The following is a 71,116-nucleotide window of genomic DNA, read 5'->3' on the forward strand; positions in this document are numbered from 1 at the left end:
GGTGCAGAGCTGTGGAAGTGGCCATTCTTGGCCGCCTGGTGGTGTCCCACAGTGACCCAGTGTAACCACTCTGGACAGCACTTTTCAGCTCCATAGGTGCACCAGAAATTTTGAATTTTGTGTCCTGTTTGGCCACCGTGGTGAGCCGAGTGGGCAGCACACCTGACCATGAATGCCCAGGGTTGCAGACAAGCTCTGTGAGCTGCTATTTGCAGACACTGTCTCACACATGCTTTCCAAGCAGAAGCAAAATAGCAGACCCCAGTCTGTCCCATACACTGCCTGCCAGCAAGCTGAGTCAAGCTGCTGTCTTAAGATCTTTGTGCTACGCCTGCTGTATAGTGGCCTCTTATAACCCCAGCTTTGGCCTGTTGCGTAACACATCCCTACGGTGTTGGACAGAGGCTCATTAAATGAGATCATCTGCATCCTACAAGGTATCATCTCCACTGTCTGCCCTTCATTTTTTTTTTTCAAGCAGGCAGAATACTGAGTCTGTTGCCCACTCCTGCAGCTGTTTGGCTGGTGCAAAGCTGGAAGTAAAAACGTATGCAGGATATGTTCCTTGACCAATACAATCTGCCTACATGGACAAGATGCAATGAAATGCATGGTGGAGAGTGAGGCTGCAGGAGAAGAGGATGTAACATGAGGAGATCCCTGCTCTGCCGTCAGCACGGGCCTTCCCAATCAGAGCTCGCATGAGAAACGTATCTCCACCCTTTAAGTGGCTTTGGCAGATCATGAACGATAGCAAGGGCTAATTTAGCACAGTATTAAGACTCTTGCCTTCAGCCACACAGTGGTTCAGTTAACATCCTAGTTGTCTCCACTATCACAGAGGTGCACTAACCTGTCTAATAGACTCTCTATGTCATCCAAAGGCAGCATCAAATTCATCTTTACTTTGGGAGTAACAGTGAAAACTTTCCTGAAATGGAAAAAATGGCATGGCCCTCACACCTGGGCACTCCCACTTCAACTACAGATCAGCAGGACTCTTTCTCCACCCATCAGCATGCCTTTGGTACAGTTAATCCCCTACTGTCTGCTAATTTGAGCACTGGAGATAGAAGATGATAATGAGGTTACTCATACAGGTAGAGCAGTGACTGTTTGCATGTTATAGGTATTTACCCAGATCTGAGGTGCAGTAAGTGGCAGAACAATGGTAAATTCACAGCAGCCACAGATTCAGCTCCAAGTCCTTTGGAGCAATGGCTGAGGGACACCAAAGAAAGGTCCAGTGACACTACCACAGCAACTAGCCGTGGAGTTGGCTTCTTTAGGGCAGCTCCCCTCCCAGTCCCAGAACAGCTGGCCAACTTCCTTCAGGTATCTGAAAGGGCATCATAAGAAGGAGGGAGGAAACTTGTTCTTTTTGGCCTCTGAGGATAGAACAAGAGGCAATGGGCTTAAACTGCAGCAAGGGAGGTTTAGGGTGGACATTAGGAAAAAGTTCCTAACTGTCAGGGTGGTCAAACAGTGGAATAAATTGCCAAGGGAGGTTGTGGAATCTCCATTGCTGGAGATATTTCAGAACATGTTAGATAGATGTCTGTCAGGGATGGTCTAGACAGTACTTGGTCCTGCCATTGGGGCAGGGGGCTGGACTCAATGGCCTCTCGAGGTCCCTTCCAGTCCTAGTGTTCTATGATTCCTTGTCATTGACGTGTGTAAAAATGCATTGGTGGCACATTTATTTTCTCCACCCCATTTCACCGGGGGTGCGTCACGTTGGGTCTCTTGAGCATGACGTTATGTCCAGCTGGAGGAATGAAGTCATAGAATAACTGAGCAGAACGGAGCATTTCGACCTTTGATGTATTTCAAGCCATTACTGTGCCTGGAGGCTGGGGAGGTGGGTGAGGGGCTTCTGGGCAGAATCCAGGGTTAGGATCTCCAGAAGTCTACGATGGCGGCTGGAGACTGAGTGGTGAACAGGGCGGTGCAAATTCTGGGGGGTTTTATGTCAGTGTCTGAATGCAAGTTTCATATTCATCTGGTAGGGGATGGTTTGCAATGGGGCTTCTCTGAAGCTGCTGCTTGCTTCTGTAGCACCTCAGCTGGCATTGAAAACACAAGAGTTTGACCAAATTGACCCAAAAACTTTTGCCAGTAGAGCTGTGTGGCTCTGGGCAGGTGATTTCCTGTGACATGGCACTGCTGGCTACAGCCCTAGCCTGGGACACTTATGCCAGCTAGAAAAGCCTTTTCCCTTCTGTGATCTATGGGAGCCAGGAAAGCATTAAGCAGCTTTAACCAAGCAGAGGGGAGCAAGTTTGGGAGCCTCAAAGAGCCAATGGAATGCAGCTAAAGAGGTTCAAACCTGAAAATGCCACAGCTGGCAGGAGTCTGAGGGTTCTGTTCTGTGGGACAGGAATCCCCTGGGTAATGGTCCCCCAGGATCATCAAAACTGTCTGGGAGCAGTAGGAGAACAAACACAGCCTGGAAATAAGGCCCCTGTGAATCTGTGGTAGGAGGAGTGCCCAGCAGGTGGCATCAGTGGGATGCTGCGGACAAGTGGACTGCTAGTTCTGCCCTGGTGATGTATCTGTGAGCTCTAGGTTCAGGACTGCCCTGAGAGGTGCACCCTGAGCTGTGTGTGGGATAAAGGCCAAGAGCCCCGCAAGAGACTTGGTTCTATTGCATATGGGGATGGGATCTTGTTAAAGGGGTTTGTCTCTCCTTTGCTTAGATATACTGCATCTGTCACTGTGAACTGGGGGTAGGTTATGGTCATTAAATAAGCCATTTCTACCTCAGACTCTGTGCTTGCGAGGGTGGGGAGAACCTCCTTACAGGCACCCAGCAAGTGGGGTGAGATTTTCCCAGCCACTGGGTGGGGGCTCAAGCCGGTTGGTTGTATCCTTGACAGGAAACCCCCAGGAGCTGAACCCGGCCCTTCTGGCAGGCACCTGGCATTAATAGAAGGGTTACATAAGTATTTACTTTCCTGAGACTTATGCCTAAAGAATCTCCCAACGGGGACGAAGGGGGGCTGGGCTGCGATTCCTTGACCCAGCTTCTCTGGGGCAGGGGCCAGATAGTAGGAAAAAAAATCCTATTTTAGGTTATGTCTGTGCTACGATAAAGAATAATATTGTACCAGTTAAGCATGAAATGTACTGATGTGTTTCTGTGATTGTGTTTCCTACCCTGTTGTTCTGAACGAGAAATTGTTTGGTAAAGGAGGCATCAGGCAGGTAACTTCTCATGTTTTTCTAATGTCAAGACAAGATAGACCGGGGTCATCTGGTCCAATGGTGGCCTTCACTCTTGTCTGTTAGCACACGCACCTTCCTCAGCAACCAAAAGAGCACAAAGACCTACTTTTTTTCTCGTGGTAAAAAAAAAAAATATCAATAATTCAAGAACCGCAGTTTATGCAAATACAGGCCAGTCCTTAATAAATGACATCAAACTATACTTTTGGTAACCCTATTTTAAGACCAGTGCCCATGCATATCCCACAAGGCACTGCAGATATTAAAGGGGGAGTTATCCAGCTTTTCGAGATCACATCTCATTTGCTCTTTAGATGTGAGCTGCTCATTGTTTGGCTTGTAGACATTCACCAAAATATTGAAAATAATCAGGAGAGTTGAGTTTTTCTTTACTTCGCAGCTATAGTGTCAGGACCTTAAAGATCTGGGTGCAGCTCTGGAGCCGTTGCTTGCTAACCCCTGGGATAGACCCTTACGGTCACCATTCTGTTTTCCAGATAATTCTGCAATGAGAAATAAGAAAGTAATGGATGTTTCTCTTGAAATTGTCATGATGTTCTCATTGGACTGTGCAGTTGCTTTGCTACAACAGAGAAATCCACCCTGTTTGTGTGAATGAGGAAGGAACGTGTGCTAAGAGACAAGAGTGAAGGCCATCATTGGACCAGATGTTCTAGGGAGCAACCAGAGACAGCGGCGAAGGCACTGGCGATCGCAATGCAATGTAAGAAGTGGGCAGATCAATGACTCTGGGAGGAGGTAGGCCCCTATCAAAGGGACAAGATCTCTGTGGTCAAAACCTGAATGATGAAACACTAGATAAAGGAGGAGACGACAACTTAAGAACACAAGTACTTGTCCAATGGTGGTCGATTACAGCAGGACCAGGCAAAAGTCATGGATCCCAGTGCAGGAAAACGGCTACCAGAAGGGGCTGCTTTGCCACAGATTTTGGGTTCGTCTTGTCCCTGACTGGAGCCTCGATCCAGATCAACAGGCGTTTCTTCTCTTGTACTTAGCCTGATTGCCACTAAGCTAAAGCAAGCAACTGACTGTCCACTAAAAACCTCCCCTGGAAGGATATGTCTGTCTGTGTAAGCGTATGTTACCAGCTTTCCTACTGTACCCTCTTAATAAGCACAGCATGTTGTATTTCCCCCCAAAAAAGATCCCATGTGCTTCTTAAAAGGTTTCCAGCCCTGCCCCTCCCCCCCCACCAGCATCTTCTCCATGGGAGGGGTTGCTGGCCCTGGTTCTCAGTCACTCTGAGAGTAATTATTAATAGTTCTCAATCCTGCTGGACAGGTATAACAAGTGGGCTTCCTCCAGGGTCTGTTTTAGGACCAGTTCTGTTCAATACCTTTATCAACAATTTAGATATATTGGCATAGAAAGTACACTTATTAAGTTTGCAGATGATACCAAGCTGGGAGGGGTTGCAACTGCTTTGGAGGATAGGGTCAAAATTCAAAATTATCCAGGCAAATTGGAGAAATGGTCTGAGGTAAACTGGATGAAGTTTAATAAAGACAAATGCAAAGTGCTCCACTTAGGAAGGAACAATCAGTTTCACACATACAGAATGGGGAGAGACTGTCTAGGAACAACTGCAGCAGAAAGGGACCTAGAGGTTATAGTGGACCACAAGCTAAATATGAGTCAACAGTGTGACGCTGTTGCAGAAAAAGCAAACATGATTGTGGGATGCATTAACAGGTGTGTTGTGAACAAGACTCGAGAAGTCATTCTTCCGCTCTACTCTGCGCTAGTTAGACCTCAGTTGGAGTATTGTGTCCACTTCTGGGCACCACAGTTCAAGAAAGATGTGGAGAAATTGGAAAGGGTCCAGAAAAGAGCAACAAGAATGATCAAAAGTCTAGAGAACATGATTTATGAAGAAAGGCTGAAAGAACTGGGCTTGTTTAGTTTGGAAAAAAGAAGATTAAGGAGGGACATGGTAGCAGTTTTCAGGTATCTAAAAGGGGGTCATAAGGACGAGGGAGAAAACTTGTTCTTCTTGGCCTCTGAGGTTAGAACAAGGAGCAATGGGCTTAAACTGCAGCAAGGGGGGTTTAGTTTGGACATTAGGAAAAAGTTCCTAACTGTCAGGGTGGTCAACCACTGGAATAAATTGCCTGGAAAGGTTGTGGAATCTCTATCTCTGGAGATATTTAAGAACAGGTTAGATAAACGTCCATCAAGGATGGTCTAGACAGTACTTGGTCCTGCCATGAGGGCAGAGGGCTGGACTCGATGACCTCTCAAGGTCCCTTCCAGTCCTAGCAGTCTATGATTCTATGATTCATCTCCTTTCTGTTGCTTGCCAACAACACCACTGTGCAAGACTGTATCAAAGGCTTTGCTGCAGTCAAAGTCTATCATGGGCAATGTCTGGGTTTGAGGGTTCTTGCTAAGTCCAACAGGTTCCGAGTCTGTAACGCAGTGTCCAGGCGAGTGGAAGTGCTTCCCCGGCTGGTTTTGGAACATTAATTTTCTTGATGCCCATTTGTGCCCATTTATCCTTTGGTGGTTTGGCCAATGCACATGGCGGAGGGGGATTGCTGCCTCAGAGTGGCTTATAGCACATTGATAGATGTGCAAGTGAACAAGCTCCCCAGGGTGTGGCTGGCCATGTCCTGTGACGATAGCACTTGCATTCCGTGCAGGAAGTAGGTTCCCAGGTTGAGCTCTTCTCTGCCTCGGATTAACGTAGAATGTGACCTGTGCAGAGCAGTGCTTGTCCCAGCTTACGTCCCTAAAACCGGGAGCCAGTGTGTGGCTTACAAACCGAGCAGAATGGTTAAGATAAGAAAGGGCTGGTGATTAAAATAAAGGTTCAGCAGTGCGTAGACAAACCTGCAAAACCGGTCGGATAGAGCCTGGGAGTGGCTGGCTCTCTTCAAAAAGTAATCTTCCTCCTTTTGGTGTTCGCTCTATCTCATCAACAATCCACCCTGATTGTACTGATTTCATGGCCCTCGGCCTCCTGGTGGTAGCATAACATGCTCCTATTTCCTTGAGTACATAGCCCTACCATGCTCACCTTTCCACTTCATGCATCTAACACAATGAGTCCCAGCCCACTAAAGCACACGCCCAAATGAATTTAATGTGCCACAGGACTCCTCCTTGGCTTTGCTGACACCAGCTAATGCGGCTCACTGTCTGCAACCTGCAATCCCACTGCATGGGGTGGGGGTAGGGGAAATCCCACCCCTGCCCAGTCAGGGGACTCAGAAGAAATAAAGCCAAACCCTCTGCACCAAGTCTACATTTCAAAAAGAACGAACCAGGACCAGAGGAAGGGACAGCCATGGCGGAATGAGATTTCCACTCTACCTGGGGAACTTCACAGAATCACAGAATCACAGGGCTGGAAAGGACCTCAGGAGGTCATCTAGTCCAGCCCCCTGCTTCAAGCAGGATCAACCCCAACTAAGTCATTCCAGCCAGGACCTTGTCCAGCTGGCACTTAAAAACCTCAAGGGATGGAGAATCCACCACCTGTCTAGGCAACACATTCCAATGCTTCACCACCTGCCTGGGGAAGTAGTTTTTCCTAATATCTAACCTACACCTTTCCCTCTTCAACTTCTGACCATTACTCCTTGTTCTGCCATCTGACACCACTGAGAACAGTTTCTCACCCTCCCCTTCAGGAAGCTGAAGGCTGCTATTAAATCACCTCTAAGTCTTCTCTTCTGTAAACTAAACAAGCCCAAATCCCTCAGCCTATCCTCATAGGTCTTGTGCTCCAGACCCTTAATCATTTTTATTGCCCTTTGCTGAACCTGCTCCAGCAAATCCACATCCTTTTTATACTGGGGGGCCCAAAACTGGACACAATATTCCAGATGTGGCCTCACCAGTGCCGAATAAAGAGGAATAATTACTTCTCTAGGGCTGCGTCTACACGTGCACGCTACTTCGAAGTAGCGGCAGTAACTTCGAAATAGCGCCCGTCACGTCTACACGTGTTGGGCGCTATTTCGAAGTTGAAATCGACGTTAGGCGGCGAGACGTCGAAGTCGCTAACCCCATGAGCGGATGGGAATAGCGCCCTACTTCGACGTTCAACATCGAAGTAGGGACGTGTAGACGATCCGCGTCCCGCAACATCGAAATAGCGGGGTCCTCCATGGCGGCCATCAGCTGGGGGGTTGAGAGATACTCTCTCTCCAGCCCTTGCGGGGCTCTGTGGTCACCGTGGGCAGCAGCCCTTAGCCCAGGGCTTCTGGCTGCTGCTGCTGCAGCTGGGGGTCCGTGCTGCATATACAGGGTCTGCAACTAGTTGTTGGCTCTGTGTATCTTGCACTGTTTAATGAAAGTGTGTCTGGGAGGGGCCCTTTAAGGGAGCGACTTGCTGTTGAGTCCGCCCCGTGACCCTGTCTGCAGCTGTGCCTGGCTCCCTTATTTCGATGTGTGCTACTTTGGCGTGTAGACGTTCCCTCGCTGTGCCTATTTCGATGTTGGGCTGAGCAACGTCGAAGTTGAACATCGACGTTGCCAGCCCTGGAGGACGTGTAGACGTTATTCATCGAAATAGACTATTTCGATGTCGCAACATCGAAATAAGCTATTTCGAAGTTGGGTGCACGTGTAGACGTAGCCTAGATCTGCTTGAAATGCTCCTCCTAATGCACCCTTGTATGTCGTTAGCTTTCTTGGCTACAAGGGCACACTGTTTACTCATCTCCAGCCTTTCATCCACCATAACCCCTAGGACCCTTTCCATTGTGCTGCTGCTGAGCCAGTCGGTCCCCAGCCTGTAACAATGCTTGGGATTCTTCTGCCCCAGGTGCAGGACTCTACGCTTCTCCTTATTGAACCGCATCAGATTTCTTTTGGCCCAGTCCTCCAATTTATCCAGGTCCCTCTGGATTCTCTCTCTACCCTTCAATGTATCTACCTCTCCCCCTAGTTTTGTGTCATCCACAAACTTGCTGAGGGTGCAATCCAGTCCCTCATCCAGGTCATTCAGAAAGATGTTGAATAACACCAGCCCCAGAACCGAGCCTTGTGGCACTCCGCTTGAAACAGACTGCCATCCAGATATTGAGCCATTGACCACTACCCGTTGGGCCCGACCATCAAGCCAGCTTTCTATCCATCTTATAGTCCAAGGATCCAATCCATATTTCCTTAACTTATGGACAAGAATGTTGTGGGAGACTGTATCAAAAGCCTTGCTGAAGTCAAGGTATATCACATCCACTGACTTCCCCATGTCCACAGAGCTTGTTACCTCATCATAGAAGCTAATCAGATTAATCAGGCAGGACTTGCCCCTGGTGAATCCATGTTGGCTACTTTTGATCACTTTCCCCCCTTCCAAGTGCTTCAGAATGGATTCCTTGAGGATTACTTCCATTATTTTCCCAGGGATTGAGGAAAGGCTGATGGGTCTATAGTTCCCTGGATTGTCCTTCTTTCCTTTTTTAAAGATGGGCACTACGTTTGCCTTCTTCCAGTCATCCAGTGTCTCCCCCAATCTCCAAGAGTCTTCAAGGATAACGGCCAAAGGTTCAGCAATGACCTCTGCCAATTCCCTCAGTACCCTGGGGTGCATTAAATCCAGACCCATGGACTTGTACACATCTAGTTTTTCTAGATAGCTCAGAACTTGTTCCTTCCCCACAGATGGCTGCCCTACGCCTTCCCATAGGACCACATTGTCTAGGACCGTCATAGGGAAGTTGACTTTCTCTGTGAAGACTGAGGCAAAAAAAGCATTGAGTACTTCCGCTTTTTCTGCATCATCTGTCACTAGGTTACCTCCCTCATCCAGTAATGGCCCCACACCTTCTCTGATAGCCTGTTTATTGTTCACATGCCTGTAGAAACCCTTCTTGTTACTCTCCACATCCCTTGCCAGCTGCAGTTCCAATTGTGCTTTCGCTTTCCTGATTACTGCCCAGCATTCTCCAGCCGTACGTTTACACTCCTCCTTAGTCAACTGTCCACATTTCCATTTCTTGTATGCATCCTTTTTGAATTTAAGCTGACTAAGGATTTCCCTGTTAAGCCATGCTGGTTGCCTGCCCTGCTTGCATTTCTTACTACGCAGCAGGATTGTTTGTTCCTGTGCCTTCAGTAAGACTTCTTTAAAATACTGCCAGTTCTCTTCAGCTCTTTTCCTCTTCATCTTCATTTTCAAAGAGATCCTGCTCATCCGTTCTCTCAGGGAGTCAAAGTCTGCTCTTCTGAAATCAAGGGTCTGTATGTTACTGCTCACCTTTTTTACTTTTGGCCAGATCCTGAAATCTATGATCTCATGGTTGCTGCAGCCCAGGTCCCCTCCAACTTCTATTTCTTCTACTAGTTCTTCCCTGTTTGTGAGCAGCAGGTCAAGTTGTGCACGGCCCCTGGTCGGCGCCTTCAGCACTTGTACCAAGAAGTTATCCCCAACATTCTCCAAAAACTTCCTGGATTGTCTGTGTGCTGCTGTGTTGGTCTCCCAACAAATGTCCAGATGATTAAAGTCTCCCATGAGAACCAGGGCCTGTGATTTGGAAGCTTCACTTAGCTGCCTGAAGAAATCCTCATCTACCTCATCTCCCTGATCTGGGGGTCTATAGGAGACACCAACTACAACATCACCTCTGTTACTCCCACCTCTGAGCTTAACCCAAAGACACTCAACTGGATTTTCTCCTTCCTCATACTGGAGCTCTGAGCAATCACACTGCTCCCTCACACAGAGCGCAACTCCTCCTCCTTTTCTGCCCTGTCTGTCCTTCCTAAACAATTTATACCCTTCCATGACCGTGCTCCAGTTATGCGAATCGTCCCACCAAGTCTCCGTTATTCCAACCACCTCATACTTCTCTGACTGTGCCAGGGCCTCTAATTCTTCCTGTTTGTTCCCCAGGCTTCTGGCATTAGTGTACAAGCATATTAGAGAAGGGGCCGATTGGCCCCACTTTCTCCTCTTCACCCAGGAAACCCACTTGATTGTTCCCTCCTCCTTCCCCACTTACCTCTGGGCTTGTGTCACCTTCCCCCGACAAACCTCGTTTAAAGCCTCCTCACTAGGTTTGCAAGCCTGCCTGCAAAGATGCTCTTTCCTCTTTTAGTGAGGTGGATCCCATCTCTTCTCAGCAATCCCTGTTCACGAAACAGAATCCCATGGTCAAAGAAACCAAATCCTTCCCTGCTACACCACCTACGCAACCACTCATTTACCTCTGTTATTCAATGATCCCTCCGCGGACCCCTTCCTTCCACAGGGAACATAGATGAGAAGACCACCTGTGCTCCGTATTCCTTGATCTTTCTCCCGAGGGTTACGTAGTCTGCCGTGACCTCATCAAAGTTGTTCTTGGCTGTGTCATTGGTTCCTACATGAAGAAGTCGGAAGGGGTAACAGTCTACAGGTTTAAGGATATTTGGCAGTGACTCTGTATTATCCTGAATTCTAGCTCCAGGCAAGCAGCAAACTTGCCGGCATTCTTGGTCCGGGTGGCAGATGGATGACTCCGTCCCTCTTAGGAGGGAGTCCCCGACCACCACCACTCATCTTTTTCTCTTAGGGGTGGTGGTCATAGAACTCCCATCCCTAGGACTGCACATCCCCTGCCTTCTAAACCATGGGGACTCTTTCAGATACAATCCCTGGGAGGTATCAGCCCCAATTATCTCTGCCGTATCACCTGTGGAGAGAGGCTGAAAGCGGTTACTTAACTCCACTAGAATTGGAGAGACTTGAACTGGTTTTCTCCTCCTGGAGGTAACATGCTCCCAGTTCTCCTCCTTGTTTTGGGCAGCCTGCTGTTTCTGCAGTATTGTCTGGTGCCTTCTATCCAGAAAGTCTTCACCCTCTCTGATGGACCTGAGGGTTCATATTTGGGCCTCAAGTCCTTTAACCTTCTCTTCTAAAATGGCGACCAGCTTACACTTGGTACATAGAAAATCCTTTCTATTGTTCGGGAGGAAGACAAACATGGCACATGCCATGCAGGTCACAACAACAGACCTCTCACCAGCCATGTCACTGTCCATTTTTTCTCTTTTCAGAGATCCCTTATTTGTTTCTAGTGCCGCCTTGAAGGGCACAAGAGAAACACCGTATAAGGAAGGTGAAAACAGGTATGTGGCTCCTCCCAGAGGCCAACTCCCAGGCAAACTCCCTGTTTGCTGCTCACAGGGTTCGCTGGGGCTGCCTTCTTATAGAGCTGCTAGCTGGTTAGGCCCGGCTCAGAGCATTTGCCTCCAATCTAATCAGCCCTTGAAGGCCCACCTGGAAGGAAGCTCTCCCAATTCACACCTTGCAAACTTGCCAAACTGACAAACACGGTTTCCAACTGCCCCTCTCTGCAAAACAGATGGTCAGGCACACAGGCAGCTATGCAAACTGCTCCTCACTGCAAAATGAAAGAAATGCACAGACACCACAGACAGAAATTCAACCCACCAGCTTCTGGTGTCTCCATCACCGTAGTGTTTGAGTAGCTCCCATCACAGAGCTGGGCTGTAGGGGGCCCTAGGGTGCCCCCAGCTAAAGGCTAGACCATCAAAGGCATTTGGGCACCTAGTGGGATGTTCAGAAGCACCCAGAAGCTCTGTGCCTTGTAAAGCCCATGAGATGCCTCGCTGCATCTTTGGTGACTAAAAGTCTTGCCCCTAAGGTCCTGGCCTGAGGTTGGGGGGTAGTCCATGTGGGGAGTTGAACAGAGGGTTTTTAACCACTAGCTTCCTCTCCACTGCATCAGCCACTCTCCTGCATGCTGTAAGACAGAGATGTCTTGTGGCGGAGAGCAAAACAAGGCAGCCAGTGCCTTGAGGCTCTAGTAAACAATACCAGGCAATTGAGAGCTCAGTGGTTTGAGCATTAGCCTGCTAAACCCAGGGTTGTGAGTTCAATGCTTGTGTAACCAGTTTGGGGACTAGGGAAAATATGTTGGGGATGGTGCTTGGTCCTGCCAAGAGGGCAGAGGACTGGACTAGATGACCTCCCAAGGTCCTTTCCAGCTCTAGGGGATGTGTATGTCCAATTGGAAAGGATGCCAGGGTGTGTGGGGCTTCAGCTGAGTCCCCAGGCACTGCACCCTGTCTACAGGCAGGGGTGACTCTCACTGAGCAGGGGAATGGTAACAGAGAGGGAACTGTGCTAGTCTATATACTATCAAAACAAAAAGCAGTCAAGCAGCACTTTAAAGACTAGCAAAATAATTTATTAGGTGATGAGCTTTCATGGGACAGACCCACTTCTTCAGACCAGAACAGACTTGATATTTAAAGCACAGAGAACCAAAAACAGCAATCAAGGAGGATGTTTTAATGGAATGGGGCATTCTGTTAATGACTTAAGAGTATGTGTGTTACTGAAAAAAAAATTTTGCACCACTATTCAAAGAGAAGCAGCCAAGCTGGCTTTTATATTCAAATTCAACACATTAACACGTGGTTTGAACCAGGATGGGAACTTTCTGAGTGACTATAGCTGTGTCTACACGTGCACGCTACTTCGAAGTAGCGGCACTAACTTCGAAATAACGCCCATCAAGGCTACACGTGTTGGGCGTTATTTCGATGTTAACATCGACGTTAGGCGGTGAGACATCGGAGCCGCTAACCCCATGAGGGGATGGGAATAGCACCCTACTTCGACGTTCAACGTCGAAGTAGGGCACATGTAGCCGATCCGCGTCCCGCAACATCGAAATAGCGGGGTCCGCCATGGCAGCCATCAGCTGAGGGGTTGAGAGACGCTCCCTCTCCAGCCCCTGCAGGGCTCTATGGTCACCGTGTGCAGCAGCCCTTAGCCCAGGGCTTCCGGCTGCTGCTGCTGCTGCTGCAGCTGGGGATCCATGCTGCATGCACAGGGTCTGCAACCAGTTGTCGGCTCTGTGGATCTTGTGCTGTTTAGTGCAACTGTGTCTGGGAGGGGCCCTTTAAGGGAGCGGCTTGCTGTTGAGTCTGCCCTGTGACCCTGTCTGCAGCTGTGCCTAGCACCCTTATTTCGATGTGTGCTACTTTGGCGTGTAGACGTTCCCTCGCAGCGCCTATTTCGATGTGGTGCTGCGCAACGTTGATGTTGAACGTCGATGTTGCCAGCCCTGGTGGACATGTAGACGTTATTCATTGAAATAGACCATTTCGATGTCGCTACATCAAAATAAGCTACTTCGATGTAGCGTGCATGTGTAGACGTAGCTTATAGGGGCTTGTCGGCATACTTGGCTTAATCTAATTCTTGACCTTCCCCCCCAGCCACCCCTCCACTCTCTGATTTGCTCACCTTGATCATTTTGTTCTGATTTGTCTTCCTTGATTACTGTTTTTGGTTCTCTGTGTCTTAAATACTGAGTCTGTTCTGGTATGGCTATGGTCTGAAGAAGTGGGTCTGTCCCACGAAAGCTCATCACCTAATAAATTATTTTGCTAGTCTTTAAAGTGCTACTTGACTGCTTTTGTTTTGAGCAGGGGAACAGCGGGTTTATTAGCCAATGGAGCACAGCGTCATACAGAGGTATCAGTACAGCCGGCAGAGACAGCCAGTCCAATGCATTCTGGGGACAGGAGGACCTGAGGGGCCCCCCAAGCTAAGGTCTTGCCCCCTGCTTTGTCTCTCTCTGTCCCAGCCCAGACTCACTAATTTCCAACTCCCAGTCCCAATGCAAACGCCTCAGGCTCCACCTCCCCCTTTGTCTGCAGCCCAGAGGTGTCACCTGGTCACCTCGGTTACCCTCAGCAGGAGCCCCCCACCCTCTGTGAGACACACACATAGATACACATCCCCCACTGCATCACACAGGGCACAAGATCAGATCTGGGGGGGGGGCTGTGCATCCCACCATAGTGGGGGGCGGGAGGAGATATTGGCAGGGCAAATGAAGGAGGCCAAGTCCCATCCTTCTTGTGAGCTGAGTTTTGAATTGGTCTGGTGAAGAAGAGGAGAGAGGGCTAATAAGAACAGCAAGGGGTGCAGCTGTGCTGGGAGGTAGCCCTGCAGTGACAGCCAGAGACACACACAGCCCAAGGACACAGCTGTGCGGGGAGACAGATGTGCAGGGACGGAACCAGAGACACACACAGGCCAAGGAGCGCCAACCCTGTGCTAAGAAACAGACCTGCAGTGACCAGAGAGCCAAAGGGGTCAGAGAGGCAATGCAAGGAGCTGGAGGCTGGCAAAGCAACATAGTCTGCAGCTGAGTGTGGTGAGCAGCTGGGACCAGCAAAATGCGGGGAGAGGCTCTGGGCAGCGAGACACCGCAGCCAGGAGGCCTTGCAGCCAGACTTCGAGAGGGATGGTAACTCCAGCTCGGAGAAGGGCCCTGCTACCTGGAGCCTGAAGTCCTGCGGTCACTGCCTGAGCAAGCACGTTCCACCTGCAGCCCCACCCCTGGAGCACAGCCAGGGCCCGAGAGAGAGAGCCCTGGGACTTAAGAGGAACAGACTGAACTGTGCTTGCGCTCAGCAGCCTGCTGGCTGTGATGCCCCCGTGCCGCGGAGCGGGGCTCTGTGCTCTCTTGTAACCTCTTCTCCTTTCTTCTGATTCTTTTCCTTTCAATCAGCTGCTGTGTAATACATTGTATTTGCTTTGACCTCTCTGAGGGGATCAGTGGCTCAGGAAAGCAGGCAGTGTGAAGAAGCACCCTGCATTGGGGGCACCTGAGCCCCTGCCCTAAGTGACTATGAGGTTGGAGGTTCAGCCCCAGGAAACCTGGGCCCAGCCTCGCTGGGATTTCAAGGACTCTGCTACTCAGAGGAGTGGAAGGGAAGCCCTCGGGGTCAGGGAGGCTGTTGGGTAATGGGAGTGGGAGCGAGGACTCAGATCCTTTCGTTGGTCCATTTCACCAGGGTAGTATGGAAGCCAGGAAAGTTCCCCACGATAGCGGGACTGCTCCCCGCCTGCCCCGGCCCCGCTTACATCTGTCACCCCTGCAGGGTTCCGTCAATGCCTCCATAACACCCATCTTCACCTCCCTGGCTCTGCATGCCTGGGGTCTCCTCTTCTTACGGGGATGGGCCGCCACAGGGCTGGCATCTTTGCCCATCTTGGCAGCTCCGCACAATGAAGCTGGCTTTCAGATACAAGAGCACAGTCCTTCCCCAGCGCATGGCACTGCCAGGGACATGCCCAGGCCAGGGCCAACGGAGTCTTCCTAAAAGTCGGAGAGCCACAAGGACCTGCACTGTGTCTGGTCCCTCACCTGCCCGTCCGCTTCCACCTGGAAACTGTTGCTGGACTGGAGAGCTCAGGCCTCCCTACCTGCCGGTGGGGGGAAAGGACTGAGAGCAGCCCCCACCCATGTCCCTCCCCTTTGGGTCCCCTGCCAAGGGCAGCTGGAGGGGCCACCTTTCCCCACAGCTGCTCAGGCATTTGGGGCCAGGCTCCAGTTTCTGGCTTGGCTGGGAGGCAGTGCCCCAGGGGAAATAGACGGGGAGGTGGTCAGGCCCAGGGTGAAAAGTGAATGGACCAGGACTTAACCGGGTGCAAAAAACAGCGAGGTAAATCCATGGAGGTTAGGTCCCTCAGTGGCTGTTAGCCAGGAGGAGTGGAGGCTGCAAATGGATGACAGGAGAGGGATCGCTTGATGATCCCCTGTTCGGTCCACACCCTCTGGGGCACCCGGCCTTCGCCACTGTTGGCAGACGGGACACTGGGTGAGATGGACCTTTGGTCTCACCCACTTTGGCCGTTCTGATGTTCATGTGAATGGGTCGGGCCTCTTGACCCAGCTCTGATCAGCCCCAACTTCTCAGTTCACCTTTTTTGTAAGCACCACAAGGCCCAGGAGCCCATGCAGAGCTGAACTCCACCTTCAATATCAAGGGGTAAGGTGTGGTTAAAGCATGGGGCCTGGGAGCCAGGACTCCAGGGTTCTCTCTCCAGATCTGCTTCATTAACAGGACAATCCTCCCCATGGCAACAGAGCACGTTGCCATAACTCCAGGAGGGGCAGCTGGTCTGGCAGGGCAAACTTCCCAGTTCCTCTCTCCTTCCCCCAGCCAAAACCCCTCTGGGTGGCCCTCACCCACCCCAGGTCTCAGCACAGCTCTACGGTGTGGGAGCCACCTCCCACTTTATGCCATCCTAAGTGCTGTCATGCACCACCCACTGACCTGGAGAAGGAGGAGCCTCTCCTGGAGCTCTGGTGGGTGGAGCCCCATGCCTCCCTATCACCTGTCAGGAGGTGGGACAGGAAGTATATAAAGTAGGCCTAGAAGCTCAGTTGGAGCCCAGCCAACAGAGAAGACAGACCCCTCTCCTGAGCTCCTGGGCTGGGAGGCTGTGGTGGACCTGACAGATGCAGATTAGGCAGGACTGCCAGGCCCACAGACAGACCTAGGAGCTGCAAGCCCTCATGGAGGTCCCACTTTCATTGCACCCAGAGGACAAGACTCCATTCTGGCCCTGCGGGCTGGGAATGGATAGCAATGTCCAGACTGCTGAGGTAACCTGGGTTAGCTGCTCCGTGGTGTGAGTGCTGGCACTGCTATCCCCTCAGGGGCTGGATGCACCCAGACATGGCCATGCCAGGGCTGCACTAACCCCCTGTAGCGCCAGGCCCTCTGGGCACCTGTCCCAGGGCTCTTACCACTGCACTGATCTGTGCCATTCAGAGAGACCTTGGAGGTCCCACCGATTAACACAGAGCAGGCTTGGAAGAGTGGCCAGGCCCTAGGGTTCAGTGGTCACACACACCCCGGCAGAAGGAAAAAGACATACTGAGTGAGGCTGAGCTGCTGTGGACAAAACACAGGCTGGATCATGGCATGAAAGGCAGCAGCCCAATGCAAGTGCTCTGGGCAGGTGTGGAATGAGCCTTGAGTTGGCAATCTGTGTTCTGGTGTTTCTGAACTTCCCAGAGCTCGAGGGTGCAACCTCCAGGGAGCTCTTGGCATGCAGCTTTTTAATTTCAGGTTAGACAGGCAGACGGATGCATAGATTTATGTATATTTGTAAGCACAGACAAAAATAAAATAAAAAAGTCTTATATGGCTAATGTATTGGACAGCTCTCCGGCCTCATGTGGACAAGGGAGCTCGGCCACAGGGAACCTCAACACAACATACTGGGGGATTTTGTGTAGAGGCCTGATTTATTCAGCAAATTCATGAATGCACAGAGAGAGAGCTCAGCCAGCAGTTCTGTACAGGGACAGATGAACACCCAGACGCTGTGCAGACCTTAAGCAAGGGTCCATTTCCATCACCGCAGCAAGGAGAAGGGGTCTTGGCGGGGGTGCAGTGCAAATTTCAGGCCTTTTTCTGCAGGCATTAGGTTCTGTGTGGTCCATACAGACGTAGAATGTTGGGGTGGGGGGGGTCAGCACAGCAGCTTGACCAGCAGAAACCCAGCAAGGCTGGGCAGATAGAGAGAAAATGAAAATTCCCACAAAGCTGGACTAGCTCCACAGGGGTAGCCAGATATGTCATGAGGGGATTCATCAGGGATGCAGAGGCCTGTTGGAGCCGGGGTGGGGGTGATTGTCTTGGGGGTGGTGGACGTGGTTATTATAGGAGAAGCGGGGGAAGAGGTGTTCCTCGGGGTGGACACAGTGGTGGCTGAAGTTGTAAGAGAGGTGGTAGGGCTGGCTGTAGTGGAAGTGGTGGCAGATGATGTACTGGAGGTTACAGAGGTGGTGCTTTGGGTTGTAGTGGTGGTGGTGGGTGTAGAGCTGGTGGTTTGGGTTGTAGTGGGGGTGGGGGTTTCTGGGGTGGTGGGTGTAGACATAGAGGTTTCAGTTGCAGTGGGGATGGTGGGGGTGGAGGTGGTGCTTTTGGTTGTAGCAGGTGTGGTGGGTGTAGATGTGGTGGTTTGGGTTGTAGCAGGGGTGGTGGTTTCTGGTGTCGTAGCTGTAGACATAGTGGTTTCAGTTGTGGTAGAGGTGGTGGGGGTGGAGGTGGTGCTTTTGGTAGTGGTAGGGGTGGTGGTTTCTGGGGTTCTGAGTGTAGATGTGGTGGTTTTGGTTGTAGTGGTGGTGGTGGGTGCAGAGGTGGTGGTTTGGGTTGTAGTAGGGGTGGTGGTTTCTGGTGTCGTAGCTGTAGACACAGTGCTTACAGTTGTAGTGGGGGTGGTGGTTTCTGGGGTGGTGGATGTAGGAGTGGTGGTTTCAGTTGTAGTGGGGGTGAAGGGGGTGGAGGTGGTGCTTTTGGTTGTAGTACGGGTGGTGGTTTCTGGGGTGGTGGGTGTAGATGTGGTGGTTTCAGTTGTAGTGCTGGTGGTGGGTATAGAGGTGATGGTTTGGGTTGTAGTGAGGGTGGTGGTTTCTGGGGTGGTGGGTGTAGACATGGTGATTTGGGTTGTAGTAGGGGTGCTGGTTTCTGGGGTGGTGGAAGTAGATGTGGTGGTTTCAGTTGTAGTGGGGGTGGTTTCCAGAGAAGTGGATGTGGTGGTTGCAGCAGGAGTTGTGGAGGTGGTTTCTGGGGTGCTAGTTGCGGTCGTGGTGGTTCGGGATTTAGTGGGGGTGCTGGTCTCTGTCTTGGAAGTGGTGGTTTGGATTGTAGTGGTGGTGGTGGGGGTTTCCAGAGACGTGGTCGTGGTGATTGGAGCAGGAGTTGTGGAGGTGGCTTCTGGGGTTGTAGGTGTGGAGGTCGTGGTTTGGATTGTAGTGGGGGTGGTAGTTTCTGTGGTGGTAGGTGTGGAGGTGGTGGTTTGGATTGTAGTTGTGGTGGTGGGGGTTTCAGGACAAGTGGTCGTGGTGATTGGAGCAGGAGTTGTGGAGGTGGCTTCTGGGGTGGTAGGTGTGGAGGTCGTGGTTTGGATTGTAGTGGTGGTGGTGGGGGTTTCAGGACAAGTGGTCGTGGTGATTAGAGCAGGAGTCGTGGAGGTGGTTTCCAGGGTTGTAGGTGTGGAGGTGGTTGTTTGGATTGTAGTGGGGGTGGTAACTTCTGTGGTGGTAGGTGTGGAGGTGGTGGTTTGGATTGTAGTGGAGGTGGTAGTTTCTGTGGTGGTAGGTGTGGAGGTGGTGGTTTGGATTGTAGTTGTGGTGGTGGGGGTTTCAGGACAAGTGGTCGTGGTGATTGGAGCAGGAGTTGTGGAGGTGGCTTCTGGGGTGGTAGGTGTGGAGGTCGTAGTTTGGATTGTAGTGGTGGTGGTGGGGGTTTCAGGACAAGTGGTCGTGGTGATTAGAGCAGGAGTCGTGGAGGTGGTTTCCGGGGTGGTAGGTGTGGAGGTGGTGGTTTGGATTGTAGTGGGGGTGGTAGCTTCTGTGGTGGTAGGTGTGGAGGTCGTGGTTTGGATTGTAGTGGGGGTGGTAGTTTCTGTGGTGGTAGGTGTGGAGGTGGTGGTTTGGATTGTAGTGGGGGTGGTAGTTTCTGGGGTTGTAGGTGTGGAGGTGGTGGTTTGGATTGTAGTGGAGGTGGTAGCTTCTGTGGTGGTAGGTGTGGAGGTGGTGGTTTGGATTGTAGTGGGGGTGGTACTTTCTGTGGTGGTCGGTGTGGAAGTGGTCGGTGTGGAGGTGGTGGTTTGGATTGTAGTGGGGGTGGTAGTTTCTGTGGTGGTCAGTGTGGAGGTGGTGGTTTGGATTGTAGTGGGGGTGGTAGTTTCTGTGGTGGTCGGTGTGGAGGTGGTCGGTGTGGAGGTGGTGGTTTGGATTGTAGTGGGGGTGGTAGTTTCTGTGGTGGTCGGTGTGGAGGTGGTCGGTGTGGAGGTGGTGGTTTGGATTGTAGTGGGGGTGGTAGTTTCTGTGGTGGTCAGTGTGGAGGTGGTGGTTTGGATTGTAGTGGGGGTGGTAGTTTCTGGGGTTGTAGGTGTGGGGGTGGTGGTTTGGATGGTAGTTGTGGTGGTGGGGGTTTCCGGAGAAGTAGTCATGGTAATTGGAGCAGGAGTCATGGAGGTGGTTTCTGGGGTGGTAGGTGTGGAGGTGGTGGTTTGGATTGTAGTGAGGGTGGTAGTTTCTGTGGTGGTCGGTGTGGAGGTGGTTGGTGTGGAGGTGGTGGTTTGGATTGTAGTGGGGGTGGTAGTTTCTGTGGTGGTCAGTGTGGAGGTGGTGGTTTGGATTGTAGTGGGGGTGGTAGTTTCTGGGGTTGTAGGTGTGGAGGTGGTGGTTTGCATTGTAGTGGGGGTGGTAGTTTCTTGGGTTGTAGGTGTGGAGGTGGTGGTTTGGATTGTAGTGGCAGTGGTAGTTTCTGTGGTGGTCAGTGTGAAGGTGGTGGTTTTGATTGTAGTGGGGGTGGTAGTTTCTGTGGTGGTCGGTGTGGAGATGGGCGGTGTGGAGGTGGTGGTCTGGATTGCAGTGGGGGTGGTAGTTTCTGGGGTTGTAGGTGTGGGGGGGGTGGTTTGGATTGTAGTGGAGGTAGTAGCTTCTGTGGTGGTAGGTGTGGAGGTGGTGGTTTGGATGGTAGTTGTGGTGGTGGGGGTTTCCGGAGAAGTGGTCGTGGTAATTGGAGCAGGAGTCGTGGAGGTGGTTTCTGGGGTGGTAGGTGTGGAGGTGGTGGTTTGGATTGTAGTGGGGGTGGTAGTTTCTGTGGTGGTTGGTGTGGAGGTGGTCGGTGTGGAGGTGGTGGTTTGGATTGTAGTGGGGGTGGTAGTTTGTGTGGTGGTCAGTGTGGAGGTGGTGGTTTGGATTGTAGTTGGGGTGGTAGTTCCTGTGGTGGTCAGTGTGGAGGTGGTGGTTTGGATTGTAGTGGGGGTGGTAGTTTCTTGGGTTGTAGGTGTGGAGGTGGTGGTTTGGATTGTAGTGGGGGTGGTAGTTTCTGGGTTTGTAGGTGTGGGGGTGGTGGCTTGGATTGTAGTGGAGGTGGTAGCTTCTGTGGTGGTCGGTGTGGAGGTGGTGGTTTGGATTGTAGTGGGGGTGGTAGTTTCTGTGGAGGTGGTGGTATGGATTGTAGTGGGGGTGGTAGTTTCTATCGTGGTCGGTGTGGAGGTGGTGGTTTGGATTGTAGTGGGGGTGGTAGTTTCTTGGGTTGTAGGTGTGGAGGTGGTGGTTTGGATTGTAGTGGGGGTGGTAGTTTCTGGGGTTGTAGGTGTGGGGGTGGTGGTTTGGATGGTAGTTGTGGTGGTGGGGGTTTCCGGAGAAGTGGTCGTGGTAATTGGAGCAGGAGTCGTGGAGGTGGTTTCTGGGGTGGTAGGTGTGGAGGTGGTGGTTTGGATTGTAGTGGGGGTGGTAGTTTCTGTGGTGGTCGGTGTGGAGGTGGTCGGTGTGGAGGTGGTGGTTTGGATTGTAGTGGGGGTGGCAGTTTCTGTGGTGGTCGGTGTGGAGGTGGTTGGTGTGGAGGTGGTGGTTTGGATTGTAGTGGGGGTGATAGTTTCTGTGGTGGTCAGTGTGGAGGTGGTGGTTTGGATTGTAGTGGGGGTGGTAGTTTCTGGGGTTGTAGGTGTGGAGGTGGTGGTTTGCATTGTAGAGGTGGTGGTAGTTTCTTGGGTTGTAGGTGTGGAGGTGGTGGTTTGGATTGTAGTGGGGGTGGTAGTTTCTGGGGTTGTAGGTGTGGGGGTGGTGGTTTGGATGGTAGTTGTGGTGGTGGGGGTTTCCGGAGAAGTGGTCGTGGTAATTGGAGCAGGAGTCGTGGAGGTGGTTTCCAGGGTGGTAGGTGTAGAGGTGGTGGTTTGGATTGTAGTGGGGGTGGTAATTTCTGTGGTGGTCAGTGTGGAGGTGGTGGTTTGGATTGTAGTGGGGGTGGTAGTTTCTTGGGTTGTAGGTGTGGAGGTGGTGGTTTGGATTGTAGTGGGGGTGGTAGTTTCTGGGGTTGTAGGTGTGGGGGTGGTGGTTTGGATTGTAGTGGAGGTGGTAGCTTCTGTGGTGGTAGGTGTGGAGGTCGTGGTTTGGACTGTAGTGGGGGTGATAGTTTCTGTGGTGGTCGGTGTGGAGGTGGTCGGTGTGGAGGTGGTGGTTTGGATTGTAGTGGGGGTGGTAGTTTCTTGGGTTGTAGGTGTGGAGGTGGTGGTTTGGACTGTAGTGGGGGTGGTAGTTTCTGGGAATGTAGGTGTGGGGGTGGTGGTTTGGATGGTAGTTGTGGTGGTGGGGGTTTCCGAAGAAGTGGTCGTGGCAATTGGAGCAGGAGTCGTGGAGGTGGTTTCTTGGGTGGTAGGTGTGGAGGTGGTGGTTTGGATTGTAGTGGGGGTGGTAGTTTCTGTGGTGGTCGGTGTGGAGGTGGTAGGTGTGGAGGTGGTGGTTTGGATTGTAGTGGGGGTGATAGTTTCTTGGGTTGTCGGTGTGGAGGTGGTGGTTTGGATTGTAGTGAGGGTGGTAGTTTCTGGGGTTGTAGGTGTGGGGGTGGTGGTTTGGATGGTAGTTGTGGTGGTGGGGGTTTCCGGAGAAGTGGTCGTGGTAATTGGAGCAGGAGTCGTGGAGGTGGTTTCTGGGGTGGTAGGTGTGGAGGTGGTGGTTTGGATTGTAGTGGGGGTGGTAGTTTCTGTGGTGGTCGGTGTGGACGTGGTCAGTGTGGACGTGGTGGTTTGGATTGTAGTGGGGGTGGTAGTTTCTGTGGTGGTCAGTGTGGAGGTGGTGGTTTGGATTGTAGTGGCGGTGGTAGTTTCTGGGGTTGTAGGTGTGGGGGTGGTGGTTTGGACTGTAGTGGGGGTGATAGTTTCTGTGGTGGTCGGTGTGGAGGTGGTCGGTGTGGAGGTGGTCGGTGTGGAGGTGGTGGTTTGGATTGTAGTGGGGGTGGTAGTTTCTTGGGTTGTAGGTGTGGAGGTGGTGGTTTGGATTGTAGTGGGGGTGGTAGTTTCTGGGAATGTAGGTGTGGGGGTGGTGGTTTGGATGGTAGTTGTGGTGGTGGGGGTTTCCGAAGAAGTGGTCGTGGCAATTGGAGCAGGAGTCGTGGAGGTGGTTTCTTGGGTGGTAGGTGTGGAGGTGGTGGTTTGGATTGTAGTGGGGGTGGTAGTTTCTGTGGTGGTCGGTGTGGAGGTGGTAGGTGTGGAGGTGGTGGTTTGGATTGTAGTGAGGGTGATAGTTTCTTGGGTTGTCGGTGTGGAGGTGGTGGTTTGGATTGTAGTGAGGGTGGTAGTTTCTGGGGTTGTAGGTGTGGGGGTGGTGGTTTGGATGGTAGTTGTGGTGGTGGGGGTTTCCGGAGAAGTGGTCGTGGTAATTGGAGCAGGAGTCGTGGAGGTGGTTTCTGGGATGGTAGGTGTGGAGGTGGTGGTTTGGATTGTAGTGGGGGTGATAGTTTCTGTGGTGGTCGGTGTGGACGTGGTCGGTGTGGACGTGGTGGTTTGGATTGTAGTGGGGGTGGTAGTTTCTGTGGTGGTCAGTGTGGAGGTGGTGGTTTGGATTGTAGTGGCGGTGGTAGTTTCTGGGGTTGTAGGTGTGGGGGTGGTGGTTTGGATTGTAGTGGAGGTGGTAGCTTCTGTGGTGGTAGGTGTGGAGATGGTGGTTTGGATTGTAGTTGTGGTGGTGGGGGTTTCCAGAGAAGTGGTTGTGGTAATTGGAGCAGGAGTCGTGGAGGTGGTTTCCAGGGTGGTAGGTGTGGAGGTGGTGGTTTGGATTGTAGTGGGGGTGGTAGTTTCTGTGGTGGTCAGTGTGGAGGTGGTGGTTTGGAGTGTAGTGGGGGTGGTAGTTTCTGTGGTGGTAGGTGTGGAGGTCGTGGTTTGGACTGTAGTGGGGGTGATAGTTTCTGTGGTGGTCGGTGTGGAGGTGGTCGGTGTGGAGGTGGTGGTTTGGATTGTAGTGGGGGTGGTAGTTTCTTGGGTTGTAGGTGTGGAGGTGGTGGTTTGGACTGTAGTGGGGGTGGTAGTTTCTGGGAATGTAGGTGTGGGGGTGGTGGTTTGGATGGTAGTTGTGGTGGTGGGGGTTTCCGAAGAAGTGGTCGTGGCAATTGGAGCAGGAGTCGTGGAGGTGGTTTCTTGGGTGGTAGGTGTGGAGGTGGTGGTTTGGATTGTAGTGGGGGTCGTAGTTTCTGTGGTGGTCGGTGTGGAGGTGGTAGGTGTGGAGGTGGTGGTTTGGATTGTAGTGGGGGTGATAGTTTCTTGGGTTGTAGGTGTGGAGGTGGTGGTTTGGATTGTAGTGAGGGTGGTAGTTTCTGGGGTTGTAGGTGTGGGGGTGGTGGTTTGGATGGTAGTTGTGGTGGTGGGGGTTTCCGGAGAAGTGGTCGTGGTAATTGGAGCAGGAGTCGTGGAGGTGGTTTCTGGGGTGGTAGGTGTGGAGGTGGTGGTTTGGATTGTAGTGGGGGTGGTAGTTTCTGTGGTGGTCGGTGTGGACGTGGTCAGTGTGGACGTGGTGGTTTGGATTGTAGTGGGGGTGGTAGTTTCTGTGGTGGTCAGTGTGGAGGTGGTGGTTTGGATTGTAGTGGCGGTGGTAGTTTCTGGGGTTGTAGGTGTGGGGGTGGTGGTTTGGACTGTAGTGGGGGTGATAGTTTCTGTGGTGGTCGGTGTGGAGGTGGTCGGTGTGGAGGTGGTCGGTGTGGAGGTGGTGGTTTGGATTGTAGTGGGGGTGGTAGTTTCTTGGGTTGTAGGTGTGGAGGTGGTGGTTTGGATTGTAGTGGGGGTGGTAGTTTCTGGGAATGTAGGTGTGGGGGTGGTGGTTTGGATGGTAGTTGTGGTGGTGGGGGTTTCCGAAGAAGTGGTCGTGGCAATTGGAGCAGGAGTCGTGGAGGTGGTTTCTTGGGTGGTAGGTGTGGAGGTGGTGGTTTGGATTGTAGTGGGGGTGGTAGTTTCTGTGGTGGTCGGTGTGGAGGTGGTAGGTGTGGAGGTGGTGGTTTGGATTGTAGTGGGGGTGATAGTTTCTTGGGTTGTCGGTGTGGAGGTGGTGGTTTGGATTGTAGTGAGGGTGGTAGTTTCTGGGGTTGTAGGTGTGGGGGTGGTGGTTTGGATGGTAGTTGTGGTGGTGGGGGTTTCCGGAGAAGTGGTCGTGGTAATTGGAGCAGGAGTCGTGGAGGTGGTTTCTGGGATGGTAGGTGTGGAGGTGGTGGTTTGGATTGTAGTGGGGGTGGTAGTTTCTGTGGTGGTCGGTGTGGACGTGGTCGGTGTGGACGTGGTGGTTTGGATTGTAGTGGGGGTGGTAGTTTCTGTGGTGGTCAGTGTGGAGGTGGTGGTTTGGATTGTAGTGGCGGTGGTAGTTTCTGGGGTTGTAGGTGTGGGGGTGGTGGTTTGGATTGTAGTGGAGGTGGTAGCTTCTGTGGTGGTAGGTGTGGAGATGGTGGTTTGGATGGTAGTTGTGGTGGTGGGGGTTTCCAGAGAAGTGGTTGTGGTAATTGGAGCAGGAGTCGTGGAGGTGGTTTCCAGGGTGGTAGGTGTGGAGGTGGTGGTTTGGATTGTAGTGGGGGTGGTAGTTTCTGTGGTGGTCAGTGTGGAGGTGGTGGTTTGGATTGTAGTGGGGGTGGTAGTTTCTGTGGTGGTAGGTGTGGAGGTAGTGGTTTGGACTGTAGTGGTGGTGGGGGGTGTTTCTGGAGAAGTGGCCACAATGGTTGGAGCAGGAGTCGTGGAGGTGGTTTCCGGGATGGTAGGTGTGGAAGTGGTGGTTTGTATTGTAGTAGTGGTGGTGGGGGTTTCAGTGGAAATGGTAGTGGTGGATGGAGTGGGAGTGGTGGTTTTAGTAGAAGTTGTGGGGGTTGTTGTGTTTTTATTGCTGGGGGTGTTTGAGGCTTTAACCTGGGGTGTAGTGGTTTTTGCTTGGGTTTCGTTGCTTCTCTCAGCTTCGTTGATGGCTATTCTCTCAGCAGGAACAGACATTCCCACAACAAATTCGTACGTGTGTACCGCCGACATCAGGATGGTTCCTGATTTAATCTCTCTTGTAGACTCAGATGCACAGCCTTTTCCTTCAAATTGCCGTCGAGAGGAACCTGGTGTAGAAAGCGAGCCTGTTCTTAGGGTGAGTAGCCCTGGCTCCTTTCTGCCCCCCATCACCTTGGTCTTTATACTCCTGAGGTTCTCCTTCTCTGCCTCCTCTTCCCCCCTGCCTGGGGGCCCCCTTCACCACTGCACCTGGCTATGGCAGGTGGCTGTTGCCCTCTTGACTACCCCACACCTCTAGCTACAGCTCCACACACGTGACTGAAGCTGGAGTTTGGAGTGGGGCTCTGCCCAGGTCAGTTCCTTCTGCAGTACAAAGTACCACGTCAGATCACGCCTGGTCTCACTGTCCCTGGCAGCCCTGACAGCTCGGTTTGTTTTATGAACAGCACAAAGCGCCAGGAGTCCTGGGCACACACTTGCAACAGCAGCTTCTGTACTGAGCACCAGCTCTGCATTAAAGTTGAAACTGGTGGGGCTTAGTGGTTAGAGTAGTGGGAGGTGGGAGCCTGGACTTCTGGGTCCTCCCCCCAGCTCTGCATCATGGGCATAACCATCCTTTCCATGGCAAATACCTTACTGCCTTAACTCCTGGATCCAGGTGGCATTTCCCAGGAGGGGCAGTTGGGCTGAAAGGAAAGAACTTCCTACTTCCTCTCTCCTTCCCTCTGGCGATAACCCCTGTTGGCTGCCCCATGCCACCCAAGGGCTCAGCAGTGACTTTAGGCTTCACCAGCTCTCTGGGGAGCTTCTGGGGCATGAAATTCCCGGGATATCTCCCACACTGCAGCCAGCTGGTAGAATTTACCTTTGTACAGGAAGCCAGTGAAATCCAGGCAGTAGGTTTCTTTCCCTCTACAAAGGATGATTCGGCTGTTGCAAGGCTGGAAGTCCGTAGCAAAGCAGGTCGGGCACTGCAGCCCATTCAAGGTGGTGTTGTTGGGCACTGAGAACCAAGACAGAGAGATCGTGACAGGGTGGGTTAAACGTCGTTCAGACTGAAGGATGGGCCTTGAATTGCCTGAGCATGTGTGACTCCTCCCTGCAGCCGAGCAGCATCTCTCCGGCTGTCTGGGACAGACCTCAGATCAATTCTACATCCCAGCTACTCTGACTTTGGAAAAAGATAGGGAAGATTAGATCTGAGCCTATCCCAGCCCCATCCAACCCCCGACATGCAGCCCTCCCCTGTCTGATTTCAAATGGGCCCCAAATGTTCTCACCCTGTTCGTAAACCCACCAGCTACAGATACATCAGTGGAAACAGAAATGACATTTGGATAAATGGAGTTTGGGGGCTGTAAAGGGTGGAGTTGGTGACAAATACAATTGTGATGGAGCTTGTCCCCATCAACAATTCAATTGTAACAAGTGGGCTGGGGATGTAAGAGTTGCTGGGGTGTTAATCTACCCCGAATCAGCCTGTCCATGTATACCCTGCTAAGATGTGAACCATTAGTCAATGTGCTTTGAGCTAGTGCCTTTCTAAAGTTCTCTAATGACCTATTCGTATGCACCAGCCACAAGCGCTAGACGGCTAGAGTCACACTAATTATACATAAGGACGGGCCATTAAATAGGGACAACAAAAAAGCGATCCGTAACGTACCTTCAGGTACATCCTTGTTGCACTTGTTTGCGTTGTTGCATCGAATGATGTTGATCCTCAGGTACTGGTCATCCCCAAATGTGAAAGAGACGGGGTCTTTGATGGCGCTTTTATACTTGCTCAGACATTGCTTCTGGAAGAACCTGTTCTTCTTCCCATCTGTCAAATACAGAAAGCCAGGAAAGAGAATGTGAACAACTGATGGGCTAAGGGTGGTCCTGGAGGATTCTCTGCCAAGACCTATTCTTGCCCATACATAGAACCAGCAGTTTCATAGGGCACTAAAAAATGTAGGGCACCACTGGGTCTTGATATCCACCTATCTCCCTCTTCCTATCCCTGTTCTGTGGCTCGGCTTCTCCTGGAGACGATCTACCTAACTTACAAGTGGAAAAAGCCAGCCAGGCCTATTAGCAGAACCGGTGAAAGCGCCATTCAGGTCATAATGAAACCATCTAACAGGCATTTGCCAACTCCTGTGAATTTCTGAATTTACTGTGTTACTTCTCAGGACCTTTGTTTAAAAATTGCTTTAAAATTTCACGAGTGCGTTGTTGAAGGCTATAAAATCACATCCCTAAATAATCATAATTCTCTGCTCCCTCCCACCCACCTGCCATTGGACACAGGGGCACCAGTTTAATAGTACTGTCTCGGACCCCATAAACCCACAGAACAGCCCTAGCTGGCCTAATGCTGGGGCGTGCAGTTCAGGAAATTAGAGCACAAGCTGGACCTATGCTCCCCCCCAAATCATGTGAGCCAGGCTGAAGTTCAAGGGTTTGTCTGTGGAGAGTAGGGGACAGTAGGTCTGTCAGAGCAAAACCTCAACTCACAGCTCAAGTTAATTGCAGTGACGCCAGAGCCTGAGTTTGGGTGGGAGTTGGAATAAACCCATCTGTAACTCTGCTGGGAAAATTTCCTGAGTGTGGTCAGTGAGAGGTAGCCAGGCAAGCAGGCACATCCTGACCTAGGTGGTAGATAGACAGACAGGTAGGTAGATACTGACAGAGGATGTTAAAGCGGATAGTGCTCTATGCACCATTCTTGCAGGGTAAACAGAAGCAGCCGCTAAATCTCTTCAATTAAATGGAAGGTGGAACAAACACGGGGTCTGTCACTCAGGTTTTTAATTCCAAAAGCCAAACTTTAGAAATGAAGGGAACCAGTGATATCTGCTGGTGGGAGGAGCTTGGGGAGTTGATCATGGAGAAGATTTTGGTACCTCTTAAAGTCAAAATGATCTTGAACTTACATCCCAAGCATGGCAAAAACATGCAAAGAAGGTCGACAGCCCTGGACAAGTGACTGACGGCTTCAGACAGGATTTTGGGAGCAAGCCGGCAGTGCACGAGGGAGCTCATGACCCATCTCCTCTTTATCACAGTTCAGACAGTGTGATTATACCTAAGGGGGTTTCACTTGTTTCGAGGCAGCTGCCTTTTGTGGAGCGGAACCCTTAGTGAATGAAATTCAATAAATAAAGTCCCAGGGGAAATCCTGGCCCCACTGAAGTCAGTGGGAGATTTGCAACTGGCTGCAATGGGGCCCAGATTCCAAACTTCCCTGCCTTCCAGTTGCTACATCAGATGCTGTAATGTTGCCTGAATCAATCTAGCTCTGAGCAGAGGCTGAGTGCGCTGTGCTGAGTGACAGTGCTTTAGCGAGGGCCTGTGCTGGGGCTGCCTTTGGTAGAGGATGGTGATAGATGCCGGGTGAGATGCGCCTGCTTTGAAGGCAATGCCACTTACCCACTGAACTTTCTTCTGCCACAGAGATGCAGCTTCCTGTCTCCTTGTCCTCTTGGCAGGTCCCTGGAGCCATATTGCAGTCCTTCGTTCGGCCTAAGCACACGTTGCATGTCAGGGTCCTCGCTGGAGAAAGAAGAACAAGTGTTTCTTCTTACTGCGGGGTAACAATGTGAGCTCTGACACATCCCTTAGCCCTAGTCTTTCCCTCTGCTGAGGAGTTAATGGACCCCATTGCCTCTGGGACGCTCTGCAATTGAACAATTTCAGCCCCAGGGCCAGCAGTGCCCAAGGTAGTGGTTGTGGTGATTAGTGGAGGTCCCAGACAACCGGAAAAAACCAAATGTAGTAGTACCCATCTTTAAAAAAGAGAAGAAGGAGGATCCAGGGAGCTACCAACCAGTCAGTCTCAACTCAGTCCCTGGAAAAATCACGGAGTAAGTGTAGTACCCAGAGGCACTGAGACCTCATCTGGGGTGAGTGAAGTCTCTGCTCTACAGCCTTGACTGAGAGCCAGCTGGCCTTTAGCTTGTGTGGTAAAGTGCAGGACTATAGACCCTATGCTTGCAGGTTCTATCGCTGGGGCTGGCAACCTGGGTCTGTTGGCATTACAGAGGTACTCAGGGAATCCCTTTGGAAATAGTTGGAGGAGGGGAAGATGATCAAGAACCATCCATATGGATTCACCAAAGAGAAGTCATGCCTGGCCAGACTGATTACCCTCTCTGATGAGATAACTGGCTCTTCGAACACAAGGAAGAAGTGGAGATTTCCATACGTATCAGAGGGGTAGCCATGTTAGTCTGTATTGGCAAAAACAAGAAGTCCTGTGGCATCTTATCATAGAATTCAAGGGCTGCAAGGGACCTTGGGAGGTCATTCAGTCAGTTCCCTGCCTAAAGCAGGATCAACCCCAACTAAATTGTCCCAGCCAGGACTTTGTCAAGCCAGGCCTTAAAAAACTCTAGGGATGGAGATTCCACCACCTCTCTAGGCAACACATTCCAGTGCTTCACCACCCTCCTGGGGAAATAGCTTTTCCTAATATCCAACCTACACCTCCCCCTCTGTAACTTCAGACCATTGCTCCTTGTTCTGCCATCTGTCACCACTGACAACAGTTTCTCACCCTCCTCTTTAGAGCTCCCCTTCAGGAAGTTGAAGGCTGCTATCAAATCACCCTCAGTCTTCCCTTCTGCAAACCAAATAAACCCACATCTCTCAGCCTCTCCTCATAGGCCTTGTGCTCCAGCTCCTTAGTCATTTTTGTTGCCCTCCACTGAACCTGCTCCAGCACAGCCACATCCTTTCTGTACTGGAGCGCCCAGAACTGGATGCAGTACTCCAGATGTGGCCTCACCAGTGCTGAACAGAGGAGAATAATAACCGCACACGAAGCGGGCAGGAGGCTGCAGACAGGGGAGTTTAAGAGGGAGAGCAAGCGAGCCACTGCTGAAGAGGCTACCAGGTGAGAGCTTCTGGGGGGAGTGAGTGTGCTTGACATTTTGAATTGTGATCTGATTTCAGGTGGGTGCTTTCAGTTTCAGTTTCTGCGGGCGGTTGGGACTGAGTGCCTGACTTTGTTCCCTCGATTGCCTTTGATCAGCCTCAGGATCAACCTTCCCCTGTGTGACTAACCAGGGATTAGGCCTGACCTACGCCAGCAGGCTTTCAAAAGGCAGAGGCAGAGTGACCAGGGGCAATAAGCCGACAGGGGGCTGCAGACAGGGGAGTTTGGGAGGGAGTTTAACAGAAGGAGGCCTACAATGGTCAGGAAGACCCGCAACACCTGTGCCAGCACTGCTTCTGTCTCCTCCGCCTGTGCCTGTAGCCCGACAGACAGCCTGACCATGGGTGCCTCTACCCAGATCCTGCTGTGGTTTTGCAGGGGCTGTGGCTTGCAATTCCCAGTTACTGATATCCCAGCTGGGGGGGACCATCCAATATGAAAGGTGTCTGCTGGTGGAATCTCTCAGGCAGCAGGCGGAAGAGCTGCAGGAGGAGGTGGCGGCTGAGGAGGATCCGAATCCACTAGCAATTCCTGGACGCTATTCATGTGGAGACAGCCGAGGTAGCCGTCCCAGTACACAGGACTGCTGACCCACCCCTGGTGGAGGAGGAGATGGCTCAGGGTGGACACGGGCAGCTGGTTACTTCTGGCAGCAGGCAGTGCTCCACCCCTGCTCCCAAACCTCCCACTCTGGTCCTAGGAAACCGTTATGCTGTACTTGATACAGGAGACAAAGCATCACCCCCTACAGCAGAGGAGGAGCTTCGTACCCCCACGGCTGGCAGGTCAGCTGCCACCACTGCGAGGAGGAAACGTAGAGTGGTGGTGGTCGGCGATTCTCTTCTGAGGGGGACAGAGGCGCCCCTCTGTCGCCCTGACATTTCATCTCAGGAGATATGCTGCCTGCCGGGGGCCCGTATCCGAGACGTTATGGAGGTGTTGTCGAGGATCATCCGGCCCTCTGACTACTATCCCCTGCTACTCACCCATGTGGGCACTAACGATACCGCGAGGTGTGACACTGAGCAGGTCACGAGTGACTACAGGGCTCTGGGAGTGCGGGTGAGGGAGTTTGAGGCGCAGGTGGTTTTCTCTTCAAACCTTCCTGTCAAAGGCAGGGGCCCAGGCAGAGACAGGTGCATCCTGGAGGTGAATGCCTGGCCGTATAAATGGTGTCCCTGGGAAGGCTTTGGCTTCCTCAACCACAGGATGCTATTCCAGGAAGGACTGCTGGGCAGAGATGGCATTCATCTTTCGAGGAGAGACAAGACCCTTTTTGGATATGGACTGGCTAATCCAGTGAGGAGGGCTTTAAACTAGGTTCGACGGGGAAAGAAGCCCACAGGTGAGTTGAGAACATGGAGGCCTGAGAGATAGGTTGGAAATGGGAGAAGTGCGGGCTATAATGGCAGAGTAAAAGGAGGGTCAGGGCAAAACTGGGAGGCAAGAGCAAATCAATCTCTTTGTTGCCTGTATACAAATGGAAGAAGTGTGGGTACTAAGCAGGAAGAAATGGAAGTGCTAATAAATAAATATGACATTGTTGGCATCACAGAAACTTGGTGGGATAATCCACATTATCCCTTTTTCTCCCTTTTTCTGGGACCCCTTTTTCTGGCCCTACCTTTTTCTGGGACCCCACTCTTTAAATACCCCTCTGAAACCACCACCTCCACACTCATGCATCTGATGAAGTGGGTCTTTGCCCACGAAAGCTTATGTTCCAAAAAATCTGTTAGTTTATAAGGTGTGGCAAGACTTCCTGTTGTTCTCGAAGCTACAAACTAACACGGCTCCCTCTCTGCCACAATTGGAATATTGCTATGGAAGGGTGTAGATTGTTGAGGAAGGATAGACAAGGGAAAAAGGGAGGAGGTGTTACATTATATATCAAAAATGTACACACTTGGACTGAGGTGGAGATGGACATAGGAAACCGATGTGTTGAAAGTCTCTGGGTTAGGCTAAAAGGGGTGAAAAACAAGGGTGATGTCTTGCTAGGAGTTTACTACAGGCCACCTACCCAGAGGCTTTATTTAAACAACTAACAAAATCATCCAGTGCCCAGGATTTGGTGGTGATGGGGGACTTCAACTATCCAGATATATGTTGGGAAACTAACACAGCGACACACAGACTATCCAATAAGCTCTTGGACTGCATTGAAGACACAGAATCACAGAATCATCGAGCTGGAAGGGACCTCAGGAGGTCATCTAGTCCAGCCCCCTGCTTCAAGCAGGATCAACCCCAACTAAGTCATCAGGACCAGGACCTTGCCAATCCAGGACTTAAGAACATCAAGGGATGGAGATTCCACCACCTCTCTAGGCAACGCATTCCAGTGCTTCACCACCCTCCTGGTGAAGTAGTTTTTCCTAATATCTAACCTACACCTAGGTTTACCTAGACTTTAGTAAGGCATATGATACAGTATCTCATGATATTCTTATTAATAAACTAGGCAAATACAACTTAGACAGGGCTACTGTAAGGTAGGTGCAAAACTGGCTGGATAACTGTACTCGGAGAGTAATTATTAATGGTTCTCAATCCTGCTGGAAAGGTATAACAGGTGTGGTTCCTCAGGAGTCTGTTTTGGGACCAGTTCTGTTCAATATCTTCATCAATGATTTAGCTATTGGCATATGAAGTACACTTATTAAGTTTGCAGATGATACCAAGCTAGGTGGGTTTGCAACAGCTTTGCAGGATAGTGTCAAAATTCAAAATGATCTAGGCAAATTGGAGAAATGGTCTGAGGTAAACAGGATGCAGACAAATGCAAAGAGCTCCACTTAGGAAGGAACAATCAGTTTCACACATACAGAACGGGGAGAGACTGTCTAGGAAGGAGTATGGCTGAAAGGGATCTAGAGGTTATAGTGGACCATTAGCTAAATATGAGTCAACAGTGTGATGCTGTTGCAAAAAAAACAAACGTGATTCTGGGATGCATTAACAGGTGTGTTGTAAACAAGACTTGAGAAGTCATTCTTCTGCTGTACTCTACGCTGGTTAGGCCTCGGTTGGAGGATTGTGTCCAGTTCTGGGCATCGCATTTCAGGAAACGTGTGGAGAAATTGGAAAGGATCCAGAAAAGAGCAACAAGAATGATCAGAAGTCTAGAGAACATGACCTATGAAGAAAGGCTGAAAGAATTGGGTTAGTTTGAGAGAAGATTGAGGGGGGGGATATGATGACAGTTTTCAGGTATCTAAAAGGGTATCATAAGGAGGAAGGAGAAAACTTGTCCTTCTTGGCCTCTGAGGATAGAACAAGAAGCAATGGACTTAACCTGCAGCAAGGGAGGTTTAGGTTGGACATTAAGAAAAAGTTCCTAACTGCCAGGGTGGTCAAACGCTGTAATAAATTGCCAAGGGAGGTTGTAGAATATCCATCTCTGGAGATATTTAAGAACAGTTAGATAAATGTCTATCAGGGATGGTCTAGACAGTACTTGGTCCTGCCATGAGGGCAGAGGGCTGGACTCGATGACCTCTCAAAGTCCCTTCCAGTCCTAGTATTCTACGATTCCATGATCCTCTAGATCTGCTGGAAATGCTTCTCCTATGCCTTCCTATGCCAAAATGCCATTAGCCTTCTTGGCTACAAGGGTACACTGTTGACTCATATCCAGCCTTTCATCCACTGTAATCCCTGGTTCCTTTTCTGCTACATTGCTACTTAACCAGTCAGTCTCCAGCCTGTAACAGTGCTTGGGATTCTTCCATCCCAAGTGCAGGACTCTGCACTTCTCATTGTTGAACCTCTTCAAATTTCCTTTGGACCAATCCTCCAATTTGTCTAGGTCGCTCTGGACCATATTCCTACCCGCCAATGTATCTACCTCTCCCGCTAGCTTAGTGTCTTCTGCAAATTTGTTGAAGTGCAATCCATCCCCTCATCAGGTGCATCTTATGTAGTGGGGTTTTGCCCACAGAAGCTCATGCTCCAATAAATCTGTTAGTCTATACAATTCTCGTATGGTTTCTCACATATTTTTGCCAGCAAGTTAAAGAAGTATGGATTGGATAAATGAACTGTAAGATAGATGGAAAGCTGATGAGATCTTTGGACTTAGCTGGGAGTGATCAATAGCTCAATGACTAGTTGACGGATGATATCAAGCAGAGTACCTCAGGGGCTGGTCCTGGGGCCAGTTTCATTCAACATCTTCATTAATGATCTGGTGAGGGGATGGATTACACCCCTAGCAATTGCACAGATGATACTTACCTGGGGGAGGAGAGGGCAGCGTGAAAGGGCTATGCAGATACATTGGAGGATAGGGATGAGATCCAGAGTGCCCCTGACAAATTAGAGGATTGGGCCAAAAGATGTCTGATGATGTTCAACAAGGACATGTGCTGAGTCCTGCACTTAGGAAGAAGGAATTCCAAACACTGCTACAGGCTGGGGACCAACTGGCTAATTGGACATTCTGCAAAAAAGGATCTGGATATTAGAGTGGATGAGAGCCTGGATATGAGTCAACAGTGCATCCTTGTAGCCAAAAAGATTAGTGGCCTATTGGGCTGCCTTAGTATGAGCATTACTAGCAAATCCAGGGAAGAGATTCTTCCCCTCTGTTCGGCACTGGTAAAGCTACATCTGGAGTACAGTTTTGGGCCCCCGACTACAGAAAGGATGTGAACAAATCAGGAAGGGTCCAGCAAGGAAAGTGATGAAGGGACAGGGGCCCATGACTTATGAGGAGAGACTGAGGGAAGGGGGCTTTTACAGTGGCCGAAGAGAAGAGTGAGGGAGGATTTGACAGAGGATGGAGCCTGGCTGTTCTGAGTAGGGGCAGATGACTGAAAGGAAGAACTGATCTCAAGCTGCAGTGTAGGTGGGGGAGTCTAGGTTGGTGTCACAGGGCCAGCACTTCTGCCCCCATTGGTGGGGTAGGCAGCAGCCTCTGAGGCCCTCCTGGTCACTCAACCCTGAGAATACTCTCGGTTTGGGAAAGGGGGTGGGTCTGTGTCTCCCTACCAACTGTCCCCCATAGCAGCCCAGCACTGTGGCATTTAATTTCAGAAAGAGAAACTACACAAAAAGGAGGAGGTTAGTTAAACAGAAATTAAAAGGTACAGCTCCAAAAGTAAAATCCCTGCAGGCTGCATGGAAACTTGAAAGGCAACATAATAGAGACTCTACTTAAAGCTCTACACCAAATCAAAAAACACCATAAGAGAATGAGAAAAGTGCCACTGGCTACGTCTACACCAGCACGCTGCGTCGACGTAAGAGCTGCTCCAACGTGTATCATCTACACCTCTTCCAGGGCTGGCACTGTCAACGTTCAATGTCGAAGTAGCGATGGAGAACGTCGAAAGGAGCCGCCCCGGAAGGAAATGCGGAGCGTCCACACACACAGGCGCTCCTGGTCGAAATAAGGGGCCAGCAAAGCCCCAAGCCGCTCCTTTAAAGGACCCCTCCCAGACACACTCAGCCTGCACAGCACCAGATCCACAGAGCCAACAACCAGTTACAGACCCCGTGCATGCAGCATGGACCCCCAGCTGCAGCAGCAGCAGCCGGGAGCCCTGGGCTAAGGGCTGCTGCACGCGGCAACCATAGAGCCCTGCAGGGGCTGGACAGAGTGTCTCTCAACCGCTCAGCTGATGACCGCCATGGAGGACCCCGCTATTTCGACATAGTGGGATCATCTACATACACCCTACTTGGACGTTGAATGTCAAACTAGGGCGCTATTCCCATCTTCGGATAGGAATAGCTATTTCGACGTCTCACTGACTAATGTTGATTTCAACATCAAAATAGCTCACGGCACATGTAGACACGACGCGTACTATTTCAACGTTGCGCCGGCTACTTCGAAGTAGCTGGCTAGTGTAGGCACACCCACAGTGGCTTAACAACCAAATAAAAGAAGCAGTAAAAGATAAAAAGTCATCCTTTAAAAAGTGTAATTTAAATCTGAGTGAAGAAAAGAGAAATGAGCATAAACAATGTCAAATTAAGCATTTAAATATAATAAGGAAAGCCAAAAAGGAGTTTGAAGAACAGCAAGCCAAAAATTCAAAAAGTATAGCAAAATGTTTTAAGTACATCAGAATTAGGAAGCCTGCTAAAACGTCAGTGGGGCCACTAAACAATTGAGATGCTAAGGCAGCACTCAAAAACAATAAGATCGTTGCAGAGAAACAAAATAAATTTTGGTTTGATCTTCATGGCTGAGGATGTTAGAGAAATTCCCAAACCGGAACCATTCTTTCCAGGTAACTAATCTGAGGACTTGTCCCACATTGTTGTGTCATTAGGGAAGGTTTTTGGAACAAAGTGAGAAATTTAATAGTAACAAGTCACTGGGCTCGCATGGCATTCACCCAAGAGTTCAGAAGAAACTCAAAAGTGAAATTATGAAACTGTTAACTGTGGTTTGCAACTTATCCTTTAAATCATCTTCTGCACCTAACAACTGAAAGATAGCTGATGTGATACTATTTCAAAAGGGCTCTAGAGGTGATCCTGACAATTACAGACTAGAACAACAAGAAGTCCTGTGGCACCTTATAGACTAAAAGATATTTTGGAGCATGAGCTTTCATGGACAAAGACCCGCTTCATCAGATGCATGAGTCACAGTAACACAGCTATCTCTCTGATACTTGCCATCATGCAAATTTCCAGCTAGTAAGTCTAACATCAATACTGGTCAAATTAGTTGAAACTGTAGTAAAGAACAGAATTATGAGACATACAGATAACCATAATTTGTCGGGGGAAAGTCAACATGGTTTTCTGTAAAGGGAAATCATGCCTTTCAAATCTGCTCGAATTCTTTGTAGGGGCCTACGAGCATGCGAACAAGGGGATCCTGTGGATATAGTATACATTGGTTTCCAGAAAGCCTTTGACCAGGTCCGTCCCCAAAGGCTCTTAAGTAAAGTAAGCTGTCATGGGATAAGAAAGAAGGTCCTCTCATGAACAGCTACAGGTTAAAAGACGAGAACTAAAGGGTAGGAACAAATGGCCAGTTTTCAGAATGGAGAGAGGCAACTTATGAGCTGTGTCTACACGTGCACGCTGCTTCGAAGTAGCAGCACTAACTTCGAAATAGCACCCATCACGGCTACACGCATCGGGCGCTATTTCGAAGTTAACTTCGACGTTAGGCGGCGAGACGTCGAAGTCGCTAACCTCATGAGGGGATTGGAATAGCGCCCTACTTTGACGTTCAACGTCGAAGTAGGTACTGTGTAGACGATCCACGTCCCGCAACGTCGAAATTGCCGGGTCCTCCATGGCGGCCATCAGCTGGGGGGTTGAGAGATGCTCTCTCTCCAGCCCCTGCGGGGCTCCATGGTCACCGTGGGCAGCAGCCCTTAGCCCGGGGCTTCTGGCTGCTGCTGCAGCAGCTGGGGATCCATGCTGCAGGCACAGGGTCTGCAACCAGTTGTCAGCTCTGTGGATCTTGTGTTGTTTAGTGCAACTGTGTCTGGGAGGGGCCCTTTAAGGGAGCGGCTTGCTGTTGAGTCCGCCCTGTGACCCTGTCTGCAGCTGTGCCTGGCACCCTTATTTCGATGTGTGCTACTTTGGCTTGTAGACGTACCCTCGCAGCGCCTATTTTGATGTGGTGCCGCGCAACGTCGAAGTTGAACATCGACGTTGCCAGCCCTGGAGGACGTGTAGACGTTATTCATCGAAATAGCCTATTTCGACGTTGGCTTCACGTGTAGACGTAGCCATGGTGTCTCCCAAGGGTCTGTACTGGGACCAGTCTTATTCAACCAATTTATAAATGATCTGGAGAAAGGGTAAATGGTAAAATGGCAAAAAATTGTTGATGACACTAAACTTGTCATGATAGTTAGGACCAAAGCAGACTGTTAAGAACTTCGGGCAGATTCACAAAAGTAGGTGATTGTCCAATAAAATGGCAAATGAAACTGAATGTTGGTAAATGTAAAGTAATGAACATTGGAAAAAAATAATCCCAACTATACATAGGAAATGATGGGCGCTAATTTCGCTATAACCACTCAAGAGAGAAATCTTGGAGCCATTGTGGATAGTTCTCTGAAAACATCCACTCAATGTACAGCAGCAGCCAAAAAAAGCAAACAGAATGCTAGGAATCGTTAAAAAAGGAATAGAGAATATCTTATTGGCTCTGTATAAAGCCATGGTGCATGCACATTCTGAATCCTGTGTACAGATGTGGTCACCTCATCTCAAAGAAGATATCTCGGCATTGGAAAACGTGCAGGAAAGGGCAACAAAAATGATGAGGGCTTTGGAACAGGTGCCTTATGAAGAGAGATTACAAATGGCGTTCACCTCCCAGAAGTCCACCTGGAATCTGACAGTCCCGTATGGTTTGGGGATGAACATGACCAGGCTCCTCCATTCCCTCCTCAACTCCTCCACTGTTTCAGCTGTGCCCCCCTTCTCTGCTCTGTTCTAGTGTAGCCAGACAGAACCCCGTCTTTTGCTCTACTCCATTTTGCCTTCCCTAGGTGCTTCAGAGAATGAAAGGGTTAAAAGAATAGCCCAGCCCTGGAATGCCGGAGAGCAGAGCGCAGACGGGCTTATCGTCTTCCAAGCTCAGGAGCAAAGCTGATAAGAACAATGGGCTAATTAACAGCCCGGCCTCGGACTGCCCTTGGCTGATTACCATCAGTTGATTTGTCTGCACACTTGGTCCCAGACTAGAGGAAAATCTCCAGCCCATTAAAAAACAAATGCCCTCAATTGTCTCTACCTCGCAGGTGTAAACTAAGCCCTTGAACTCCCTGTGAGAACCAGCATCAGACAGTTTAATTCAACCGGCATTTTTTTTAAAACAAGGAAGAAGCCTACGTAACCCAATGGGTATAAAAGAGGGGTCCGGCAGATCCCCTATTTAAGCTCCAATCATCTTTCCTGGCGGACAGGAGGGTGTGGTCTCCCCAGGTCCCCGGGAATGCCCGACTCCTGGAGAAAAAGGGACAAAGGACTTCTTCCCAAGGGATTGAGAGAAACTGGCCAAGCCACGTTGGTAACGCGGGGTAAAAATAAGACCTGCTAGGTATTTTATCTCTTGCTTTTTTGCCCGCATTTAAGTATAGATCTATAAATGAGAGTGTATGCTAGCTATTTGTAATCAAAGTATAAACCTTGTAACAATTGTAACCACAAGAGCTTAACCTGTTAGATAAATAAACCAAGTAATTAATTAAGTGGTAACCTGACTCCTCCTGTTATTGTGCAAGCCAAACACAAACAAAGAACCCAGCTGCTTTCAGCTGCTCTCAGCCTGGTCACCGGTGGGCTCTACCCTAGCAGTTGAAATCTTGTATTAATACAAGGGCATAAGTGGCATCTCACCTGACCATCAGCTAACATCTAGCCACTGCCAAAGTGAGCTTGGATCCACTGGGCTACTGCCTGGGGCCGGTGCCTGGCGGATACCGTTCCCAGTGCAGTTGCCGATGATGTGTCTCAGAGCGGATCCTGGCTTGGTCCATTACGGCTGCCTTAACTCTGGAATACTCCAGTGCCTCCCGGGGGGTGGGGGGGGTCCAGTTTCCAGCAGACTATTTGGGTGGGGCCTATCATGCATGGGCCAATAACATGGCCCGTACTCAGATGGCTGCCTAGCTGTGGCAGGTGACACACTCAAACACAGCCAGGTAGGCCTCTGGTTCATCGCCGGGTACCATCTTCCTAAGGCATGTGGGCAATCTCAAAAGACCAGCCCCAGCCCCTTCTTCAGCTGGGCTAGGGAGAAGGGTTGGTGCCTCTGGTCACGTAGCCATCATCTGCTGGACCAGTTGCTCTTGCTGGATGTGCTGCTGGGTGACCAGATCCCACAGCAACTGTTGCCAATGCTTCTGTTTCTGGGTCGCCCGCAGTTGTTGCTGGGCTGCCATCGGCAGGAACAGCTGGGTTTGCTGTGGAAGATGTTGAGCTGCCTGCTTCTGCTGTTGGTTCAGCAGCCATTCAGAATACTGGAGGAATCCACCTCTTCAGTGTCTCCCAGCTGCTAATATCACTTCTGACCACTCGCACTTCCCCTCGTAGCCAGGGAGGGAGCACGCTGAGTGCCTACGTTCTCCACCAATTGTTGCAGAAGTGGGCAATGGCTTCTGAGACATCTCCAGGGCACGCGACCTAACACATGCACTCAATTGGGTAAAGGGGGGCTGCGATTCCTCACCAAGTATTCCCATAAATCGGCCCTGGACAGAGACCAGGTCACAGGGGGCTAGATGACCTCCTGAGGTCTCTTCCAACACTGATCTTCTATGATTCTCCACCCACGCCAGGGCTGCCATGTGCCTGCAATTCTCCATCCATCATGCCAAAGTCCTCCATTTTCCCCCATGACAGGGGCTCAGTGTGCCCCCATGAAGCTGGTTTGGGCTCCCAGAGTGGTTTCTCCCGCTCCGGGTCAGTAGAGCTGCGTCTACACGTGCACGCTACTTCGAAGTAGCGGCAGTAACTTCAAAATAGCGCCCGTCGCGGCTACACATGTTGGGCGCTATTTCGAAGTTGAAATCGACGTTAGGCGGCGAGACGTCGAAGTCGCTAACCCCATGAGGGGATGGGAATAGCGCCCTACTTCGACGTTCAACATCGAAGTAGGGACGTGTAGACGATCCGCGTCCCGCAACATCGAAATAGCGGGGTCCGCCATGGCGGCCATCAGCTGGGGGGTTGAGAGATACTCTCTCTCCAGCCCTTGCGGGGCTCTGTGGTCACCGTGGGCAGCAGCCCTTAGCCCAGGGCTTCTGGCTGCTGCTGCTGCAGCTGGGGGTCCGTGCTGCATATACAGGGTCTGCAACTAGTTGTTGGCTCTGTGTATCTTGCACTGTTTAATGAAAGTGTGTCTGGGAGGGGCCCTTTAAGGGAGCGACTTGCTGTTGAGTCCGCCCCGTGACCCTGTCTGCAGCTGTGCCTGGCTCCCTTATTTCGATGTGTGCTACTTTGGCGTGTAGACGTTCCCTCGCTGCGCCTATTTCGATGTTGGGCTGAGCAACGTCGAAGTTGAACATCGACGTTGCCGGCCCTGGAGGACGTGTAGACGTTATTCATCGAAATAGGCTATTTCGATGTCGCTACTTCGAAATTAGCTATTTCGATGTAGCGTGCACGTGTAGACGTAGCCTAGGTGGCCGCTCCGCCCTAATGTCATGGGTACCACAACAACCCCCCAAGTCAATAGTTTTGGGCTTCCCACCTTGCCATGGGTGGGTGAGAGGGGACAGGCAAAAACCCAGCCTTGCTTCAGGCGGGCCCTGCGGAAACTAGCTCAGGTCTCACAGCAGACAGCCCAGGCCCTAGCTCCGGGCAGGGCAGGAAAACACTCAGGTTGCACAGTTGCAGAGAGCCCAGGCCCTAGCTGAGGGTGGGCACCAATACAAACAAACAATCTCAGGTGGCCCAGACCCTGGTGCAGGGCAGGGCAACAAATGCACAGACTCAGACACCCTGGCCTTGGTGCAGAGCAGGGTGGCAAACAGCCAACAGCGCCCAAGCCCTGGTGTAAGGCGGGGCAGGCTCAGGCCCTGGTGCAGGGCTGGGCAACAAACCAACAGTCTTAGAAAGCCCAAGCCCTAGCTGAGGGCAGGGCAGCAAACAGCCACGAGAGTCCCAGCCCTGGTGGAAGGCGGGGGCAGTAAAACAAACACCGACACAGGTTGTCTCCTTACTCAGGAGAGTCCTGGCCCTAGCTCAGAGCAGGGCAACCAACCCAGTTCACAGTTCAGGATGGCACAGATACTCCACCCATGCTGGTGGAGGGAGGAGACAGCCGCCCGGCTGGTGGGTGGCGGGGGGACGCGATCCCACCCTCTCCGCCACATCCTGGCCCAGGGGCCCTGGTCACAGCAGCATGATCAGCTGTGAGGGTCAGTGGGGAATCCACACCTCAACACGCCAACCTGAAGCCCTTTAACGGCCCTCTTACCCCCTGGGAGGCTCCCAGTCTCCCCCACTGGCACATACCCGATGTCCAGTCGTTCTCTTGGGCTCATGGGGTTCCAGGTCTGGCTGGGGTTCAGGTGACCGATCCAGGCCTGCACAGCCTATCAGTTCCACTGCCTCAGGCCGGTCCGAGGTGCAGGCTGAGGCTGGTACTCCAGTCAGGCCTCTGAGTTCGGCCGGTCTTCTCTGTCAGGCACGTTCTGCTGGGGTCCACGGGGTGCCAGGACCGGTAGGGGACCAGGTGGCCCAATCCAGGCCTCAGCCTCACTCAGCTGGTCCTCAGCCTCCAAGGCTGGGAATGCAGAGCCATCCTCTGGCTCCTCTGGAAGCTGGGACCAGAGTGAGTCCTCAGGTTGGGCTGTTATAGTCCTGGCCCAACTCCTGACTTCTGGTCAGACGACTGGGAGGGGCCAGGCTCAGTACAAACAGGCTTCCGGTGGGGTTCCTCCCCTTCTGGGTAGTGGGGCAGCCTCTCTGCCCCACAACACCCCCATATCTCATACCAGCATCCCTCATTCTCCACCCAAGTCTGGGGCATGGTGTGCCCCAATTCACTCCACTCCACTCTCATTCTTCTTTTGGCCTGGGAGATCAGAAACTTGGGTCGTGCAATGTTAAACTCCAGGGAGCTGCTCGGCAGAGCGGGGCTGGGAGATTGACAGGCTGGAAGTGTCCATGGTTCCACCAACAGGTTGTCTGAGCGCACAGAGTTATAGTGGTGTTTGACTATGTGGCTGGACTGGACAGACGCCAATCACTCAGTGTGTCCCTGACTTCCTCCTTCCCGTTTTCTGATTCCCCCCGAAGTCCAGAGCACTCTCCCTACAGCTGTCTCGAGCATCCCCAGGAGTGTTGGAGCGGATGGGACGTGGTGCTGAAAAGTTACCTTGTTTTACAGTGGTAAGGGAATCGCAGTGAGGTGAAGACGGCCAGGCTGTTTGGTTTGCCAGCCAGCTGGCAGAGAGGTCTAACAAGGAGGGTTGGGGCAGAAGCAAGTTATCTTTTTCAGTCTCGTGAAAATTACTCCCCATTGGGAAGTTCCTACAGGGATGGAAAACCCCTCCCATTAGGAGGGGTAGGGTCTTCATTATGGGTCTCTGCCAGCACAGCTACAGCACCATGGCTAAACCGTAGTGTAGACAGGGCTGTGTGCCCTGCACAGAGCGAATTCCGCCACCCTGCATGTGGTGGTTGGTCCCCAGGTTTCACAGCCGTGGGGTCTAAAGGGTCAAAGGCTACGAGGGTTTGAATGGCCACAACAGCAGATGACTCACCTTGTGCACTGGCTGTAGCCAGGAGAGCAGGGAGGAGGCAGAGGATGAACAAAACCATCACGGCACTGGGAGGAGCCCAGGGCCGGGCTCTGAGCTTGAATGGAGACCTTCGTTCTCACAACGGGCACAGCAAAGCTCTGCCAGAGGGGAAGAGGAGAGGGTCAGGAGAGAAAGGAAGCTGAAAAGGGAATTATAAACGAGAATCTGGAAGCAAAGCACCAGGCAACGGAGCTGAGCGAACACTGGTTTTTGCTTTGCTGGCAATTCTAAAAAATTTTGACAAAAAGTATTCTGGGTTGACCCAATATCTCATTAAACTGAAAAGCCGAACAAAATACGGTTTGGGTTCTTTTTCAAGTACTTGAAAACATTTTAAATTAGTTTCAGTATAGATGTTGCTGTCAATATTGGAAAGAAAAGCCACTTTGAGATGAAAACGACAAAAAAATCTAAATCTGAACATGACGCATTTGCACTTTTCAAGTGTTTTCCCCTAGGATTTGTTTTCAGCTGAACCAATGTGGAGAAATTGACACATTTGCAAAATGTTTCAGTCTTTCCCCACCCCATCCCACCCCTTTTTTTTTTTTAAGTCAAAGAAAGTTTGGATCAAAAGATTCTTCCAGCTCAGTTATACACCAGATGGTCCCAGAAGTAACAGAGTGGGAGTTCAGGACTAAAGCCCTGCCTGGGACTGTTTTTTAATCTCAGTCCCACATTGTTTCTTTCAATTCTATTTCACTACTAACTGCAAAGACCTTAGATACTGCAAATTCCACAAGAGAGACATGTTCCCTCATGCTACTTTTTAAAAATATATCTTGGTTAATACATTATAACTCTAAAGGGATGTCAGACCCAATTTTTCTCTCTAAAAACATGGAACGACTCTTACATAAACTACGTGAAAAGCAGTTTAACTGCTATTTGAACATCTACCAAATCCCTTCCTTAAATTCAAGTATTCAATCCTATATTTAAAAAAAACACTTGCCTTATATTGCTGAAATTTCTGAGAAACTGCTGTCATGTGTTTTCCATCATATTACCACAGCCTTTTCTTCCTGGCCCACCCAAACCCCCTCCCCAACACACACACACACACACACACACACAAAATACAATTTTCCCACTCCCACTATAATAGCAGGGAGTCCTGTGGTACCAGTGTGGTTCCAGTCCCTCTGCAGGTTCTACCCCGGACCCTTTTGCCACTCCTTCCTCTGTATTTACTCCCGATCTGTAATATCCTTTCTGCAATGGGGCGACCAGCCTCGTTTTCACCAGGGTTAGAGCATCCCCCAATCTGCAGAGCGGCACTCCCGTCTTTCCCATGTTATTCTCCATCCCCCTGGAAACCCTAACGTCCTTAATGGCTGTTCTCTTCTGCAGCTGCACAGTAAACCAAAGTGTCCACCGATCCTGCTCCAGGGACACTCGGGTCCCCTCCCTGGGTCAGCACGGTGGGGTTAGAACCTCTCAAGTCTTGAAACTCCTCAAACTCGCCCTCACCGTCCAATGGGCATTGCTTTGCATTGAGACAGAATTCCATCAGCTGTCACGTAGCCCATGAGCCCACCTCAATTCGGCCTCTCTGGCGCTCCCGACTAACCTTAATGTTTGTCACCTCCGCAGATTTCAACTCCTCACCTGAGCACCACCTCTTATCAGCCCCTAAATATCCAAGCAGGTGCCCTGCCTCTCCAGGGTGTCACCCAGCACAGCCCACACTGCAGATCTGACGTTGGCACCCAGCCAGCTGTTTGCCAGAAACATGGAACAACTCATTCAAAGGGCCAAGGGGTAAGTAGCACCACCCTGCATGTGAGTGCAGATGGGGCCTGGAATGGGCGAGGTGCCCAACTATGGCCCCATGACTCAGATGGGATGGGATGGATGTTGGGTGCATCTCAAAGCAAAAAAGGGAGCTCTGAAGATGGCTCAGGGTTGGAGAATCCAGCCAGGCTGGCTGGGGCAGGTGGCGGGGGACAGATGGGATGAAAGCAAAGGTGAGAGAAGACATAAGGAGAGAAGGGTGGCTGTGTGACAAGCTGGGTCTCAGGGATCCCCTTGGGATTGTCACCTGATGGGCTGAAAACATCACTGAGCGCCCCTACCTCCCTTCTGGCACGTCCCAACAGTCTGTCCACTGAGCCAGACCCTCTGGCCTCCACCAGCCCTGGCACAGAGCTGGGGTCAGAGCCCACTGCAGAGTAATACAGACGCTCAGCACAGCTCTGTGAGGGCTCCGTTAAAGGGGCTAATCACAGCTCCCTGGTGCACAGCCCCTGTGGGACCAACCCCAGATAAATCCATCCCACTACAGAACAAGCTCATAACATGGTCACGCCCTTTATCAGTGAAACGGAGACGTGCACAGCTGGTCTCCGCCCTGCAGTGACAATTATTTACCTTGGGTTCATTAATAAACAGAAGTGATTTTATTAAGTATGAAAAGGACTTAAATGATTGCAAGTAAGAACAGAACAAAGTAGGCTACAAATAAAACAAATTAGGACAATTAAGCCTAATACACACAGAAACTTGTCACATGCAAATTCTTACTCAAACAAAAGTTCTAAATGGCTTTTCTGATAAGCCAGGAAACCACCCCAACCTAGGCCTGATCCTTCCCCCATTCAAGCTTAGGTGTTTACAGGAGACACCTCCAGTGGTGAGCAGGCATGTCCTGGCATCTTTCAGCCTCCTCTGTTGTCTGCTTTCCCATGTACAAAGAGATTTTGGCCATGGCAGGGATCCTTTGTGATCAGTTTAAATTTTTCGCTTTTCTGGCAGAAAAGTACAAGACACAAAATGGGTTCCAGCATCAGGTGGTCTGGTCACATGTCTTGATAGGACCAATTATAGTCAAGCTCACAGAAGAAGCTAAACTGTTCAAGAGCATTATCTTGAGCACCAGGCCATTAAGTTCTTTAAGTACCACTAATGGCCCTCACTTAACCAGTCTCGATTATGAAAGAGGTTTATACCTCACATTTCTATTTCCAATTTCAAATGCAGGAACTATACAGGCACACAAAGAGAACACACACATTCTGAAGACTATGACTTTGAAGATGATGTGCTCCATGATGTATTTTGCATAGAGCACCTTTGAGTTACACATTATCATATTCATAAGTCTATTTTCATAAAGCATGGAGGATGTCACTGCAGGAGTGTTTGACAGTGTCCATTGTGGGAGGATGACTAACATTTTTGTTTGGCTTTGTTTACGCATCCACCCAGTGTCATTAAATCCTTTGATATCATTCACAAGTGTATGTACAAAGTTGTAGGTCTCTGTCCCACACGTTTCTGGAACCCTTTTGGGGTGCAGCATCACCCTCAGTTTGCAGAGAGCAATGTCCTTTAAAGTGTAGGTGTCCTGGCATTCAACCACTGATGCCATGAGATGTGCCTCAGTTTCCCCTCACACACAGCCTGTCATGATATTGCTGGTGTGCCCAGTGCTAAAGCAGTTTACAGGTATTAACCTGGAAGCTGTGTGCTTATGGGAGATTCATGCCCCTATCCCTTTAGCATCTACAAAACTTCCTCCAAAAATAATGAGAAGAGAAGAGAGCACTGAAGACCAGAAGACATGTTTCTGAGATGGCGGAACACCAATATAGGGCGAAGTGCAATGAGGTGAGGAAAGCAGCCAGAAAGGATAAGGAGAAATGGTTTGAGGAGCAATGTGAAGATGCAGAGAGGTATTACGGCGCATGTAAGACCAGGGAGGTGTATAAGATGAGTAGGAATAATAATAGGAAATAGCAACCGAAGCAGATGGCAATCAAAGATGAGAACAAAGGGGTGCTCATGAACAGGGAGAAGATTGTGCAGCGATGGACGAGATATTGCACCGATCTATACAAAGCACAGCTGGAATCAAGTGTCTCAGAGAGGCTGATTGAAGAACTGAAAGAGAGATCTCCCCCGAGCAGCGAGAGCGAGACCGATATTTCAAAGGAGGAAGTAGAAAAAGCAACGAAACGACTAAAGAACAACAAGCACCCTGGAAATGATAAGATCACGGGAAAGCTGATCAAATACGGTGGAGAAAGCAGGATCCAGGAAACACACCGACTATGTAACATAGTGTGGAAGGAAGGGAAGGCACCTCAGGAATGGACAAGATTCATTCTAGTGACGCTACACAAGAAAGGAAGTGCCTTGGCGTGCAAGAACTACAGAACGATTGCCCTAGCAAGTCATCTAGGCAAAGTGCTGACGGTACTGACTGAGAGACTAAGATCTCAGATAGAAGAACACATAGCAGATAAGCAAGTAGGGTTCAGAAAAAATAGTAGTACTGTACAGCAGATATTGGCACTAGGACTGATGAAAGAACAAGAATGTACACACTTGCGTTATCAGTTTTCAAAAGGCATTTGACAGTATAGATCAGAAAGTGACTTGGGCGGTGTTGGAGTCATGCGGAGTGGATTGCAGACTGATACAGTTGTAGAAGAATATCGATTACAATGCGGAGGCAGCGGTGAGAACATAAAGGGAGTTGGGAAGTTGGTTTAAATCAAGTAGAGGTACGAGACGAGGGGACCCAATATCGCCAAGTATCTTCATCGCACATCTGGAGAGAGCGATGGACAAGATCAAGGAAGAGGCAGAAGGGATCTCTGTGCATGGGAAAAGAATTAACAACTTGAGGTTCGCGGATGTTACAGTTATCATTGAGGAAGATGAGGAGAAGTTAGAGAAAACGGTGCGGGTGTTAAATGAAGAAGGGAAGTGGTACGGACTGATTATGAACTTCAATAAAACAAACACAATGGTCTTTGGAGTTAAGGAAATAAGAAGGAAAATCAGTGTGGATGGTACTGAACTAGAAAATATAGAGAAGTTCACATACCTGGGGAGCAACAGAATGTATGATCCAGACTGTAAGAAGGAAATAACGACTAGAACAGCGAAAGCAAGAGCGAGTTTGAAGGCGATGGATAAGATCTGGAAAAGCAAAGTGATTAGCTTAGGAAAGAAGCTGAATGTCTTGAAAACGTGTGTATTCAGCAGCATGTTGTATGGATATGAGACATGGGTGATAACGCAAGATTCAAATAGAAGAATATTGACATTCAAAAGGAGTTGTTATAGAAAGATTCTGAGAATAGGATGGATGCAGAAGGTTACCAATGAGGAATTATACTGGAAGATACAGCCGAAAGAGAACCTGCTGAAGAAGGTTATAAAATGGGAGCTACAACTATTTGGGCATATTTGCAGAATGAATGACAAACAAAAAATCAAAGCCCTGGTATTCAGTATAATGGACAGTTCGAATAGGAGAGGCAGACCCACAGAGAATGGATAGATGATACAGTAGATTGGTGCAGAGCTAGTCTACAGAAACTAAGCCACTCTGCACTGGACAGGGAAAGATGGAAGGAAATAGTGAGAGAGGCATCAGATGCCAATGGGCGCTGAGCCCACGGTTATTGATGATGATGAAAAATAATGTATATCACACATTTCCCTGGGGTTTACCATCCATATTAGTTCCTTTGCTTCGACCCATATGTAGTGTACGAAAAGGCCCAAGATTACCAGCAAATTTACAATGGAGTGGCATTTCCACGTACAGTTACTGTTCCACACCTTCTGTTTATTTAAACCTTTTGGGCTGGTTAATATTCACTGCACTTTCCAACACCCCAAAGTCTGTATTTAGCTATGGGCTTCCCTTCCCCTCCAGCCTGTACCTTAGCCAAAGCTACAAAATCCCTGGGACCTCCAACCATCTCTAATTCTGCAATGTTCCCAGAAGGAATATTCTCTCCAATAATAAGGTCCCTCACAATCCTGGAAATCTCTGCACTCGTATCCCTCCAACCCTGGAGTTCTCTGCCGTTCCTGCAGACACTCCCTGCCTGGTTGTGCAGTAACCACCTTTACAAATCATGCATGGTTATTGCCTGCTGCCTGGGATGTCACTGTGATCTGGGGAGCAGCATTTCCTGGGTCTTCTTCCCACTCAGTATTGGGGCGTTTGCTGCTCAGGTGCTCGGCAGAATTGCAGTGGCAGCACCTTTCAGGATTCTCTGTCTGTGTAGGAGACTTTGGACAGGTAACCAGGCACTGCACTTGCAGGAGGAGAAGCCCCAGGCTTCTATTCACCCTCCTTCCCAGGCGTAAATTGGGGACTTTGCCTCCTGCCAAACATAATCCCCTTGGCCTGGGATTGACCCGTATCAGGGTTTGTGGTTGCTCGAATAGATGCAGCAATACCTTCTGCTGAGTCCAGATGTTTATCCCGTAAACTCTGCTTAATGTCTTCATTAGATGCATTCAGGAAGTGCTCCTCAACAAGCAAATTACATGTCCCTTCCAACCCTGCCATTCCTTTCCCTCTGACTCACCGATGTAACAGCTCTTTCGTTGGGTTTACATAAGACACATGACTCAACCCAGCTCTTCTCACAAGGCATCCGAATTTGCCCTGTTGATTTCCAGTGTCATCTGAAATGCCCTAAGAAACAAACCCTTCAATTCCCCACAGCTGGAAGCATCACTAAGAGGCACCTTATTGAAAATGTCCAGAGCTCTCCCAGTTAATTTTGCAATCAGAGTTGACATCTTTGGATCTTTGGGAATAGAACGGATGGCGCACAGGCTCTCAAGGGTGATGAAATATTTGGTGATGTTTCCAGATCCATTATAAGCTGCTCCCACTAGTGAATTTTTGGAGACGTGGGTCCTGCTGTGTTCCAGTCCAGAGCAGCTAGTTCATGCTTTTGAGCTTCCCTTTAGGCTTCCAGTTCTTTGTCCATTGGTGCTCGGGGTGGCTAGTGGGCATCTTGTGGCAATTTGTGATTCAGTTGCCAATTATTTAATTCCATCTGTCTGCCATGTGCATTCTCTCATTCAGCACTCAGGCCCAGCACAGTTCTCATGTGGCTGTTGTTTCGCTGCTTTTGCTCATGTTGCTGATTTTCTGGTCCCTGTTGCCCTTACAGGAAACAAAAACCAAAAAATAACAAACCAGCAACCACTTTGCTCTCATCCACTACACTTAGAACTCACTTAACATTGCCACCGACATTCCAGAGGAAAAATCTATGCAAACAATCCTGCTCGGCTATGCCACTGTGACTGGTTGGGTCACAGAGATCCCCTTGGGACTGTCACCCGATGGGCTGAAAACACCACTGAGACCCCCTACCTGCCTTTTGGGCTGTTCCAACACCTTGCCCTGCAGAGCCAGGCCCTCTGGCTTCCCCCAGCTCTTGCACAGATTTGGGGTCAGAGCCCATTGCTGAGTAATACAGACACTCAACACAGCTCAGCCCTGGAAAGTCTCAGTTAAAGGTCCAAATCACAGCTTCCCGGTGCACAGCCCCAGTGGGACCAAAACCCCAGATAAAGCTGCTTTTCTCTATATAAAGTTTATACAGACCAAACTCAGAACTTGTTCGCCCCCTTAAAAATGTAAGAAAGAGGCACAGCTGTTATCCCCCACCAAGGAACAGTTATTTACACTGGGTTTATTAAGAAACAGAAGTGATTGTATTGAGTATAACAGGCAGGATTGAGGAGGTTGTAAGTAATAACAGACAGATCAAAGTAAGTTACTAAGCAAAATCCTGCCTGACCAATCTGATTAGCTTCTATGATGAGGTAACAAGCTCTGTGGACATGGGGAAGTCAGTGGATGTGATATACCTTGACTTCAGCAAGGCTTTTGATATGGTCTCCCACAACATTCTTGTCGATAAGTTAAGGAAATATGGATTGGATCCTGGAACTATAAGATGGATAGAAAGCTGGCTTGATGGTCGGGCCCAACGGGTAGTGGTCAATGGTTCAATATCTGGATGGCGGTCTCTTTCAAGCGGAGTGCCGCAAGGCTCGGTTCTGGGGCCGGTGTTACTCAACATCTTTATTAATGACCTGGATGAGGGACTGGATTGCACCCTCAGCAAGTTTGCGGATGACACAAAACTAGGGGGAGAGGTAGATACGTTGGAGGGCAGAGAGAGAATCCAAAGGGACCTGGATAAATTGGAGGACTGGGCCAAAAGAAATCTGATGCGGTTCAATAAGGAGAAGTGCAGAGTCCTGTGCTTGGCATGGAAGAATCCCAAACATTGTTACAGGCTGGGGACCGACTGGCTCAGCAGCAGTACAATGGAAAGGGACCTTGGGGTTGTGGTGGGAGAAAGGCTGGATATGAGTAAACAGTGTGCCCTTGTAGCCAAGAAGGCTAATGGCATACTAGGGTGCATTAGGAGGAGTATTTTGAGCAGATCTAGAGAAGTGGTTATTCCTCTTTATTTGGCACTGGTGAGGCACATCTGGAATATTGTGTTCAGTTTTGGGCCCCCCAGTATAAAAAGGATGTGGATTTGCTGGAGCAGGTTCAGCGAAGGGCAACAAAAATGATTTAGGGGCTGGAGCACAAGACCTATGAGGAGAGGCTGAGGGATTTGGGCTTGTTCAGTTTACAGAAGAGAAGACTTAGAGGTGATTTAACAGCAGCCTTCAACTTCCTGAAGGGGAGCTCTAAAAACGAGGGTGAGAAACTGTTCTCAGTGGTGTCAGATGGCAGAACAAGGAGTAATGGTCTGAAGTTGAAGAGGGAGAGGTGTAGGTTAGATATTAGGATAAACTACTTCACCAGGCAGGTGGTGAAGCATTGGAATGCGTTGCCTAGAGAGGTGGTGGATCCTCCATCCCTTGAGGTTTTTAAGTCCCGGCTGGACAAGATCCTGGTTGGGATGACTTAGCGGGGGTTGATTCTGCTTGAAGCAGGGGGCTGGACTAGATGACCTCCTGAGGTCCCTTCCAGCCCTGTGATTCTGTGAAAATAAAACAAAGCATGCCAGTTAAACCTGACACATTCAGAGACTTCTACATGCAAGTTCTTGATTGATTTCTAGATTAGTAAACAGGTCTCTCCTTCACATTTCCAACATCTAGTACAGGAAGGATACATGCCCACAAACGGAATGTGCACAGCAGATTCTATCGTCTACAATTTGTTGTGTGATACATTTTGCATAAAAAAATCCTCGAGTTATGCATATATGTCAGACTATTTTGATAAAGAATGGGAGATATCCTGCAGCAGAGGACAGTCTCTGTGCTGGTCTTTGGTCCCTGCTCTTTCTAGGGGGCTGAGTTGTGACCGCCTTCCCCCCACCACATCATAATGACACATGTGGGAGGTAGCTACTGGCCCCAGAGAGCTCCTGAGACAGAGGGAAGAAAGAGGCATAGACAAATGGGGCAAAAGAGGAAGAATATAACTAAGGAGTCCTGGTTCCTAGCTCCCCCATCCCATATGTAAACACTAGACTCCACTTCCCCTGCTCCAGAAGTGGGATACAGCCCAGGAGTCTGGGCACCCAGCCCCAAGGAGGATAGTGGGGAACCACCTCAATTATCACAGGGTTCCTCTGCCTCAAGACCCCTCTGTGACTCTCTCTGTATCCCCACCAGAGAGTGGTTAGACGTGGGGTGGGATACCTGAGACTCCTGGGGTTTGTCCTTGGCCCTTGGGGGGGAGTGAGCCCTAGTGGTTTGAACCAGAATGAGGCCTGGGTTCTCTTATCCCTCCCAGACAGCATGCCCTTTCATCCCTAGCATGAGTCTTTGCCCCACTTTGAGCAAGTGAGCGCTGCCAGCCTTGCCAGAGACAAACAATAACAGACTCACCCCTGCCCAGGGCACCCTTACCAGGTCGCTGAAACTGGAGCAGGATATGGGTCTGCATAAGCAACCGTGACTCACAGGTGTCCTTCCCCTATGTGGGAGACCCAGGAGCTATTCCATCTACAACTCGGGCTGGCATCACGATGCCTGGGTTCCATCCCTGCTTCTGGGATGGCAGGGGAGTCTTGTGGCTGGAGCGGGAGGCCTTGGAGCCAGGACTTCCGGCCTCCATAACCAGCCTGGGGAGAGGAGTGTCATTGGTGGGCTGGATCACAGAAATCTCCTTGAGACTGTCACTTGATGGGCTGAAATACCACTGAACCCACCTGCCTTCTCTTTTGGGGCATCCCACCCACCTGTCCTCCTGAGCCAGGCCCTCTGGTCTTCTCCTGCAATGGCCACAGCCCATAACAAAGCAACACAGACCCTGAGTTTGACTGGCAAGGCTCAGACAAAGGGACTTGCCAGTGCACCCAGGTGCACAATCCCACTGGGAGCAGAGCCCCAGTTAAATCCTTCTTCCACTCCATAAAAGTTTTGTACAAAGGAAGCTCATGAAACATTCACCCCCTTTGTCCATGAGGGAGATGCACAGCTGACCCATCCCTCCCCCGCTCCGCCACCAGTGACAACAATTTACACCAGGCTTATTAATAGAAACAAGTGGTTTTATTAAGTATTAAAGTAGGATTTAGGTGGCTGTAAATAGTAGCAGACAGATCAAAGTAAAATATTAAGCAAAGTAAAACAAAACAGGCCATATACACTAAGGGAACTTCTTACAAATCGTAATTTTCCTTACTGCTGGTAAAGTCCTTCACAGGCCAGAGACGTATCTTCTGACCAGGGCTGAGGAGGTCTTCTCCACCCCATCATTTCCAGACTTCTGTCCTCAGGTATTTCCACCTACCTCTGTGGGGTGGGGTGGCCATCTGCAAATCCATTGGAAGGCAGATGGGGCAGAAGTCTGGCAGGGGGCTGGGAGACTCAGGGCAGGGAGGATATGGGGGTTCTGGAAGGGTACTCTGTGGCCTGCACTGACAGCACACCTGGCCCCACTTCTTGCTTCCTGAGACCCCTCAATCTAAGGCATGGGCCTGCCCAGCTGCTGTGGGGGGCCCCACTGGTGCTTGGAAGGGCTGTTTCACCTTGTCACTGCTGGATGGGGGGGAGGCTTCAGCACAAGCTCTGGGACCCTCAAGCAGTGTGGGTGGGAGAAGGCACGAGCTGAAATGAAACGTGAACTACTCCCTGTAGGAAGCAGCAGAAATGTAGCACTTTAAAGACTAAAAAAATGATTTATCCAGTGATGTAGGAAGGAAGGAAGAGTCGGTTTGTACCTAGAGAATGAACCTGCTCCAGCACATCCACATCCTTTTTATACTGGGGGGCCCAGAACGGGATGCAATACTCCAGATATGGCCTCATCAGTGCCGAATAGAGGGGAACAACCACTTCTCTAAATCTGCTCAAAATGCCCCTCCTAATGCACCCCAGTATGCCGTCAGCCTTCTTGTCTACGAGAGCCCACTGCTTACTCATACCCAGCCTCTCACCCACCATAACCCCGGGTCCCTTTCCATCGTACTGCTGCTAAGCCAGTCAGTCCCCAGCCTGTAACAATGCTGGGGCCAAGTGGAGCAGAACAATGACCTCCCAATGTTGTATCGGTGACACGCCTCTTAACACGCTCTGCAATGGTATTTGCCTTGTTTGCAACAACCTCATGTTGCTGACAGAAGCAGACTTCCTTGCCTGGACTGGACTGGAGCCAATGCTGATCAATGAAGTCAAAGTTCATCCCTCTACAAAGGAACAGAGAGGTGGTCGTGTTCGTCTGTACTCCAGCAAAACAAATCAGCAGAAATGTAGCACTTTAAAGACTAACAGAATGATTTATTCAATGATGAGCTTTCGTGGGACAGACCCACTTCATCACAGACAACCTCCCAACCTTATGAGAATTCTCACCCACAACCACAGTCTATACCACAGGAACACCAGTCCTGGAACTTTTCCTCGCAACAAAGCCCACTGCCAGCTTTGTCCACATGTCTATTCTGGTAACAGAGAGGGAGCCGTGCTACTCTATATACTACCAAAACAAAAAAGCAGGCAAGTAGCACTTTAAAAACTAACAAAATAATTTATTCACACCACTCTGAAAGGGAAACTGCCGAACTGTCTTTTATATTCAAACTCGACACATTAACACGTGGTTTGAACTGGCATGCCAATTTTCTGAGGCATTATACGGGCTGTTTTGCATACTTGGCTTAATCTAATTCTTGACTCCCCCCCCGCTCCCCGCCTTCTGCCCCTCTGCTCTCTGATTTGCTCACCTTGATGACTTTTTTCTGATTTGTTAACCTTGATCACTGTTTTTGGTTCTCTGTGCCTTAAATATTGAATCTGTTCTGGTCTGGCTATGGTCTGAAGAAGTGGGTCTGTCCCATGAAAACTCACCTAATAAATTATTTGGTTAGTCTTTAAAGTGCTACTGGACTGCTTTTTTGTTTTGATAGTATATAGACTAGCATGACTTTCTCTCTGTTACATTTCTGCTGTTTTCCTCTACAAAGGGTTTTACTTTGAGGGCTTGAGTGGGAATTTGCACCACCTCCACACAGGCTGTGTGGATTTCACTCATGAGTTTTTGAGAGAGTTTAGGAGTGTCTGGCTGCTGTTTGAGTTCTGGAAAGCTCATGGCTGTAGTGGCTGGTAAAAACTGGAGGTGGGTGCTAAGCCACTATGTGGATGGGCAGGATGTAAAAGGGAGAGAAAAAGAGAGATTCCCTACCACTGATACTGGTATCCCACCATTGACACCAGTATCTCACCGCTGACACCGGTAGGCACCTCATTTTGACCCTGATACCCCACCACTCACACTGGTATCCCACTGTTTGCACTGTTATGCCACCTCTAGCAGCAGTAGCCCACTTCTCTGACACAAGTATCCCACTGCTGGCACGGGTATTCCACTGCTATTACCAGTATCACCTTCGCTGCTGGATGATAGCAAAACTCATGTCTTTGAAAGCCAGTTTCTTGTCATTCTCCACCAGCTCCCGTAGTTAGAGACACTGCAGGCAGGTGTGTTTTTCACTTTCAATTTCCTACGCATGCAGAGTTTCCCCAGAGTTGCTGAGCTAGATCTAAGTCAATACAATCAACCTTAAATGGGCTCAGGGTGGAGTAGAAACTTAATCCCCTTTCTCCCAATAACCGGGCTGTTTTGTTTTACTTGACTTTGGTCTCAAGTCCAGGTATGCTTCCTGTAAATTTGGCAACTGCCCTGAGCTGCTGTGTAATGCTTATCCACAGCTGAAGGTTGGCTCTCAGGGCTCACCCCATCATTAAGCTGGGTGAAGCTCACTCTGTACAGCCACTGAAGTTTGGAAGGGAGCAATGGCTGAAGACAGCTCCTCCCCCATCACATGGGACCATCAGTGCACGTGCCTGGCTCTCACCATTCCCAACAGCCCCACCTGCTCAGTTTAATTATTTTATTTACACCACAGAACGCTGGGAGTCCTGGACACCCACTTAGAACAGGTGTTTTGTAGCTTAGCTCCCCATTCTAGCATGAGCTGAAGGAATGCAACCCTGACAGCTGGCTGGAAGGGGGTAGAGACCCTGGGCATGTCTATGTAAATATTATTGCTCCTGCTTTGCTAGATATTCAGCAGATGAAGCAAGATTTTGCTCATTGTAACCAACTTAATTTGTGACCCAATGCCAGCTATGTGCATATTAAATGCAGGGAGAGCTGACGTACAGTTACGAATGCTGGAAATCCACAGAAAAGCAGGACTGTGCTAAACGTATGACAAAGGGAAAGGCTTTCCATTACTACAAAGAATCTTGCTGAGCAGGAGCTCATCTTTCAGAGCTCTGTGAAAGTAGAGAGAGAAGGCTGTGGGGGTGGACATTGTAATTGCAGTCTTGAAGTTACAGACTTTTCCCTGTCTAGACTCTTCTCAATGTTTTCTTTCTTTATCACTTTCCACCACTTCAAGGAACAAAAGAACTGAGTCTCTTAGCGCGTCTCAATAACCAGTAGGATGTCTCCATGTTGCTCTCCTGGCTGTGAATCTGTTGATGGCTGATCAGCCCCTTTCTGTAGCGGCAGATCTTACCACAGAAGGGGCTGATGTTGATAGCTGCTGGAAGGGCACGGGACCGTGTTTGACACCCTAGTCTTCTAGACCTGTCCTCATCTGCAGCACAGTGGAGCCTCTCAGATTACACCACTCCCTCCCAGATTACTGCTCTCCACTGGGAGGGTCTTGGGCAAGGTTCTCCAAAGTGTTGAGACCGATGCTGCATTTTTTCATGTGTGCCTTCTACAGGTCCTTCTGTCGCTTCCCCTGACCCCAACGCTCATCTGTCCTTCCTGCAATTTGGAAAAGAGAATCTGTTTTGGGAGGCGCTGATCAGACATCTGAGCCACGTGACCAGTCTGGCGAAGTTGCTGATGAATGACAACAGCTTCAATGCTGGTCATGTTTGACTCTTCCAGGATGCTGGTGTTTGTGCACATGTCCTCCCAAGAGATATTGAGGATTCCCTGGAGGCAGCATTGATGATATTGTTCAAGTGCCTTCAAATGACGCTTGTATGCAGTCCAGGTTTCACATGCATACAGTAGCACTGGGACAAGCACTGCATGGTATGAGACGAGCTCAGTAGGCGTCATTAAGAGCCCCTTTCTTTTCGTGTGTTAAAACTGTGTGTCTTCTCCCTCTCCACTGCACCGGCAGCTGGCAGCCAGCAGAAGAGAGGCGTAATGAGCACCCAACTGGTGGCAGTATGTGACCAGCATTAAGCAGGGTGGTGTCATAGTGTGGTGAGCAGGCAGACAACAAGAAACCAGCAGAACGAGTAAGATGCCACTTTACCTCCCCCGGGATGGGCGATGAACTCTGCAGCTGCACCTCTGAACGCTGTCTCTGTCCTCAGCAAGTTCAGTGATTCTGAGTGCGGGGCAGAGGAGGGGGTATATGAGGGGGACCTGTAGGTCACTGGGCTTCAGAACCTGAGAAGAAAAGAACACTGCCCAGCCTAGCTGGGGTGGGACGTTTACTTGTGGTCTTGTTTATCACCCTGCTTGTGGTGTTTCCCCCAATTAATGCCAAGTTACTTCCGGCCTTTTATCGAAGTTCTCTCTTCTGTGCTCAGACTCTCTGCTTGCAAGGGGAGAAAGAACTGCCTCAGAGAGGCGCCCGGGGGGAGGGGTGAATTTCTCAGGTCATTGGGTGGAGGGTTGAGCTGGATCTGTGCTGGATGGATGGAGAGGAACCTCTAGATACTGAACATGGTCCTGGCTGCTGCTGGCTTCACCTGGCAGAAAGGTTACACACATGAAACGTAGAGGAGATGGGGTTTAGTGGTAAAAGCAGTGGAGGCTATGAGCCAGGACTCCTAGGTTCTCTCGCTAATTCTACATCACCAAGAGAACAGTCCCTCCCATGGCAAGCTCCCTGTTGTCATAACTCCATCAGCAGGGCAGCATTGCTGCAGGGGTGAGGGGAGTTGGCCTGGAATGGAAACTTCCTGATTCCTCTCCCCTTCCCTCTAGCCAAAAGCCCCTCTTGGCAGCCCCCTCCTGCCCAAGCTCCCCGCACAGCCTCTAGGTTCCACCAGCTGTCTGCAGAGTTCCTGATGTGTGCGATTCCTAGGGTGTCTCCCACACTGGGGCCAGCTGGGCAAATTTACCATTCCCTATCTGCCCAGTGAAATGGATGCAATAGTTCTCGTCTCCTGGACAAAGGGTGACTTAGCTTTCCCAGGCAGAGGCATTCACAGCCAAGCAGGTTGGACACTGCAGCCTGTTCATAGTGGTGGTTCCCCTTGGGCATGAGAATTGAGAGAGACACACACAGAGACAAGTTGGGCTCACTCTTGTTCAGGGATCTCCAGGCATCTTCTAGGCACCTGCCCCCCTGCCCCACACACACACAGAGCGTCCTCAGCTGATCAGCCCAGTTGCCTCTGGGATTGTGTCAGCTCAAGGCACTGGTTGAAGGCCCAAATGACACCCCATCTCCACTCTGTCCTGGGGGTGCACCAGGGAGAGACCTGGAGTGAGAGATCTGCCAGGCAGAACAAAGGATGGTGGGGGATTGTGGGAAAAAGGGGGCACATACAGAGATCTGACATAGAGGTGGGGATGGGGGGAAGGCGACCATGGGGACACACAGAATCCTTGGCTAGGGCAGGGAAGATTTCAACAAAAATTCTCTGTCACCCATTCCCAGAACTTACTAGCTAATCTGTGCCTGGCTGTGCCTCTCTCACTACCTCTGGCTATCCTGGGCTTTGTTCAGCATTTATAAACAGCCTTATCCACCAAATCAGCCTGGCTGGCTGGTGTGGGGCCAATCATACCACAGAATCCTTCTTGAGTTTTACCACTTTTATCCTCCTGGAGACTTTCAACCAGTCTAGCTCCTATTCCCATCTCAGGCTTGGTCTACACTAGGGAGTTAAGTAGCTGCAGATACATAACTGGAGTATTGCGTCCAGTTTGGGGCACCACATTTCAAGAGGGATGTGGAGAAATTGAAGATGGTCCACAGAAGAGCAACAAGAATGAAGAAAGGTCAAGAGGACGTGAGCAATGAGGAAAGGCTGCAAGAACTGGGCTTGTTTAGTTTAGAAAAGAGAAGACTGAGAGGGGACATGAGAGCAGTTTTCAAGGACCTAAAAGAGGGTTACAAGGAGGGAGAAAATGGCCATGTCTACACCAGCCCCAGAGTTCGAAATGGCCATGGAAATGGCCATTTCGAAGTTTACTAATGAAGCGCTGAAATACATATTCAGCGCCTCATTAGCATGTGGGCAGCCGCAGTGCTTCGAAATTGACGCAGCTCGCCACCGCGCAGCTTGTCCCGACGGGGCTCCTTTTCGAAAGGACCCCGCCTACTTCGAAGTCCCCTTATTCCTGTGAGCAGATGGGAATAAGGGGACTTCGAAGTAGCCGGGGTCCTTTCGAAAAGGAGCCCCGTTGGGACGAGCCGCGCGGCGGCGAGCCGCATCAATTTCGAAGCACCACGGCCGCCTGCATGCTAATGAGGCGCTGAATATGTATTTCAGCGCTTCATTAGTAAACTTCAAAATGGCCATTTCCATGGCCATTTCGAAGTTTGGGGCTAGTGTAGACAAGGCCAATGTGTTCTTCTTGGCCTCTGAGGATAGGACAAGGAGCAAGGGGCTTAAACTGCAGCCAGGGAGGTTTAAGTTGGACAGTGGAAAAAACTTCCTGTCAGGGGGGTTAAACATTGGAATAAATTGCCCAATGAGGTTGTGGAATCTCCATCGCTGGAGATATCTAAGAGCAGGTTAGACAGACATCTGTCAGGGATGGTCTAGGCGATGCTTGGTCCTGCCGTGAGGGTGGGGGACTGGACTTGATGGCCTCTCGAGGTCCCTTCTAGTTCTAAGCGTTCTATGACTATTGTTCTAATTCTAGCTGTGGCTGTTGCATAGCTGGAATCAACTTCTCTGCAAGCGACTTACCTGGCCGTCCACACAGAGAGAGATTGGTGGGTTTCTCCTGCCCACCTCCCTTTCTCCTCATGATGTCGCGGAGTACACAGGTCAACAGCTGACCCCAGATCGTTCGATTTCACACATCTCAACACCTCCTCCCTTTATGCTTTCCTGCCAGCCCTGAGCCAGCTGCTCCTTTCTGTGCTAATATCCCAGCCAGGTGTGTTCTCCCCACACCTCTCTGTGACTCCACGCATGTCACAGCTGTGATCGTGCACTGACTGCAAACAACCAGGCTGCTCCACAGGGACATGCCCAAAGTCAACTGTAACTTATACCCGCAGACTCAGAGCTGGGGAACTGGGCTGTAAAATCTGGGCACCAGTCCAACAGAGACTGTTCCCCATGGGGAGCAATGCCTGTGAGGTTAAGGGCCAAGACACCTGGGTTCTGCGCCCAAAAATATTTTGTCTCACATCCCTCTGCTCATCCACTCACCTCTGCTTCTGTGCAGTGCACTAATGCTTGAGAGCTGCAGCCAATCAGTGCCAATGTATCAGGCATTGCTGGGAAGACCTCATTTGATTTGGAGGGAAATCAGGAAACAGGAAGAGAAGGAAGTTGGAGCCACATGGAGCCATTGGCATCTGGCCAGCCCAGGCAACGTTCAACATAACACACACACCCCATAAAGTGGGGGGCAGATCAATGATATCTTCTCACAAAAACTTCTACCAACAAATCCCCCTCGTCTAGACATAGCCTAAGGGTTAAAACCATGGAGAGTAAGTCCTAGAGAGTCCCAAGAGCGCTAGCGAGGCAGGAAGCGAGTTGGCAGGAGGCCAGGAGAGCCAATGGATTGGAAGTGGTGATCTCCTTGTTCCAGCTGTTGTGTAACCAGAAAAGCCCCTGGAAGGTCCTCTGAGGAGCCGGGCAGGGAGGCTCCAGTGACATCCAATCCCAGGGAAGGACTAAATCGTGAAACAACAGCTATAGGAGCGGAAGAGGGAATGTTCAGTCAGATACAAACCTTATTTTTGAATTTGGTGGACATCTCTGGGCTGAAGGTATGTAACTAGCCACCGCCCCACATCCAACGTGACTTCCCAAACTGAGCCCCAGGGAAGCAATGTCTTTAGATCCTTTTTTTTTTTAGTTGCACTGTTGCACCTAGCAACCAAGCAATGCTTCACCAAGTGTGTTTTCTCCATTTCGTTAACAAAAATCACCTTTTTCAGAGGATGAGCTGAGGCCTGTGTCCCAGAAGGCAGCAGGTGAGGCCTCATCTGGAGAACTGCATCCAATTCTAGGTCCCCCATTACAGAAAGGATGCGGGCGCATAGGAGAGGGTCCAGCGGAGGGCAACAAAAATGATGATGGGGCTGGAGTACATATGAGGTGAGGCTGAGGGATTTGGGTATATTTAGTCTGCAGAAAAGAAGACTGAGGGGGGGAATTTGATAGCAGCTTTCAACTACCCAAAGGGGGATTACAAAGAGGATGGAGAGAGGCTGTTCTTAGCGGTGACGGATGACAGAACAAGGAGCAATGCTCTGAAGTTGGATGGTCTAGGCTGGATATTAGGGAAAACAATTTCATCAGGAGGGTGGGGAAGCTCGGGATTGGGTTGCTGAGAGAGGTGGTGAAATCTCCTTCCATAGAGTCATTCTTGACAAAGCCCTGACTGAGATGATTTAGGTGGGACTGGTTCTGCTGCAGGAGGGAGGTGGAGTTGATGACTTCCTGAGGTCTTGTCCAACTCTACGATTTGCAACCTGTGGAGACTGCAAAGCTGAGCTACTAAGAGAAATTACACGTATCAGAGAGGTGGCCGAGTTAGTCTGGATCTTCAAAAACAACAAGAAGTCCTGTGGCACCTTATAGACTAACAGATGTTTTGGAGCATGAGCTTATGCTTCTCTGGTGACGAAGCCCATGAAAGCTCATGTTCCAAAATATCTGTTAGTCTGTAAGGCGCCACAGGACTTCTTGTTGTGAAAGAAATTACAGTTTTCAAACTCTCTGCAAAGGAAAGGTTAAAGACCTTGAGGGTACCCCAAAGGAAGGAACTCCCAAGTTCATCCTCCTGGGTTCTCAAAGGGGTCTGGTATTTGGCAGGTGACAGCAACACCAATGCAAGGCCAGGCCTTGGGAATCTGCGACCGTGGGCAATTTTTTAAACACAATCCTTTAGCGGCAACCTATTTCCAAGTCTGTTGCAAGCCCCCTCCTTCTGCATCAGGGAGCCAGAGTCGGGAACAGCCTTGACAGATATAATCGCATCTAGTTCTCATTCCTCCCATTTCCTTCCTTCCTCCAGAACAAAAAAAACAGCAAAATTGCATGGCTTTCAAAACAAAATAGCAGTCAAGTAGCACTTTAAAGACTAAAAGAATGATTGATTAGGTGTTAGTCTTTAAAGTGCTACTTGACTGCGTTTGTGTTTTGCTAGAATACAGACTAACATGGCTATCTCTAGCAAAACAAAAACGCAGTCAAGTAGCACTTTAAAGACTAACAAAATAATTTATTAGGTGATGAGCTTTCGTGGGACAGACCCACTTCTTCAGCCCATCCACAGCCAGACCAGAACAGACTCAATATTTAAGGCACAGAGAACCAAAAATAGTAATCAAGGTTGACAGATCAGACAAATTATTATCAAGGTGAGCAGAGCAGAGAGCGGAGGTGCGGGGGAGGCAGTCAAGAATTAGATAAAGCAAAGTATGTGGGCTGCACACAGAAGGGGGAAGTGACTGGGTGGTTACACAGCCCTGTGCAGATGGGGGCACAACCAGGGCAGGTTCCCCTGAGCCAGACCACAGCCCAGCTGGGTGTCGGGGCAGCAGGTTCTCCCCAAAGAGGCCCATGGTCCCAGCTTGCGTACAGCCCTACATACTTTGCTTTATCTAATTCTTACCCCCCCCGCCCCTCTGCCCCTCTGCTCTCTGATTTGTTCACTTGATAATAATTTTTCTGGTTTGTCAACCTTGATTACTGTTTTTGGTTCTCTGTGCCTTAAATATTGAGTCTGTTCTGGCCTGGCTGTGGGCTGAAGAAGTGGGTCTGTCCCACGAAAGCTCATCTCCTAATAAATTATTTTGTTAGTCTTTAAAGTGCTACTGGACGGCTTTGTTGTTTTGATAGTATGTAGCCCAGCACAGCTTTCTCTCTGTCACTATTCAACGTAAATGGCTTTCAGTTCCACTGCAAAGTTTCACAGTTGCTGTCACTCTGCTACCCAGCCTGGAAGGGAACTCGCCACCCCTGGGGGCATAAGTGAGCCCTGTTCATCTGAGTCTCATTCTTTCTGTTTCTTTCTTCACTTGTCATGCTAATAATCATGCCACTGGGGCATCCTGACTTCAGGGCAGGGAGTTTGTTTATAAGCAGAGGCAGGCAGCAGAGTGATTAAGAGAGCAAAAGGGTTGTAATTCAAGTAATTGAAGGCTTGTTAAATAATCTTGTAAATATTGCCAAGTACTCCTCTTAAAAGGCAGGAAATAAAGAGTAGAAATAAATAGTGGAGCTCCCCAGGGGCCTGCTGGACCAGGGCTGTTCAATTTATACTTTAATGATCTTGAAATAAGGTGGAAGAGTCAGGTGGCAAAGTGAACAGCTGATACAAACTTACTCAACACAAAAAGCAGTCAAGTAGCACTTTAAAGACTAGCAAAATAGTTTATTAGGTGAGCTTTCGTGGGACAGACCCACTTCTTCAGACCATAGCCAGACCAGAACAGACTCAATATTTAAGCCACAGAGAACCAAAAACAGTAAGCAAGGAGGACAAATCAGAAAAAGATAACCAAGGTGAGCAAATCAGAGAGTGGAGGGGTGGGGGGGAAGATCAAGAATTAGATTGAGTTAAGTATGCAGACGAGCCCCTATAGTGACTCAGAAAGTTCACATCACGATTTAAGCCATGTGTTAATGTTCCGAATTTGAATATAAATGTCAGTTCGTCCACTTCCCTTTCTACAAAGGAGAGATAATTGCTTCTCAGTAACACACATATCTTGAGGTCATTGACAGAGTGCCCCATTCCATTAAAATGTTGACTAACTGGTTTGTGGATCTGGAGTGTTTTGATGTCTGTTTTGTGCCCATTGACCCTTTGTCTAAGGGAGTTAGAAGTCTGTCCAATATACAAAGCATCTGGGCATTGTTGGCACATGATGGCATATATGATGTTAGTAGAGGAGCATGAGAAAGTGCCCATGAGTCTGTGAGTAACCTGGTTAGGTCCAGTGATGGTATTTCCAGAGAAGATATGTGGACAAAGCTGGCAGCGGGCTTTGTTGCAGGGAAAGGTTCCAGGACTGGTGTTCCTGGGGTATAGACTGTGGCTGTTAGTAAGGATCCTCATGAGGTTGGGAGGTTGTCTGTAGGAGAGAACAGGCATGTCACCCAGGGCCTTCTGGAGTGTAGCATCCTGATTAAGAATAGGTTGTAGGTCTTTAATAATTCGTTGCAGTGGTCTGAGTTGGGGGCTGTAAGTGATGACCAGTGGTGTTCTGTTCTTGGCTTTTTTGGGCTGATCTTGGAGTAGCTGGTTTCTGGGTATGCATCTGGCCCTGTTGATTTGGTTTTTTACTTCTCCTGGTGGGTAATTCAGGTTTATGAATATTTGGTAAAGTTCTTGTCGTTTTTGGTCTCTGTCAGTTGGATCAGAGCAAATGCGATTATACCTAAGAGCTTGACTGTAAACAATGGATCTAGTCACGTGTGCAGGATGGAAACTAGAAGGGTGTAGATAAGTATAGCAATCAGTAGGTTTTCGTTACAGTGTGGTACTGATCAGGCCATCCTCGATTAGTACTGTAGTGTCCAGGAAATGTATCTCTTGCATGTTGTAATCGAGGCATAAGTTGATGGTGGGGTGTAGATTGTTAAAGTCTCTGTGGAATTCTTCTAGAGCCTCTGTACCATGGGTCCAAATCATAAAGATGTCATCAATGTATCTTAAGTAGAGGAGTGGTAATAGGGGACGAGAGCTGAGGAATCGTTGTTCCAGGTCAGCCATAAATATATTAGCATATTGTGGGGCCATGCGGGTGCCCATAGCAGTTCCACTAATCTGGAGGTATAAATTGTCCCCAAAATGGAAATGATTGTGTGTGAGAACAAAGTAACAGAGGTCAGACAGCAGATTGGCTGTGGTGGCATCAGGGATGGTGTTCCTGATTGCTTGTAATCCGTCTTTATGTGGAATATTAGTGTACAGAGCCTCTACATCCACTGTTGCAAGGATGGCGTTATCAGGAACTTTTCCGATGTTTTGCTGATCCCACTTTGGAATTCCAAAGGAAATTACAACAACTACTGAAGGAACTCCCTGCTGCTGCTCGGGACCTCATTAACTCAGATACACCATCTGAGCCGCAGCCTGGATTATTCTATTTTCTTCCCAAAATCCCCAAACCTGGAAACCCTGGATGCCCTATCATTTCACCTATTGGCACCCTTACCACCAGACTATCCAGTTACGTGGACTCCCTCCTCAAACCCTATGCCACCAAAGCTCCCAGCTATATCCGAGATACCACTGACTTCCTGAGGAAATTACAAAACATCAGAAAAGTTCCTGATAACGCCTGATTTGTCAACTTTAATTACTGTTTTTTGGTTCTCTGTGCCTTAAATACTGAGTCTGTTCTGGTCTGGCTATGGTCTGAAGAAGTGGGTCTGTCCCACGAAAGCTCACCTAATAAACTATTTTGCTAGTCTTTAAAGTGCTACTTGACTGCTTTTTGTTTTGATAGTGTTTAGACTAGCACGGCTTACTCTCTGTTATTACTCAGTACAGTAACAGAGAGAAAGCCGTGCTAGTCTATACACTATCAAAACAAAAAAGCAGTCCAGTAGCACTTTAAAAGACTAACAAAATAATTTATTAGGTGATGAGCTTTTATGGGACAGACCCACTTCTTCAGACCATCCGTAGCCAGATCAGAACAGACTCAGTATTTAAGGCACAGAGAACCAAAAAACAGTAATCAAAGTTGACAAATCAGGAAAAGATTATCAAGGTGAGCAAATCAGAGAGCAGAGGGGCGGGGGAAGTCAAGAATTAGATTAAGCCAAGTATGCTAAAGAGCCCCTATAATGTCCCAGAAAATTTGCATCCTGGTTCAAACCACGTTAATGTGTCAAACCACGTTAATGTGTCAAATTTGAATATGAAAGAGAGTTCAGCAGCTTCTCTTTCTAAAACAGACTGAAAATTTTTCTTCAATAAGACGCAAACTCTTAAGTCATTAACAGAATGGCCCACTCCATTAAAATGTAGACTAACTGGTTTGTGGATCAAGAATGTTTTATCATCTATTTTGTGCCCATTAACTCTTTGCTAATGGGCTTAATTTAATTCTTGACTCCCCCCCCCCGCCCCTCTGCTCTCTGATTTGCTCACCTTGATAATCTTTTTCTGATTTGTCAACTTTGATTACTATTTTCGGTTCTCTGTGCCTTAAATATTGAGTCTGTTCTGGTCTGGCTCTGGTCTGAAGAAGTGGGTCTGTCCCACAAAAGATCACCACCTAATAAATTATTTTGTTAGTCTTTAAAGTGCTACTTGACTGCTTTTTTTACTCAAAATAGTTCAGTCCAAAGCTGAGTGCAAATAGTTGCAAAGGGATCTCGCAGAGCTGGGGGACTGGCCAACGCGAGGGCAGGTGGAATTCAACGTTGATAAATGCCAAGTAATGCATGTGGCAAAATATAATTCTAACTCTTCATCTGAAAATGATGGGGTCTAAAGTAGCTGTTACTCGTCAAAAAAAGAGATCTTGGAGTCATGGTGGACGGTTCCCTGAAACCACCTGCTCCGTGTGCAGGGGTGATGAAAAAAGCCCACCAAATATTGGGAATTACTAGGAAGGGAAAGAATGACAAGACAGACTGTATCCTATTGCTGCTGCAATGTAAAGTTAGGGCACGGCCACACCTTGAATACTGCCTGCAGATCTGGCCCCCCGTCTTCAAAATATTCATATATTGGATTGGGAAAAAGGTATAGCAAGGGCAAGAGAAATAATTTGGGGTAAGGATGTATGAGGTGAGATTAACAAGACTAGGATTTTTCAGCTTGGAAAAGAAATGGGTAAAGGGTGGAGGGATAGGTTAGAGGTCCAGAAAATCATGAATGGTTTGGAAAAACTGAATAAAGAATTGTGACTTCCTGCTTCCCTAACATAGCATGAGGAGGTCACCCAATGAAATGTGTAGGCAGCGGTTTTAAAAAAAACAATGGAAATTAGTTCTTCATGGTCAGCCTGGGGAGCTCTTGGCTGGGGGATGTTGGAAAGGCCCAAACTATCACAGGGTTCCAACAAAACTAGATTAAGTTCAAGGAGGGTGGGTCCATCAATGGCTGGTAGCCAAGATGGGCAAGGGTAATGTCTCTAGTCTCAGTTTGCTAGAAGCTGGGAATGGAAGATAAGGGATGTATCACTTGATCATTGCCTCTTCCGTTCATGCCTTCTAAAGCACCTGTCCTTGGCCACTGCTGGAAGGCTAGATGGGCCATTGGTCTGACCCAGTGTGATGTTCTTATACAAAGCCCAGATGTATCTGCCCTCTGCTGTGAGCCACACGAGCCACCCTCCCCTCCCTGACCTGAGATGCAACCCAGGAGACCTAACCAGTATCTCTTAAGGTATCAGGTACCAGTATCTCAAGATACCAGAATATGTTAGTATTAGAGCTGGGTGAACCTAACATTTATTCAATTCTCTTAATTTTGTATAGCAACCAACAGATTTACCCAGAATTGCTCAGTCTCTTCACTCAGTTAAGATATTTTTAAAGAAAAGGGAAAATGTACGTGGTTTATTTAAATCATTGTGTTTTTCAAAAACACAGGGTTTTTATGAAGAGAATTTTTATTTTGTATTTTTTTAAAAAGGGAATTAGAATTTTTTTGTTTAATTTTTTTTTTTTGGTAAATTTCTGTAAGTGAGAATTCCATCATGTGTATTTTTTTTCATCCTTATATATTCTTATCAATTGCTGTCTTTTAACAACAGCGGGATGTATTCAATTTGGTTTCCATTAGCATTTTTTTTTCTGGTTTTCACACCGTAAGCATTGGTTTACCTGGGCCAAACAGAGCACAACCCCAGACTTCTCCATTTGATCTCTTTTCCACAAGCTTGATTGAGCAGCAATCCTGTTCTGGCTTCGGCCTATTTTTCTGACTCATTTGGTTCAGTCTCTTTCAGCATTCGCCCCATTGTGCTGTGGTTGAGGCCTGTACTTGATGTGGTGATTCTGTTTGTTTTCTAGTAACAGAGAGGGAGCCGTGCTAGTCTACATACTATCAAAACAACAAAGCAGTCCAGTAGCACTTTAAAGACTAACAAAATAGTTTATTAGGTGGTGAGATTTCGTGGGGCAGACCCACTTCTTCAGACCATAGCCAGACCAGAACAGACTCAATATTTAAGGCACAGAGAACCAAAAATAGTAATCAAGGTGGACAAATAGAAAAATTGTTATCAAGGTGAGCAAATCAGAGAGTAGAGGGACAGAAGGAGGAGGATGGGGGGAGTCAAGAATTAGATAAAGCAAAGTATGTAAAAGAGCCCCTATAATGAGCTAGAAAGTTGCCATCCCAGTTCAAACTACGTGTTAATGCATTGAATTTGAATATAAAAGAGAGTTCAGCAGCCTCTCTTTCCAAACGGCCTTTTCAGTATAACACAGACTTTCAGGTCACTAACACACTGGCCCATGTGGACAAAGTTGGCAATGGGCCTTGCTGCAAGGAAAAGTCCCAGGACTGGTGTTCTTGTGGTATAGACTGTGGTTGTTAGTGAGAATCCTCATAAGGTTGGGAGGTTGTCTGTAGGAGAGAACAGGCCTGTCATCTAGGGCCTTCTGGAGTATGGCATCCTGATTAAGGATCAGTTGTAGGTCTTTTATAATGTGTTGCAGTGGTTTGAGTTGGGGGCTGTAAGTAATGGCCAGTGGTGTTCTGTTCTTGGCTTTTTTTTGGTTTGGTTTTATGAGAATCAATCCCATTCCAGGCACATCCTATTGTCCTGGCACAACCAAACCCTGACCTTGCTTTAAGCTATGATAGGAGGAAGCTATATACTGATTTTGGTGGTCCTAGCGTTTACCATTTAGGAGGTGTTCTTGATCAAATAGACAAACTCAATGACCTCCTGGGTCTCTTCCAGCTCAATGATTCTAGGATTCTATGGAACAGACAAACTCTCTAGAATATGTAGGAGATTACATACGGGTCTTCTCACAGCTAATTGTTAAGTTATCTGCCAAAAAAATAGAGTTTTCCAACCCTCTAATACAATGGTTCCCAAACTTTTCAGCATCATGCCCCCCTTTTGATTTTTGAGAAACCCTCACACACCCTCCACCTCTTCTTTACCATCATACGACCCCCCTTCACAAAAAATTCACTTCATAATTTAAAATAAACACAAAAACTTGATATAAAAATGTTATTTAAAATGAAAAATAAGCACAAATAATTTTTCTTGGCCCCTTCAAGGTGCCTGGTGCAGCCCCAGCTGGCCAGCTACCTGAGCCCCATGCCAGCTGCCAGAAGTGACTGTGACAGCCACCCACCTGAGCCCTACGCCTGGGGTCAGCCACCCACCCGCCTGCCCGTTGGCCAGGCCAGCTACCTGCCCTGCCACTGGCTGCCTGAGCCCTGCGCTGCTAGAGCCAGCCGCCAGCCTGAGCTGTCCAACCCGCACGCTGCCAGGCCCAGCTGCCAGCCCGAGCCACCTGAACCCCTCAATGCCCAGGCCAGCTGCCCAAGCACCGTGAGTCCCATAAGCCCGCCGGCCAGCCAGGCCCCACAAGCCCCTCAAGCCGCCTGCCTGAGCCCCTCCCATCCCACCAAGCCAGGCACCCCCAGCCCCCCATCTAACCCCATTCTCCTCCCCCACCCCCTAACCCACACTCAGTCACCTTTGCAGGAGGCAGCTCACTCCATGTGGGTCTTCACCAGCTGCCTGCTTTTTAGAGCGGCCGCCCCAGGTCACC

The 71,116-nt window shown here is 49.5% G+C and overlaps 1 protein-coding gene across 1 annotated transcript; it reads right to left on the bottom strand.

Annotated features, from left to right (window-relative positions):
* Window positions 1–17,503: 17,503 nt before the first annotated feature.
* LOC142004077 (uncharacterized) lies at window positions 17,504–20,233 on the bottom strand. Its single transcript, XM_074981496.1, has one exon. The coding sequence runs from the start codon at window positions 20,231–20,233 to the stop codon at window positions 17,504–17,506; it is 2,730 nt and encodes a 909-aa protein (XP_074837597.1).
* Window positions 20,234–71,116: the final 50,883 nt, after the last annotated feature.

Source organism: Carettochelys insculpta, chromosome 30, assembly GCF_033958435.1.
Source record: "Carettochelys insculpta isolate YL-2023 chromosome 30, ASM3395843v1, whole genome shotgun sequence".
NCBI classification, from domain to species: Eukaryota; Metazoa; Chordata; order Testudines; family Carettochelyidae; genus Carettochelys; species Carettochelys insculpta.

Coding starts and splice junctions, on each gene's coding strand:
- LOC142004077 (XM_074981496.1), bottom strand. CDS start 20,233: ATGCAAACCACCACCTCCACACCTACAACCCCAGAAACTACCACCCCC.